The sequence below is a fragment of the Dreissena polymorpha genome, chromosome 2, assembly GCF_020536995.1.
Source record: "Dreissena polymorpha isolate Duluth1 chromosome 2, UMN_Dpol_1.0, whole genome shotgun sequence".
Lineage (NCBI taxonomy): Eukaryota > Metazoa > Mollusca > Bivalvia > Myida > Dreissenidae > Dreissena > Dreissena polymorpha.
In genome coordinates, this window is record NC_068356.1 from 50,253,486 (window position 1) to 50,325,574 (window position 72,089).

A 72,089-nucleotide genomic window follows, 5' to 3' on the forward strand; every position below is an offset into this window, starting at 1 on the left:
CGAAAACAGACGAGCTAACTGAGCCTACGCTCAAAAGTGATACGTGCTTTAGCGTTGCGGTATAGTTAAGAATTCTGCTTTGATTGTGTATATGTCTCTATTAAGTAACATAAGACAGAGCAAGTAAAACTGTTTTAAAATAAATTATAATAGCCAATTATCATTGTATATTATAATACAGTAAAAAACGAGAATCATAATCAGAAAAGTATTTACATCGTACAAAAGTATTCATGGGTGACATAAAACAATCCCACGCTCTGGTTGACGTCCTATGACGTCATAATTTTAAGATGCTATACAATTTAAAGGTACACGTTCAACGTACTAATAAATAAAATATTTGTACCCAAAAAACAATTCATAATTTTACAAACTTACCTTAACGAACACGTGATGCACTAGTACAATTGTGCTAGAAATATAATATTAAATGTTTAATGTATTTAATAAATTGTTTTATTAAACCTTGCAAACCATTAAATAAAGACACAAGAAACCTCTCCAATTGGCTCAACATGCTTTTACTTTAGTTAAATATTTTGGTTTGAAAAACAATGTACAAAAATAATGACATACTCAGTGCTTACAACAACTGACTGCCTGCGAGAAAACCCTTGATTACGCGCGCACAACATACATTGCAGTTCATGAATCATTACATAGTTTTTATCCATATTGCACAACAGCCAGGGTCTATATTATAGCAAAACCTGCGAACACAATCTAAAGAGATTGTCAAACATTCACAATGTGACCAAGGCAAATGGCCGGTACAATTTATGATAAAAAATATACAACATAAATTGGCCCTTAAACATTATTAAAGCTCGGATTATAAACTAAGGCGGAGAAGAAACATTTCAGTTAACTGAACATATAGGCAGAATATCTTTAAGAACTACAGCTATTACAATTTTTTTTAACTGAGAATATATTTTGGTACACTATCGATTTACAGTGGTCAGAGAAATAATTGTTCACGAGTGTGCAGCCACAACTGAAAGTATTAATTTTCTTTGATCACAAATGGGTAACAATCAATAATATACCGATTTCGAATCATTTCTGTTATGCTTTTCAGACGCCTTTTACTTAACTTTCGAAACGGAAAACAGGATAATTTTGTGTAACTGAAACGTCGTAATGTCGTTAAGACATTACGTCAGAATAACTATAATCAAATCGATATTTTTGAGTTGTGTTACGTGTTTGGATCAGAAAATACTCCGTGTTCAATTATAATTCTCTATAAAAATTAGTTCAAGTTCAAAATAGTATTTATATGAATGATAAAAAATATAACTCTAGTAATATTTAAATCGATTTGTACCTGCGCATACACATACAAATTCATTTAATCCAAATACAATAAGGCTCCGCTTGTGGTATACATGCTTAACATAGCAACTGCTATTAAAGCGAATTGTAATGTGAATAAATGAGTCAAGTGAACTCGAACATAGTAATCGGTGGGTATACCACTTCCCTCTAGAAATCTGAAGTGTAACAGGAGTATAAAGTACACGACAATTGATTTTTCAAAGAGAAAACACGAGGACTATCTGAAGTGAGCAATTGCTTGACGTTCTCCAAGATACTTGTACTATGAACATCTCCGGAACAACTACAAATAACTGATTATCAACACAAACATAAGGATATTGTAAAGCTTATCGACACTTACAAACAGCTTTATATGTTATTTGATACAATAGTTTCAGAGTTGAATGGTTTAACGAGAGCAGATATCCTATTCCCTGAGAGTTGGGAAAAGACATGATTATTATTCTGCGAAAATAGATACTATTTTACATTTAAAGACTTACCAATTTAAGTTATTGCTAATTTGATAGAATCGACTTTGTCAAAAACTTCAATTAATGAGACTACTGATAGGTAAACTGTCAAGCTATATTTAGGCATTATGAAAGGTAACAAGACTGACGAGAGGAATTGTGAGGCCAACAAAATTATAAAGTAAAATACATTTAATTTACAACATCAATACATGTAGATCAAGAAGAAATCATTTTATACACTCTTATATTTGGACTATATTAGCCGAATATATATTCTCATGTAAGCGGTAAATAGAAATTTGAGTATCAGGCTAAACTAATGAAAGTTGAAACTAACTGTTCTTCACCATAAGGACAATTTTTTAGTCATCCAATTGTACTCAATGTACATGGCATAATAATGCGATAGATGGCTTTGATAAGATATATTCTATAGTTTATAAAGTTTTCTTTAATCTACGATTTAATTAATTAGTGCTCGGGAATGCAATTCAAAAATCCGTGGCAATGTTAGAGGAAGATGTGGTTAATAACAAAATCACACTGCATAAGTGTTGGTCAATCTTATGCTGACTGAAAATGTTGGCATTGCATGGTCAATATCTTAAGCCGCATATGTACAAATCAACACAGATAACTAAGAAGTAAACGAAATCGCATGAAAATCAAACACGTGTTTTCATTCTACAGTGCATTAATATATAATTGATGTCTTTAATAAAGTAATATATGATCCCTTTACAATCTATATTTTAATGTTGCTTGACTAGTTATTGCATTTGCTATCTTTTATTGTATTTACTTTAAAAACGATACTTAAATGCTGCTTTACTAGTAAAACAATTTCATTAAGTCATTATAATTATTGGTGGGAAAGTGATCTCTGCATTTGTTTGTTTTTTACAATACCATAAAATTCATCACATTAATGTTATTAAAGTGGTTATGGTGTGATCGTTAACATATACTTTGTATTATAACCAAAACAATATGCGTATGTACAAACATTGATAACCGAAGCTAAATGATGTCCACGTAATATTCAAATCCAATGACAGTTCAAAGAGTTGCTCATCATATATGTTGAAAGCACTCAAACACATTTTAAAAGCTGCTAAACATCATGTTTAAGAAAAGTGTTTGCCTCAGTCAAATCTTAACGTCGCATAGTTTGGCGTGATTAAGTTATTTTGCGAAATATGCTTCTATGCTACACATTATTTTATTCCTTAATAAACGCTACTAATAACCTAACACTACGAACTAAAAGGGTTTATTATTAATTCTATATTAAACACTATGAATAAAGATGTGAATATGAATATTTAATAAATCTATATGATTTATATTATATATTATACATTTCTGCATATCTGTATTATTTCTTTAATACAGCTATAGAGGATATCTGGTTGCTTTCGATGTAATAACGTTAAAATAAGTTCTTAGTACAGGGGGTCAATTGGTATGCAACTTCAGTACTCCGGAAAGATTTAATGGACAAAGCATATTATTTATTAATGTATATGTCTAGTACCTGAATTAATGCCGTTTACGCGTTTGACTTTCTTTGTGTTCGGTTTTCTCCCATGCAAAGTATGTGGGGCTAGTTCTCTCATAAATTCAACGTACAATTTGGTGGTCGTAAAGGCGATACATGTTTTCGCTGTCCGTTTCTAAAGTTCTAAATATATAAGTCTCCAAAAGTTATAGTTTGTACGAAAGGCCAATAGCATGTTAAAGCTGAAATCAAATAGCACTGTTGTATACATTTATAGTCTGGTTTTCAAACTGCGGCGATTGCCAGAGTCTATAGTATCATGCAAAGCAAAAGCATGAATCACTTTTGAGCGTAAGTTAGTAAACTCCCCTGTTTCAAGTGTTTTTTTCCATATCATTTGAGCAGGGGGAGGATACCTTTAAACAGGAGAAACAACTGACCTCAAATCAAAACAAGCGTATTATCAGTGGACTTGTCTCCTTTAGGTTTATTTAAATTATATATTCATACATCCGTTTCTGTAGCTCGTGGATGCCAATTTACGTTTAATTAAACGTGCAACGTCAACTTCTCGTCGCTTTTTAGTTACATGACCTAGACACATCTGAAACATGACAAACACGTTTTCTACTAAAAGGCTTATGTCTGACAATTACATAAAACTGTATTATTAACATGATTCGTTAAGAATTTTTTAATAGCGCACATATAATGCATCGCTTTCACTATGACCTACCTACTATATTTTACTGCCTCGAATATCATTGAGCAGCGCAGAGACTTGACCACAGAGATTGTTGATTTATGTTTTTAAACTTTAAAATTCCTGTTAAAATGTGATTTACTTGTCGACAGTAAAAGTACCGAATTTAAAGCCTTGTTCACGAAGATCAAAATATTTTTTAAAAACGATAAACTCATGTAAATCGACGCAGGCTATTTCTTGCAGCATTTAACTATTTGATTTTGTTTATTAAGTTTTATCTTTTAAGCTACATATATTTCGAGTTATTCGTGACGAAAGTTAACGAATGACAATTGTATCCTTAATGAACCTAAAGTTCACAAATCCATCAATATCAGAAAAAACACGGTTGCACACGTTCAAGGGGTGATGTTATAAAGGTGTATTACCAAATCCTTTATTAACTGTAGTTTCATTCGCGTCAAAAATCAGACAGAAGACCGCCCTAGCGAAACAAACGAGAGAGCAAATCTTCAGTTCAGTAAGCATAACAGCCGAATACTACAGCTACTATAAATTATTTTACCAACAAATATTACATTAAGTGGTACCGCATTGACTTTAATTCAAGAGTATTCAAGCAATATATTTCATGAGATGCGCTGCCACGAATGAAAGTATTTATTTTGTTAATCGCGATTGGTTAACGCGTGATTAATCGAATGCCTGTGTAACACAACACGCATTCGAATAGATCTGTGCATTGTATTTTTGCGAACTCACACACACTAATTAACGGGTTAAAAACTTTTTTCTGGAAATTAGCATTGTAACATTATGAGAACTAATGTATATTCGCTTAAGAATAATTTATCTAATTCAATGCAAAGGTTATTTCTTTAGGAAACATCAAAACCCGAACCCCTTCTTTCTGCATGTTATGGCATAACCCACTCTTTTTAGCCTACTGTATCGCATAAACTCGGCAACTTATTTATACCACAGCGCTCGCCCAAAATTGATCCTGGAGCTCGTAGAACATCCGAGTAAGTAACTGACCAATGCAATTCTACAGGTTCCACTCTCCCTTCAATTAAATTATTGCGATGTTTGCCAGATTTGTGTTATAGTCTAGTGCTGTCGAGTCCCACAAACTCCCAGCTTACATCGTCACGGCTGGGACTTCTTAGCGCGATGAACACCGTGAATATATCAACAGAACATGCCTCGAATACATGATCCTGTGTAATTGACTGTACCAGTGTTTAAGAACTTTTTTCTTTATCAGCATAGTATCGATGAAAATACTTTTCGCTTTTCACGGGGGATAGAGAGTATGTGCATAAATTCCCCGCCGTTTTCCTGGTAATCTGGTTAATATAAATTATTCCAGCCTTGACATGTAAATGCCAAACATAAAAGAAATAAATTGTGTTGTTAAAGATATGTTTATTATGCACACTTCAGAATTTCACGATTAATTACCGAGTATCCGAATAAACATAAGTACAACATGTGTTAATGGTTGTTGTCAATTGAAAATTAGCATAAGCCTTTGTGTTTTATTTAACACATTTACTAGTTTTTCCGAGCTGTCAGTTATAACAATGAGCATATATCCTGTTATCCGAAGAACAATAATAAAGTCGCGTTACTATACTGAACTAGAAAACATAAGATCACTGTTAAGGACTTACACATTTTTCTTATTTCTAGTTTGATAAAATCGACGGGTTAATATCATGCAATCAAGGGCATATAGCCTTCAATTTCGCCATGTTGTTAGCGTATCAGCATCGCTGCACGGTTACAATTTTATCAGGGTACATACCGTGTTTTATTAAGATCGATAATTGATGTTGAGTATGGTATAATGTATAAATATTTGTGTATAAAATACCATACTTATGTCAAGTAAAACCTAGAGAGTTATGCATATGCACGTCATATATATGTCAGTACATACGTTTAACAAATGTTTTGCTATCAATATGACATAAAAAATCACTTACTATAATAATTCCCCAAACAGAATATGCAATTCTTATATCCGCTAAAACTGATAAACTAACTAATGCGACGGATGTACCTCATTGAGATATTGTATAGTTGGTTTCATGCACGAATATTTGAAATGATACAGAGAAATAGACGTTTATAAGACAATTTGCATATCCTATTAGTTAACGATATCATCTCATACCGTTCTAACTGCGAACCAAATATATTTGAATATGGACAACATATACAAGCTGAACATCCCATCATATCTCTGGACGAAATACAACATGAACTGAATCGTTTCATTTAATTCATATATACAAGCAGCATACGAAAATACTTATTTTCGGAACAGAGGACATTTTGTAACACTTAAAGAGGATGCTGTATAACAAATGGGTTGATAAAGATTTATGATACATAGAAAATAATGATACCTTAAGAGTTTTAAATGCTTTCTCTTCAGTTTCAACTTATGGCCAAGTTATTGACCGCACATGATCCAGTTTCGAACTTGGGGCATATTATTGGGACAAATTAACAGTTAAACAAAAATCAAGATTAGGGATTCATGTGTTTTTTTATATTGTTAATGACGACAAGATCATTAAATACGAAAACTCCCTTACTATGTATATAGTTTTTAAACTTCATACGAAAATTGTTTCATGTACGTTCAGTATATTGCCGTACTAACAAATCACAAGACCAAGGTTAGCAAACATCTACTACACTGTATACTAAGTATGCTTAGAACGTTGCGGACGATATTACAGTTTCGCGTGATAAAGGCATGACAGTGCAATATAAAGAAGTGAAACTCAAACTGCTGGAGACGTGTAGCATTATTATTATATACATTTAGATGGCCCTTTATTTAAGGCAAGTGACCAATTTCAAAAACAGTACGAAACAGCACAATATGAAACAACATACAAACATAGATGAATAAGGCTGGGGTCACCGCCTTTGAACGGTCAATTCAAAGCATTGAGGGTTTAAACCGGTTTAAGAGCGGTCAACTTCAAACTTGGCCCAGCAATATTCATGGTACATATAAACTTAAATAAAAATTAGCCTAAATAGTATTGTAAATCAAATTAAACAATAATAAAGGAGAATTAAAACGCATTCAGTTTAATTACAATTTAATTTCTCAATGGTGAGAAGAAGACCAGAGCAACAACTGTATGAGACACGATTAAATGAACAAGTGTCAACTACATCCCTTCTTTTTTGAAAAAGATTTAAGGGTATAGCATCATAAATTTAATATTTTTGATCATCATTGTGAAAATACAGGAAGAAGCAGCCAAAATAAGTGTAAAAGATCCATATTACATAGCTGGGTTGTTTATGTGACTGCTAAACAATAAATCAAACAAAACAAACAAAACTTAATAAGTAAAATAACTTCATAAAATATACGAATATTGCAACAATTAAATTACAAACTTGTTCAATCAGGTATTATAGACAGGCATACGTTAATAAAGAACTAAACATAAAACTAAGTTGCGGAACAGAAGTTCTCATTCATGCAACATTATGTCATTAAAAGAGGAATTTAGTGACTGCAAGTCGGTCGCGCTCTCCTAGATAAAACTGAGGACGAGGCGACAGGTTGCCTGAAAATAGGTCCATGTCTTGCTGGGGTGATAATGCGATAACTGCTTGATTTCTTCCTCATGCAAATTCTAACCCTGGACCTTCTGATCTAAAGATGTTACTCCACACCAAGGAACTAACCCGGGACCTTTTGATCAAGATGTGTAGGTCCAAACCAATTATCTTACTTTGGATATTTGGTCAAAATGTGTAGGTACAAACCAATGATCTAACCTTGGACTTGGTGATAAAAAAGTGTAAGGTCATACCAAGGGTCTAAACCTGGACATTTTGATCCACATGTGTACGTCAAAACCAATGATCTAACCATGGACATTATGATCAAAATATGTAGGTCACCCGAAGGATAGAATCCTTAAGATGTTGATCGAAGTCCACGGCAATGATGTACCCCTCGGTCTATTTGTCAAAAGATTTAAGTCCAAACTAATAATAGACCTATTGAACCTTAATACATATGTGTAGGTCCACATCAATAATCGACCCCTGAACCTTATGCTCCAAAGGTGTAATATTGAAATGCATTATTATATATATTCAGACATTTTACCAGATTGTTTCATTAATTTAATACAATATTGTAAAACACCATATGACAATCGATATAAACAAATCAGCAAATAGTCAGAACAAGTAAAATACTCAGTGGGCATCAAACTTCTGACTTGTGAACCGTACAAAGAAATGACATTTGACATCGCCTAAGCTAACTGTGCTATCATGTCTGATAAATAACCACATCCAATATATGGATAATATAGAAACCTCACAATAATGACGTTAAAATGTTAAAATAAAAAGGTCAAATACACAGTTGTCATTTTATAAAACGACTATTATTGTGTCTGAATGTATCAACTAATTATTTATTGTTTATAGAGAGGTGTGTCTGTTCTTTTATGCCATTATTAGTTTTGTCAAATTCAACATGTTTAAATAAGTTGCCTTTTAAGGGCCACAGTTAAGTAGATAGTATCTTTAAATAGATACAAAGCTTAACTTCAGCGATATATATATTAGCTTTTTTTCTTGAAGCGTCGAAGTTTACAGTTTATGTTTATAAAAGGTGTCTGATTTAAGATAATGTTAATAAATCTTTTTTTCACAGACCCGAACTATAAACATAAATATACGAATATTGTTCCAGCGTTTTCTCCCGGCAAGCCATTTTAATATGTATGAAACAGCCATATTCATTAAAGCATCATTATTCCTATATGTATTCTAAATGTATGTTATACGAAACTGTATTCCACAAAAAATATATTCATATGAAAATACACATATTTATCGGCATCCATTTAGTTTAACTGAAAATTGGGCGTTGCTTTGTTCTTTGAATCAATTGTTTTCAAATCGAACGTGTGGTCTATGATTAGTTCCTAATTCACTGTGATTTCTCTTCCGGACACTGAAACATGAATGACTAAAATCATTGTTCGTGCTTGCATCAAGAACATTCAAACACAAACGCAATATTATACAATTTACTGGCAAGATTACAAAGCCAACATCGTTTAAAAAGATTAATTGTTATAACTTGGTGTATGTTTTTATATGCATAACGCAGACATACATACACTGTTTTATGGTGTAATAACACAAATTACAGTGCTTGCACTAGAGCGCGTTATGCAACGTAATGAATAATATTTTTAAATTTCCGTTTTGATGCGATTGCACTGTTTGTACCAAAGCTCCGTCTACGCAAGAGGCAATATAATTGCTTGTGTATTTACAGTAATTTATATTGAAATGATTAATTATAGTATGAATGTATTATATACAAAGTATGATATATTGTTTCAAGATATAACGACTTTATATTATTACTAACATTAACAGGTTTCCAATCGTTCGTACTGTTCCCCAGTGGATAAATTTGGCGACAGCTTTTCGTATGTGGCAGCAACTGTTTCTGTAACGGATCAACACATCTTGTTGTACAACATCTGCATGCAGTACTGTCTTGTGATTTACTCTGCTATTCTGTCCGAATTTATTTCTCGAACAATAAAGATAGTTTTATACTCATTTTATATGAGCTTTTTTATTTAAAACTTTAAGCATGCACACTACTGACCAATGAGTATTTACCTTGAACACAACAGAACTTCTGTTACTGAATGGTTGATTGATTGATTATTACTCCTCTTACCATGCACATGAATATATTTCTGTAATGTATGCACTGTTGATATGATAATAAATACTACGACTTACTTTGGTTTAATTGCAACCGTTCGTATTCCTCAACTTTCTGTAAGGCTTTTGGAGTTTGTTCGCATTCGGAAGACGTTGGCGCTGAAAGCATACGAGAACAGAATGGATACCATAAATAATTCATTTACTAAACTAAGATAAATATAAGCATTTTGCAACTTTTGTTATAACATCTTATGGATTACGTTTAATATGTGGTTTAGTTTAACACGTTAAAAACTTTACCCGAACTCACTGATAAGTAGTTGCACAAGTGTGTTCAAAATTACTTTAAATTCAACGCAGCACCTACGGATTGTCATGGTCAGTGTGTCATAGTGGCTAGTTGCTTTTGTTTTTGGCGACAATTCGTCGTAGGCAGAAACAGCCGTTCCTTGACATGATTCCGATGTATTCGATGCAGATGTTCTTGCGAAATAAAAGATGATAAAAATGGCGTTGAATGGGCATAAATAACGCTCGGTAAATGCACATCGGCATAGGTTATATATTGAATAAATGAATACTGAAACCAAACAGAAATCAGAAGGAGAGAAACGCCCCTCGCCATGTGTATATCTAAAATTATCGCAAGTGACCAAATGCCTATACAAACATAACAATAGTTGTGACAATACACAAGAAACATGTAAGGTCGCCGGCTTGCACGATCAATGCAAATCATCGGGTTAAAACCTGTTTTAAGACCCTTCAAACCTTACACATAGCCCGGAATAAATCACTTAAAAGGACATTACACAACGAAAGATACAAAACATAAGAACATACATCTGCACGATTACAACTGATTCCCCATCTTCAGACGACAAAAATTAAAACACATTTGAGGAGCAATTGAAAATATCAATAAACTACGAAGCAATTATATTGATTATATTAATAGCAGTAAATATATATCTACTTACTGATGACGCCTTCTGTGTCTCAAGCATAATGCCATGACTACACTACAGACAACGCATGCCACAATGGATGCACATATGACGCCCACAAGCTCCCCTTGAGAAAGTTCAATAGTCGTCTTTTCCTCTGTAGCTGAAAAGTATGACACGTATCATAGGCAACATGTGTGGATGTCTTTGGTCATCATTGATGACTATTTAAAACTTTTTTTCTCAATCATTAATTGTTTTCAGACAATGTATCTCTAACGAACAAACTTTAAAACTATTTAATGTAGTTATTTTTTTTCTTTACGATTTGTTAATCATCTTTTACCTTTAGCATAGACGTGACATTACCGTTTGCATACTTCCTGCGTTCAGTCTAAACAGCCAACATAAAAGCGTAAACGAATAAAGATCTAGTAATAAGAAGTTTATAAAGAGTCACTTATTATTAAAGTAAGAAGAGTACAGTTGATCGGAATCGGAATTCTGCTGGTACAATTGCACATGAATGTTCCACTCATTTTGTTAGATTCGAACCTTTCCGAAAACAAATACTCTCTGATTATACGTAAGCAAAATAAGTTTCCGGTGCAAAATCATGGTAAGCCTTTCATTATTTGTTCATACATAAAAAAAAACATTATTGTAGCAATTGGAGTCTTTTGTCGGTGAAGATGTTATTCTATTTAAATGTAATACATTTAGAAACATTATCGACTTTAATTTTGGATTCAGGGTCAGCATTCCGTGATTCTTAAGCAGTAAAAAAAACAAATTCTGATTGATCAGACGTATTCTCAAATATAATAAAATGTACTGTACTTGTTCTTGTATACACGAAATGGAAAATTAATGAATCCTTTACTTTCATTGCATGCGGCCCCTCTAATCATCATCAACAACATCACCATAATCATCACCATCATCATCAGCACCAGCATCATCAACAACAACATCATCATCATCATCATCATCATCATCATCATCATCATCATCATCATCATCATCATCATCATCATCATCATCATCATCATCATCATCATCATCATCATCATCATCATCATCATCATCTCATCATCATCATCATCATCATCATTATCATCATCATCATCATCATCATTCAATGTATTTACCTTATTGTGATTATTAGTTCATTTAATGTCTGATGGCGTTGCATAAGAGACTTTGTACAGAAAAATATTGTTTAAAGAAAACTGAAAGAACGGAAAGTGCATTCCTTACATTGTGTCATACAAAGATCGCCAGCAAAGCCTTGTTTACAGCCTTGTGAACATATCCCATCTATATGATGACATGCGCCACTACATTCGCCACATGCTGCGAACAATTGTCTCCAAAGAAACCGAAATCACATTCAAAACGAGTGGATACCAAGTTTGTAAATGTATTAATTCTAAGAAGAGATTGTGATCGTTGTTAATCAAAAAATGAACAAGAATATTGGAAACTAGCATAACCAAATTTTAATACGTTGCTTTGAAACAGTTTTGTCTTTAAAATTATTTTATTAACAATCATTTCATCTTTTTCGGCGTAGCATTTAAACCCAGCTTTTTAACTTCGCTGACCTTTGTAAGCGACTTATCAATTTGAATATAAAATTTCCCACTGGTAGGCCTGAAACTTTTTAAATTAGAAAACGTGCAATCTACCAACAGGTTTCACATTTACATCAATATGTTATTCAATCGACTTTCTATTGTTGGGAAGTATAGGATATGAAAAGGGATACTACAGTGCGTCAAAAAAACGATGTTTACTGCGTGTTCAGCATGACAAAAAATGAATCTATAATGATAAGGCTTGAGGGATAGAGCAGTTTCACACTCAACTCTCGACATCAATACAGTCTATGTGTGCCCCTTTATATTTATAAGATTGTCGGCGCCAAAGAATTTGTACTAACAGGCTGTGTTCTCATAATTACTACGATAATGCATTCTGATCACTCGTTTATTTCAGATCATATAAGTATTGTTGTTCAATAACCTGATATAAGCCCTGACGATTTTGTTTTAGATTGTTTGCGAAATTTACCGTTAAAATGAAAATGTATAAAGCTTTATACTAGCCGTCGTTCCAGCACTGGAATCGCTACCCCACTTTAATGAGTTACATTAAATATATCTTGTATACAGATCAGCATAAATTAACAGAGAGTTTTTTAACATAAATTGATTATAAGTGAACGTTTTTGTTGATGCTTTTAATAATGCAAACAATTCAGCGTCGTGATAATATCTTAAATTATTATTATTATTTTATTAGTTTCTTAAAATATTGCTATGACGAATTGTTATATAGAACGTTCTGAACAGTATGCAAAAACCAAAACAAGGGTTGTATTTTACCTTCAATGCACATCGTCCAATTATATCCGGTTTCACATTCCCCAGAGCATACGCCGGACAGTTTGTAAATGGCACCTTGTTTTTACAAGGACTACATGTTTTCTCACATGCAAGACCATAATGGTCATTTTCGCATGATGTTTAATGAAACGTAAATAATAACCTTTATTCGTTTAATTAAGGAATGATGGATGTTTTCATTATTTAATTGTGGACATCATTCTAATAGAGGAAAACGATGTAGGGCAAGTTTCGTATTCACTAATAGCGTATATATAGTAGAGTCGTGCACTTTTTACGAAGGCATATTTTGTAAAACGTCATTTACAAAGTGCCAATTATTATTTAAATTAAAATTAACAAAACTGTCAAAAAGAATTGGAAAAGAAGCATACCATCAATGCAGAGAGAACCTTTGTATCCTGCGGCACATCCATCTGGACACATACCGGAAGTCTTATTGCATGCAGCGTTGTTAAGACAATGACCACATTGGGTAAGACAGTCCTGGCCGTACCATCCGTTGTCGCAGGCTATGTGAACACATTTTCATTGAAATCATCCCTCACTGAACATTTTAACGACATATTCAAATATCATTCGTGTAACCTTTTGATTGTTTATCAACTAGCGCATTGCAGAAAAAAAATGTGAGGATTACATATTGCAGCATCAATGAAAAACATATTTTTTCTATCTTATCATTGATTACAAAATGAAAATTAACAGTAAAATAGACATCACTTAGGTTATTTACAGGTAACATGTACATGCATGTGTTAGCTAGGTTTTGTTATTGTATGAACAAACACAATAATGATTTAAATATTGATGGTATGGTAGATTAATTTATCCAATTCCAGTAACAATTAATAATTAAGTTAAGATACATACCATTTGGCTATAATGATAAAGTTACTAAAGTAAATTATTATATGTCCTGTAAATAAAAAGAATGGCATTGGATGAGACAAACACACACGCAAAATTACCTAAAAATCGGGCAGTTTGTTTTGTATTAATCGACTGAAACCATTTTCAAACTCCACATAGATATCAGTAAAACAAATTAATGTATTTTACACGTTTCATGATGATTGGGGAAAAAATCCGAAGTAGTATTTGTGTATTTTAAATTGGCATTCAAACTTAGTTTGAACCCACATGAGCAACTATCGACCTACGCTGAGGAAACACAATTTTATCGATCTGACCGTTTTTCAATATTTGTCAATAATACGGCTTCTAGAGTGTTTAGAATGTTTGATACTGCATGTACGCAAAAAGCTTTCTCTGAATAGATAAAGCTATATGTATTTTTACTTACTGAGCCATAACAAAACCTTCGTAACTTAAATATAATACAATGCAGACATATAGACAAATGTGTTTCGTGATCAGTTTCCAATTATGAGAATACAACGTAAAATACAAGTACTTAGTGAACATATAAGTTAATTTCTTTGCACATAATTATGACAAATTTGTAATAGTTAACAATTTCTAACACAGAACCATGCATACGTTCATATTTTTACATTATAGTAATTTAGGGGGGACAACTTTGTTTGAATAGATCAGTTAGCAAATAGGTAGCGTTGGTTATATCTCTTGAACAAGAAGCTGGAAAAGTAAATAGTTTACTTATGAAAATTGTTAAATTAAGTGGGGAAATGGTATTCAGCTATTGACATAATATATAGCCTGAAAGGTCATTAGGATTCAAGAGTAACATTTATTGTTCTTTAATTGGCTTAAGCTGTATGCGACTGTCTTGGAAAATGTGATGGTAATCATCATCATCATCATCATCATCATCATCATCATCATCATCATCATCATCATCATCATCATCATCAACATCATCATCATCATCATCATCATCATCATCATGTTCATCATGTTAATCATCATCATCATCATCATCATCGAAATCATCATCGTCATCATCATCATCATCATTATTATCATGGTTACAATCAAGCCACAACTGCCTAAACTAAACGTTAAACAAACGGATCGTTAGGTAGCTATTTGTAACGAAATACCAAACAATTTTCGAATTCAGTCAAGATAAAGTTAGAAAAAATACTTCTTCAGTTTTAATAAGGTTTTAAAATAGCCGTATACAGAAAATTTCCGCGCAGACTGACTGAATTTTTTTTTTAATGACCGTACCTATGTTTTTATCTGGGCCTAGATACCATTAAAACATGGTATGAGCAAGTTGTATGATGAGCTGACTACACAAGTGACTTCTTACGAGTTAGGAGCTTTTACTATATTATATTAAGGACAATGCGCCATCCCCTGGAGGCCATAATTGCAACAAAGCGAATATTTGTTTTTCTCTGAGATATTTTAAGAACGAATGTTCTTAATAAGTATCATGAAAATTTGACCGTAAAAGTCTTTTCTAGACTGAAAACAAAGTTTTACTGTAGACATAACCAGAAAATTGCCCGGAACACTTGCGGCCGTGTTTTACCCACTGTTGAAACTGCGCTGAGATATAGCAGTAAAAGGTTTATGACCAAATTATATGAAGTTTCTAAAATAAATATACATTTTAAAGTGTGAACAAGGTTAACAAAGTTAAATTGAAGCCATATAAGGAAACTGCCCCGCCCTTTGATGGCACTGTTGTTAAAACGGCCGGAATCATTTTCGAATTCGGATATTATGTAATGTTCTGACTATGTTTTTTGAGGTGGGAACTATAAATAATACGTCTAAATGTAAAATAGCTCTTTTAAAGTTGACCTAGTTACATAGTTTATATTATGTACGTGATACCGTTTCGAACTCCGCTTACATATCATTGGGACAAATATTATGCCCACGTATAACGATCTACCAATAAGTGTGGTCACTAGATTGTTAAGGTAACGCATCCGTAATGGGCACCTTTCCATATTTAATATAATGTATTATATTCTTAATCAGCATCATTTCACTGAACTACAGGCAAAATTTTAGGTAAGCTTTCTATGCTTTTAAAAAATAAAAATAAAAATGCATCATGCATGATTCGTATTTTCAGCAGTAAATGACACAATTTAGCTATAACGTCGTTATATTTAACAATAAACATAGCTTATATGCTTAATTAAATCAAATAACGTTAGAAAAGAAATAAAACGCGTCGCAAATAGTACGTGTTGTCGGCGGGTTTCGAACCTGCGCTGGAAGACCCCCCCCCCCCCACCCCAAACGATTTCTAGTCTATCGCCTTAACCATTCCGCCACGACAACTTCACATTGGTACCCGCTTAAATTAGATATCCATAAGTAAACAGGTAAAAAGGCTCTTCGATCTTTGAAGAAATCGCGGGAAATCATTACGGGTGCGCTACCTTAATAAGGTTAATGTTCAAGACGGACGACGCATGACGAACAACGAAAAATAGGTGATCACAAAAGCTAGCTATGATCACTTCGAGCTCATGTGAGCTAAAATGTGTCTCAATAAAGTGCTGTTAGGTTCAAAAAGTAACAATTCTTTATATTTTAAGGATTTTTTAGTTCAATAAACCACATCGTTTTTTTTCTTTTATAATGACTTTTATACATATAAACTCATTTTAACAAAGGTTTGTTTCTATATGAACAATTCCCTGTTGTGATTTTGTCCAAAGATAAGACACAATTTTGAACCGTGCTCTGGCATATATGGAGTTATCTATTAATTTTTCGGATAGCAATAAAAACACATTTTGACATGCTCTGAATATTCATGTACTAACGACTCAAGTGTGTTAATTTCGTTGTTTGTCTTTTCTTTTTGGGCCAACAATTTCGTGCGGTTATATATTTCTCTGTGTGTCTTAAAATATGACTACTGCATTTGTATAGAGGGACGCTCAACCCACAAATTAATTTTACATTGATTGATAATTTACCGTCTTTGCACATCGTCCCGTTATATCCGGGTTCACATTCCCCAGGGCAGAGGCCGGAAACCGTGTTGCAGGGCACCTTGTTCTGACAATTACCACACTTGTTCTGACATCCAAGACCATGAAATCCGTCATCACATTCTGTTCAATGAATAGTCAAGAATAACTATACATATACATTAAGTAGTAGCATCGATGTTTTCATCATCACGTACTTATCAGCAGTAACATTTAGGAAAACGATTTCGTGGATGATTCATATTCACTAACAACAAATACATCTGTTTCGTACTGACAACGCATATATAGCTTAAATATAATTTTATCATCAGCGTTATGTTTAAATATTATTACAAAAGAAGATCTAGTCACACGACGTTTATAAAGAGTCAATTATTATAACATATCTAAAGCGAAAGGGCTGTGAATGGGAATCAGAAAAAAGAACGTACTTTCTTTGCAGAGAGAACCATTGTATCCTGCAGCACATCCTTCTGGACACATTTCGTTAGTCTTATTACAGGTAGCGTTGTTTAGACATTGACCACATTGTGTAAGACAGCCCTGACCGTACCATCCATTGTCGCAGGCTATGCGAACACATATTTATTAAAATCATCGCTGATGTAACATATTAACGACGTATTCAAATATCATTGGTGTAATCTTTCGATGGTGTATCAACTAGCGCATTTGCAAAACAAATTGTGAGAATAACATATTGCAGCACCAATGAAAAAAGTATTTTTTCTATCTTCTTACCATTGATTAAAAAATGAAAATTAACAGTAAAATAGGCATCACTGAGACTGTAAACAGGTTACATTTACATGCATGCGCAAGGTTGATTTTGTGATTGAACGAAATAACATAATTATGATTTAAATATTGAATGTATGGTAACCTCATTTATCAAATTTCAATAATAAATAAAAATTAACTTAAGAATAAAGTAAATTGTTGTCCTGTGAATAAAACTAGTGTCATTGGATGAGACAAGCACCCACGCAAATTACCCCACAATTGGGCAATATTGTTTGGTAAATCAACTTAAACCATTTTTCAAACTCGATATTTACATCAATAGAGCACAATAATGTATGTAACAAGTTCATGGACATTGGGGAAACAATCCAAAGAAGTTTTCAGGTATTTTAAATTTGCATACTGACTCAGTTGTTGACCCCACATTACCAAATATCAAACTTTGCTGAGGTAACACAATTGTATTGTTCTGGCCAACGTTTAAGATATGTCAATAATACAGCTTTTAGAGTGTTAACCATTTATAATGTTTAATACGGCATGTACGTAAATAGTTGTCTCTGATAAGATAAAACTATTAATATTTGTACTTACAGAGCTATATCAAAACCTGTATTACTTAAAGAAAACAAAATAAAGACATACAGGCAAATGTGTCATCGTAATCTGTTGCAAATTGTGATAATACAACTTGGAACACTATTACTTATTGAAACATACATGTTAATTTCTTGGCACACAATTATGACAAATTGTTGATAGTTAATACCATTTCAAAACACAGAAGCATGCACACTTTCATATCTAAACATAATATTAATTTAGGGGCGACAACTCTGTTTGAAGAAATATGTTATCCAGTAGGAAGCACAGGTTATTTATCTTGAGCAAGAAGCTGCAAAAGTAAATAGTTCACTTATAAATATTTTTAGACTCAGTGGGAAACATTAGATTCAGCTCTTCACATAATCCATATGTGCTTAACGGTCATGTTGGATTCAACAGTATCAGTTATTGTTCTTTAATTGGATATTGCTGTATGCGACATTATTTAAAAAAATTGTAATTTTAATATTCATCATCATCATCGCCATCGCCATCATCATCATCATCATCATCATCATCATCATCATCATCATCAGCAGCAGCAGCAGCAGCAATCATCATCATCATCATCATCATCATCATCATCATCATCATCATCATCATCATCATCATCATCATCATCATCATCATCATCACACTCCTCCTCCTCCTCATCCTCATCATCATCATCATTATCATTATCATCATCATCATCATCATCATCATCATCATTATCATCATCATCATCATCATCATCATCATCATCATCATCTTCATCATTTTTATCATCTTAATCATCTTAATGATCTTAATCACCTAAATCATCTTAATAATCATCATCATCATCGTTATTATTACCACCACCCCCAATAACAACACCATCATAGTCATCACCATCATAATCATCAGTATCATCACCACCATCATCATCATTAACATCATCATTATACAATCATTTTATTTATAAAAAAAACATTACGCTCCCATATATATATATGTGTAAGAGTTCTCATAATGTTCAGATAATATTCAGAGAAAAGCAACATCAACGTGTGTTGAAAGGTTACACTTGAGCCTAAACTAAACGCTAAACAAACATATCTCAAGGTATCTATTTTTAGCGAAATACCAAAACAAATTTCGATTTCAGCCAAGATAAACTAAGAAACAAATACGTTGAGAACGTTTAACAAAGATTAAGTTAATATGCAACTTCTTCAGTTTTAATAAGGTTTTAAAATAGCCGTATACAGAAAATTTCCGCGCAGCCTGACTGAATTTTTTTTAATGACCGTACCTATGTTTTATCTGGGCCTAGATACCATTAAAACATGGTATGAGCAAGTTGTATGATGAGCTGACTACACAAGTGACTTCTTACGAGTTAGGAGCTTTCACTATATTATATTAAGGACAATGCGCCATCCCCTGGAGGCCATAATTGCAACAAAGCGAACATTTGTTTTTCTCTGAGATATTTTAAGAACGAATGTTCTTAATAAGTATCATGAAAATTTGACCGTAAAAGTCTTTTCTAGACTGAAAACAAAGTTTTACTGTAGACATAACCAGAAAATTGCCCGGAACCCTTGCGGCCGTTTTTTACTCACTGTTGAAACTGCGCTGAGATATAGCAGTAAAAGGTTTATGACCAAATTATATGAAGTTTCTAAATAAATATACATTTTAAAGTGTGAACAAGGTTAACAAAGTTAAATTGAAGCCATATAAGGAAACTGCCCCGCCCTTTGATGGCACTGTTGTTAAAACGGCCGGAATCATTTTCGAATTCGGATATTATGTAATGTTCTGACTATGTTTTTTGAGGTGGGAACTATAAATAATACGTCTAAATGTAAAATAGCTTTTTTAAAGTTGACCTAGTTACATAGTTTATATTATGTACGTGATACCGTTTCGAACTCCGCTTACATATCATTGGGACAAATATTATGCCCACGTATAACGATCTACCAATAAGTGTGGTCACTAGATTGTTAAGGTAACGCATCCGTAATGGGCACCTTTCCATATTTAATATAATGTATTATATTCTTAATCAGCATCATTTCACTGAACTACAGGCAAAATTTTAGGTAAGCTTTCTATGCTTTTAACAAATAAAAATAAAAATGCATCATGCATGATTCGTATTTTCAGCAGTAAATGACACAATTTAGCTATAACGTCGTTATATTTAACAATAAACATAGCTTATATGCTTTATTAAATCAAATAACGTTAGAAAAGAAATAAAACGCGTCGCAAATAGTACGTGTTGTCGGCGGGTTTCGAACCTGCGCTGGAAGATCCCCCCCCCCCCACCCCAAACGATTTCTAGTCTATCGCCTTAACCATTCCGCCACGACAACTTCACATTGGTACCACCGCTTAAATTAGATATCCATAAGTAAACAGGTAAAAAAGGCTCTCGATCTTTGAAGAAATCGCGGGAAATCATTACGAGTGCGCTACCTTAATAAGGTTAATGTTCAAGACGGACGACGCATGACGAACAACGAAAAATAGGTGATCACAAAGCTAGCTATGATCACTTCGAGCTCATGTGAGCTAAAATGTGTCTCAATAAAGTGCTGTTAGGTTCAAAAGTAACAATTCTTTATATTTTAAGGATTTTTAGTTCAATAAACCACATCGTTTTTTTCTTTTATAATGACTTTTATACATATAAACTCATTTTAACAAGGTTTGTTTCTATATGAACAATTCCCTGTTGTGATTTTGTCCAAAGATAAGACACAATTTTGAACCGTGCTCTGGCATATATGGAGTTATCTATTAATTTTTCGGATAGCAATAAAAAACACATTTTGACATGCTCTGAATATTCATATGTACTAACGACTCAAGTGTGTTAATTTCGTTGTTTTGTCTTTTCTTTTTGGGCCAACAATTTTCGTGCGGTTATATATTTCTCTGTGTGTCTTAAAATATGACTACTGCATTTGTATAGAGGGACGCTCAACCCACAAATTAATTTACATTGTTTGATAATTTACCGTCTTTGCACATCGTCCCGTTATATCCGGGTTCACATTCCCCAGGGCAGAGGCCGGAAACCGTGTTGCAGGGCACCTTGTTCTGACAATTACACACTTGTTCTGAATCCAAGACCATGAATCCGTCGATCAATTCTGTTCAATGAAGTAGTCAAGAATAACTATACAATATAATTAGTAGTAGCATCGATGTTTCATCATCACGTACTTATCAGCAGTAACATTTAGGAAAACGATTCGTGGATGATTCATATTCACTAACAACAAATACATCTGTTTCGTACTGACAACGCATATATAGCTTAAATATAATTTTATCATCAGCGTTATGTTTAAATATTATTACAAAAGAAGATCTAGTCACACGACGTTTATAAAGAGTCAATTATTATAACATATCTAAAGCAAAAGGGCTGTAAATGGGAATCAGAAAAAAGAACGTACCTTCTTTGCAGAGAGAACCATTGTATCCTGCAGCACATCCATTTGGACACACACCGGAAGTCTTATTACAGGTAGCGTTGTTCAGACATTGACCACATTGTGTAAGACAGCCCTGGCCGTACAATCCGTTGTCGCAGGCTGTTAATATTAATTTTACGTGTCTTAGACGTTACGTTATTTCTTAAAGAACGCTTCACAACAAACTATTTTCTCAAACATTAAAGCTTTGACAATAAAGTAGAAATCCTTCCGTTGTCCTGAATGATTTAAAACTGTTGAGAAAAAGTACATTTAAGCGTATATGTAGTAAGCACAAATAATACTTGGTAAACGTACATTTACACAGTTGATATACAATTACTGAAAATAATTAAACCCAACAGAAATCAGAAGGAGATATACCTTTCTCGCCATGAACACATTAATCAGCACAACTGAAGCTGAGTCCTCACCCGGCAAAAAAAACACACTGTGGAGCTCATAGCGATTTTAAAACACGCATAACCTCATTAACACCCAAAAAACAAGTTATTGGACATTTACATCAACCTCTAAGCATTACAATTTATTATATAGCTAGGGTAATGTTGATATACTTACTGATGTCTTCTATGTCTCAAGTAAAAGGCAATCACCACACTACAAACTACGATTGGTACACTGGCTGCCAATGAGATGCTTACTATCTCCTCATGAGAAAGTCCATCAGCCGTCTTTTTCACTGCAGCTGGAAAGACACATTTAACAGGCATCGTGTGTGGGTTGCTTTGGTCTGACATTATAAGTCGTATAACGAGTTTTTCAGTCAATCATACATTATTTTTAAGCGATTTATTAATCACGAACTATATAATAAGGTGTATTTATTTCCTCTTCGTCATTATAAATCTGATGTGCTCAAGAGAACCAGTTAAATCTTTGAAAGTGATTAATTTCCCTGATATATCGATCGCGTTCACTAATAAAAATGTTGTACTTTACCCCGAATTTTTCAACGCTTTTGTGCTTCAGAAAAAAAGGACTAACTAACACAACTATAGCATTAATGATTATTTACAATACCAATACAAAAAGGACAACTGTTGATATACATTTGACATTTAAAATATAAATATATCCTTTTGGTATTTTAACTTTGGCAACCACTTGGTCAATCAGGCTTCAGAGCCTGAAGGACTGTGTTCCAAATTAACGATGAAATGCGTTTAAAGATAAATAAAAACATGAAAAAATGTGTAACTATTTCTATTGCGATTGGCTAGTATGGATTAATGACACGGTATTTCGAAGTATGATCTTTTCTTAAGAGTAGCGTGATTCCTATTGTCGAAATAATAACTTAATAGAAAGTTTTGAATTAAAAACTTTTTTTTTTTAATTCTCATGTTTTCCTATCTAACTCGGGTCTTTAGTTTAACAATCTTTCACGCAACCGCTAAGTAATTAAAGCTTTAGGGATTTTATTTTCAAACGTGTGTTTTCTATTATCAATGCAATACGGTTCTAATTGCTTGATGTCTATATGTGTTATGATTTATTAATATTTATTAATATCAATACATGGAACGATGTTTTATTCCTAATAATGATAGTTAGTACGCTTGTTGGTAAACGAACTATACAAACAGTTTTGAATTGAAGACACCTTTTTCAAAAATCGTCATATTTGCCTATATGTTTACAATTTATTGTAACATTTTCATTATTTGATCTTGATAACGACTCATCCTGAAGAATGGTACTTTCTTAACCATTAAGTCAATGTAAGATATATAACAATTTCCATGTAATGTTTACTTGTAAATGTAGTCATTAAAATGACCATCAACCTTGCGATCGACGGTGACATTCTATCAATGATTAAAATGAGGCATATGTGTACGATTCAACTTATAAACATATATATACGTGACAGAACATTGGGTAGATTTTAAAACAAAAAACACCTTAAACACAAATGATTGAAATTTCACCATACAGAGATCGCCAGTGCCATTATATTTTCTACTGCTGATAAACAATCATCTTCAAATAAACCGATATATCATGATAGAATAAATAATATTAATTTCATGTTTATATTTTTTCTAAAACAACACGCGTTCCTAGGTACAACTAATGTCATCTAACGTACCCATACTAGAAAACACGAAATGATAAATCAGTAGATCATTTACTTTTATTGCATGCGGACCCTATCCAGCCAACTTGACACTCCGATCCACAGGTACCATTTATACTGTCACAAGGGCCTTTCAGACAATGGCATGTTCTTTCACAATCAGGTCCGTACGTTTCATTCATCCATTTTATTATCCTGAAAATATGTACTTTACAAGAAACCAATGAGTTCATATAGTTGAAATACCAATTTTTCGTTCATATTAGTAATAACATATATATATTCCGCCCACTGATTGTTAAAAAAACCCACATAACTTCAAAAAATTCAAAACTACGCTTACAATCTTGCATCAAGATTAACCATAATAAATGATCGAAACGTTATTGATTCTTCACCTTCTTGTCTGTTAAGTTCTATTTCACATATAAACATATAATATGTCCATCCGTGTTGACCAATAAGGCGTATGGCTTGTATCGGCTGTGGAGGACTTATCACATATGTTCGTCTGCTGTCATAGACCCTAGTGGCATGTATTTTGACCATGTGATTATCGTCATGACCACCATACATTGCAATATTCTAAGCTGTGCGTATACTGAAATGTACACATCCTTTTTGCAATCATAGTTTACAAATAATTGTTTTATCAAAGTTAAAAGTCATTTATGTACAAACTTGTATCGTGTGATAAAATCGTTTTATCGATTTTATCGTATGCCCTACATCTCATATTGAAAACCTTAAATAATGATTATATGAATATGTATCCTAACGCAGACAATACAGCCAGGGAAAAACACAAAAGTATCTTAAGTAATATACTACCTCCGTCCGAACGACCTTTAAGTACATCTCTCTTCACAAAATAGGTTTGTGATAGGTTTATTTGCAACCAGGAGGGCCTTCCTATGGCGGTACAACATTGACAAAGTTCGGCAGGTCCTGCTCTGCCGTCTATGGCTCCTTCAAAAGTCCAATTCGAATATATTGATCCGTTTGCCAACAGTTCTGCTCCATCGCAAGAAACTTTGAAATCACCTTAAAAACATGTTTTTCTTTAATTGATTACGTTTGCAATATTTCGAAGACATTTTTGAAATCCCGTCCGATGTCAATTATAGCCATTTATTTTCAATTTTTGCAAGTTTCAATGGGCCTTATCCGTGTATTAACTTTGAATATGTAGGTATGTCTCAAACGTTTTATATCATTAAAAATTAATTTGCAGAACATATACAACGCAAAATAATTGTGATTCAACCATTCACAAATTGGATGAGTACACTAGACGCAGTTGTATCTAATGCTTGTCAATTAAATTTATGCGCAGTTATCTATAATGACAAATAAATGACTGAAACTTTAATTGTTATGTTACAAACTATTAGATGTATTAAATCAACAAAAGTGTTTGTTGAAAAAAGAAAAAAAACACACAGTAGTAGAACATAATATACAGGAACGAAAAGACCCACGTATAGATATAATAGGTTTACCAAAAGACGAGCCGGTTGCTATGGCATAATGCTAGGTGTGAATATGTGTGCTTGATTTTATGTACAATTTTACTGCATCGAAAGTAAGCGTGATTTACCATCATCACCTTTTTCGTAACTTTATATCCCGTTACCAGTATTGTATTGTATATTTATACTTTTTAATAGGGATTGTTTTATTGTTGTGATGTTATATGTTATATGTTTTTAAAAGGACAAAGTTAACAAGAAAATGTATATAATGTTTTAGTTTTTTTTGTCTTTTGAAAATGTTAACAGCTTCAAGCTATGTTTTACATGTTGCGTGCATGGGATCGATCTATTTGTTGCTTGTTTTCATCTTTATGTGGTTACGTTCATTAACTATACGAACAATTACCGCGTTTATGTTTTTCTAGCAAGATTTGAATGGTAATTGCATACTTTAAATACCTAGCACATTATGCTCAATACTAAGTTTATTTACAGAATAAACAATTTATATACAAGAACATAAACGTTTTAAAATTCATTTTCTTCCAATAATCTTATTTCGAAACTGAATAATTCAGGATATAAATTATGCAATTACAAACGCTTTCATCAAGCACCCATATGAATACCACTTAATTTTGTCAACCAGTGGGCGGAGTCTTGCATTTGCAGGTGCGCGTGATGTCACTTGTCAACTCGTCAATAGACTCAGCATTTTGTGTTTGTAAAGACAGGTTGTTCCTGGCTCTTATTTTGCCCGAAAGAATGAATAAGAGTTATGGTTATTGCCTTATTTAGCATATTTATTCCCGTTTGCAATTGATAAGAATTAATCGGCCAAACAATATCAGGAACAATATATTTAATATACGGAGGTGAAACATGTGTGTATATTTTATACAAAAGAGCTTTTTTCGCGACGCGCATTCAATGTTTCTCAACCGACCTCTCTATAAACCGCATTTATCAAGATACATTTTAACAATTAGATATTATTCGCGAATCTTCCGTTTGATTTTTAGCCACTTTTGCAATATTTGAAGACTTTTTTATCATAATTGTACATAAGATGGCGTATACTATGCAATCGTTTTTCATACTTAGTCTTGTTTATGTGCAATATGTTCATGCACAGAAAATCTATTATAATCCTTAATTGTTGTGCACAGTGATTTATAGAATTGGCACACTTTGCATTATCAAGATATGTTGTTGTTTTTGTTTCTAGATACATGTAATAAAAAGGATTCTCAGTGTGCATAAACAATAATTCATTATATTTGTCTGAAATCACCAGCATGAATATTGTTTATTTAAATATTGAGACAAATCTTATCAAATTCTTATATATAAATTAAAAAAAAAACTGTCACTTCGAGACCTTTTTCATGAGCGTTACAAAAACTGTCATTAATGTAATAATGTCGATTAACAGCGGAATCTTGTTTGAAAAAGCCAGAATGAGATTGGATGTAAACCTCATTCATGAAGCAATTCAACATATAAAAACCTTTCATATGGTGTTGATCAGATATTGATCGATAACTTGACTAACGATACACTACCATTGTCCATACGTATAATATTTTACAAGGATTAATTATGTAATTAACAGTTTTTAAATGGACGTTTTAAAAAGAGAATAGAACAAGAGATCGTGCCCTTATTTAATAGTATGTAGGCATCTTTACGTATTAGAGACACATGATAACATTTTCCGGAGCAAGACGTAGGTCTGATGATCAGCTGTGTGATATTTGTTGCGTATTTTGTTTTTGGTGAATGATTCATCCGCTCAGCATTTCTGGGACGTATATGAGTATGTAACCGTTACTTTAAATTACAATAGAAGATACACGTTTCGTGTTATTTGTAATTTATATGGTAAACATCGAACGTTTTATCTCTACAGAACTAAAATCGTTTTGAGGTAGTTCTTAAAATGACGTTTTCGCGAAAGGTAGGCCAAACCTCTCCAATATCAACGATCTTATTTAAAAGGGTTATATCTCCAACTATATTCAGCTCTATAACCTTGCTATCGATATTTTCTTCTGATAAATAATATTAAAATATGCGAAACAGACGAGCTAACTGAGCCTACGCTCAAAAGTGATACGTGCTTTAGCGTTGCGGTATAGTTAAGAATTCTGCTTTGATTGTGTATATGTCTCTATTAAGTAACATAAGACAGAGCAAGTAAAACTGTTTAAAATAAATTATAATAGCCAATTATCATTGTTATATTATAATACAGTAAAAAACGAGAATCATAATCAGAAAAGTATTTACATCGTACAAAAGTATTCATGGGTGACATAAAACAATCCCACGCTCTGGTTGACGTCCAATGACGTCATAATTTTAAGATGCTATACAATTTAAAGGTACACGTTCAACGTACTAATAAATAAAATATTTGTACCAAAAAACAATTCATAATTTTACAAACTTACCTTAACGAACACGTGATGCACTAGTACAATTGTGCTAGAAATATAATATTAAATGTTTAATGTATTTAATAAATTGTTTTATTAAACCTTGCAAACCATTAAATAAAGACACAAGAAACTCTCCAATTGGCTCAACATGCTTTTACTTTAGTTAAATATTTTGGTTTGAAAAACAATGTACAAAAATAATGACATACTCAGTGCTTACAACAACTGACTGCCTGCGAGAAAACCCTTGATTACGCGCGCACACATACATTGCAGTTCATGAATCATTACATAGTTTTTATCCATATTGCACAACAGCCAGGGTCTATATTATAGCAAAACCTGCGAACACAATCTAAAGAGATTGTCAAACATTCACAATGTGACCAAGGCAAATGGCCGGTACAATTTATGATAAAAAATATACAACATAAATTGGCCCTTAAACATTATTAAAGCTCGGATTATAAACTAAGGCGGAGAAGAAACATTTCAGTTAACTGAACATATAGGCAGAATATCTTTAAGAACTACAGCTATTACAATTTTTTTTAACTGAGAATATATTTTGGTACACTATCGATTTACAGTGGTCAGAGAAAATAATTGTTCACGAGGTGTGCAGCCACAACTGAAAGTATTAATTTTCTTTGATCACAAATGGGTAACAATCAATAATATACCGATTTCGAATCATTTCTGTTATGCTTTTCAGACGCCTTTTACTTAACTTTCGAAACGGAAAACAGGATAATTTTGTGTAACTGAAAACGTCGTAATGTCGTTAAGACATTACGTCAGAATAACTATAATCAAATCGATATTTTTGAGTTGTGTTACGTGTTTGGATCAGAAAATACTCCGTGTTCAATTATAATTCTCTATAAAAATTAGTTCAAGTTCAAAATAGTATTTATATGAATGATAAAAAATATAACTCTAGTAATATTTAAATCGATTTGTACCTGCGCATACACATACAAATTCATTTTATCCAAATACAAATAAGGCTCCGCTTTCTGTGGTATACATGCTTAACATAGCAACTGCTATTAAAGCGAATTGTAATGTGAATAAATGAGTCAAGTGAACTCGAACATAGTAAATCGTGGGTATACCACTTCCCTCTAGAAATCTGAAGTGTAACAGGAGTATAAAGTACACGACAATTGATTTTTCAAAGAGAAACACGAGGACTATCTGAAGTGAGCAATTGCTTGACGTTCTCCAAGATACTTGTACTATGAACATCTCCGGAACAACTACAAATAACTGATTATCAACACAAACATAAGGATATTGTAAAGCTTATCGACACTTACAAACAGCTTTTATATGTTATTTGATACAATAGTTTCAGAGTTGAATGGTTTAACGAGAGCAGATATCCTATTCCCTGAGAGTTGGGAAAAGACATGATATTATTCTGCGAAAATAGATACTATTTTACATTTAAAGACTTACCAATTTAAGTTATTGCTAATTTGATAGAATCGACTTTGTCAAAAACTTCAATTAATGAGACTACTGATAGGTAAACTGTCAAGCTATATTTAGGCATTATGAAAGGTAACAAGACTGACGAGAGGAATTGTGAGGCCAACAAAAATTATAAAGTAAAATACATTTAATTTACAACATCAATACATGTAGATCAAGAAGAAATCATTTTATACACTCTTATATTTGGACTATATTAGCCGAATATATATTCTCATGTAAGCGGTAAATAGAAATTTGAGTATCAGGCTAAACTAATGAAAGTTGAAACTAACTGTTCTTCACCATAAGGACAATTTTTTAGTCATCCAATTGTACTCAATGTACATGGCATAATAATGCGATAGATGGCTTTGATAAGATATATTCTATAGTTTATAAAGTTTTCTTTAATCTACGATTTAATTAATTAGTGCTCGGGAATGCAATTCAAAAATCCGTGGCAATGTTAGAGGAAGATGTGGTTAATAACAAAATCACACTGCATAAGTGTTGGTCAATCTTATGCTGACTGAAAATGTTGGCATTGCATGGTCAATATCTTAAGCCGCATATGTACAAATCAACACAGATAACTAAGAAGTAAACGAAATCGCATGAAAAATCAAACACGTGTTTTCATTCTACAGTGCATTAATATATAATTGATGTCTTTAATAAAGTAATATATGATCCCTTTACAATCTATATTTTAATGTTGCTTGACTAGTTATTGCATTTGCTATCTTTTATTGTATTTACTTTAAAAACGATACTTAAATGCTGCTTTACTAGTAAAACAATTTCATTAAGTCATTATAATTATTGGTGGGAAAGTGATCTCTGCATTTGTTTGTTTTTTACAATACCATAAAATTCATCACATTAATGTTATTAAAGTGGTTATGGTGTGATCGTTAACATATACTTTGTATTATAACCAAAACAATATGCGTATGTACAAACATTGATAACCGAAGCTAAATGATGTCCACGTAATATTCAAATCCAATGACAGTTCAAAGAGTTGCTCATCATATATGTTGAAAGCACTCAAACACATTTTAAAAGCTGCTAAACATCATGTTTAAGAAAAGTGTTTGCCTCAGTCAAATCTTAACGTCGCATAGTTTGGCGTGATTAAGTTATTTTGCGAAATATGCTTCTATGCACACATTATTTTATTCCTTAATAAACGCTACTAATAACCTAACACTACGAACTAAAAGGGTTTATTATTAATTCTATATTAAACACTATGAATAAAGATGTGAATATGAATATTTAATAAATCTATATGATTTATATTATATATATATTATACATTTCTGCATTATCTGTATTATTTCTTTAATACAGCTATAGACGATATCTGGTTGCTTTCGATGTAATAACGTTAAAATAAGTTCTTAGTACAGGGGGTCAATTGGTATGCAACTTCAGTACTCCGGAAAGATTTAATGACAAAGCATATTTATTTATTAATGTAGATGTCTAGTACCTGAATTAAATGCCGTTTACGCGTTTGACTTTCTTTGTGTTCGGTTTTCTCCCATGCAAAGTATGTGGGGCTAGTTCTCTCATAAATTCAACGTACAATTTGGTGGTCGTAAAGGCGATACATGTTTTCGCTGTCCGTTTCTAAAGTTCTAAATATATAAGTCTCCAAAAGTTATAGTTTGTACGAAAGGCCAATAGCATGTTAAAGCTGAAATCAAATAGACTGTTGTATACATTTATAGTCTGGTTTTCAAACTGCGGCGATTGCCAGAGTCTATAGTATCATGCAAAGCAAAAGCATGAATCACTTTTGAGCGTAAGTTTAGTAAACTCCCCTGTTTCAAGTGTTTTTTCCATATCATTTGAGCAGGGGGAGGATACCTTTAAACAGGAGAAACAACTGACCTCAAATCAAAACAAGCGTATTATCAGTGGACTTGTCTCCTTTAGGTTTATTTAAATTATATAATTCATACATCCGTTTCTGTAGCTCGTGGATGCCAATTTACGTTTAATTAAACGTGCAACGTCAACTTCTCGTCGCTTTTTAGTTACATGACCTAGACACATCTGAAACATGACAAACACGTTTTCTACTAAAAGGCTTATGTCTGACAATTACATAAAACTGTATTATTAACATGATTCGTTAAGAATTTTTAATAGCGCACATATAATGCATCGCTTTCACTATGACCTACCTACTATATTTTACTGCCTCGAATATCATTGAGCAGCGCAGAGACTTGACCACAGAGATTGTTGATTTATGTTTTTAAACTTTAAAATTCCTGTTAAAATGTGATTTACTTGTCGACAGTAAAAGTACCGAATTTAAAGCCTTGTTCACGAAGATCAAAATATTTTTTAAAAACGATAAAACTCATGTAAATCGACGCAGGCTATTTCTTGCAGCATTTAACTATTTGATTTTGTTTATTAAGTTTTATCTTTTAAGCTACATATATTTCGAGTTATTCGTGACGAAAGTTAACGAATGACAATTGTATCCTTAATGAACCTAAAGTTCACAAATCCATCAATATCAGAAAAAACACGGTTGCACACGTTCAAGGGGTGATGTTATAAAGGTGTATTACCAAATCCTTTATTAACTGTAGTTTCATTCGCGTCAAAAATCAGACAGAAGACCGCCCTAGCGAAACAAACGAGAGAGCAAATCTTCAGTTCAGTAAGCATAACAGCCGAATACTACAGCTACTATAAATTATTTTACCAACAAATATTACATTAAGTGGTACCGCATTGACTTTAATTCAAGAGTATTCAAGCAATATATTTCATGAGATGCGCTGCCACGAATGAAAGTATTTATTTTGTTTAATCGCGATTGGTTAACGCGTGATTATCGAATGCCTGTGTAACACAACACGCATTCGAATAGATCTGTGCATTGTATTTTTGCGAACTCACACACACTAATTAACGGGTTAAAAACTTTTTTCTGGAAATTAGCATTGTAACATTATGAGAACTAATGTATATTCGCTTAAGAATAATTTATCTAATTCAATGCAAAGGTTATTTTCTTTAGGAAACATCAAAACCCGAACCCCTTCTTTCTGCCATGTTATGGCATAACCCACTCTTTTTAGCCTACTGTATCGCATAAACTCGGCAACTTATTTATACCACAGCGCTCGCCCAAAATTGATCCTGGAGCTCGTAGAACATCCGAGTAAGTAACTGACCAATGCAATTCTACAGGTTCCACTCTCCCTTCAATTAAATTATTGCGATGTTTGCCAGATTTGTGTTATAGTCTAGTGCTGTCGAGTCCCACAAACTCCCAGCTTACATCGTCACGGCTGGGACTTCTTAGCGCGATGAACACCGTGAATATATCAACAGAACATGCCTCGAATACATGATCCTGTGTAATTGACTGTACCAGTGTTTAAGAACTTTTTTCTTTATCAGCATAGTATCGATGAAAATACTTTTCGCTTTTCACGGGGGATAGAGAGTATGTGCATAAATTCCCCGCCGTTTTCCTGGTAATCTGGTTAATATAAATTATTCCAGCCTTGACATGTAAATGCCAAACATAAAAGAAATAAATTGTGTTGTTAAAGATATGTTTATTATGCACACTTCAGAATTTCACGATTAATTACCGAGTATCCGAATAAACATAAGTACAACATGTGTTAATGGTTGTTGTCAATTGAAAATTAGCATAAGCCTTTGTGTTTTATTTAACACATTTACTAGTTTTTCCGAGCTGTCAGTTATAACAATGAGCATATATCCTGTTATCCGAAGAACAATAATAAAGTCGCGTTACTATACTGAACTAGAAAACATAAGATCACTGTTAAGGACTTACACATTTTTCTTATTTCTAGTTTGATAAAATCGACGGGTTAATATCATGCAATCAAGGGCATATAGCCTTCAATTTCGCCATGTTGTTAGCGTATCAGCATCGCTGCACGGTTACAATTTTATCAGGGTACATACCGTGTTTTATTAAGATCGATAATTGATGTTGAGTATGGTATAATGTATAAATATTTGTGTATAAAATACCATACTTATGTCAAGTAAAACCTAGAGAGTTATGCATATGCACGTCATATATATGTCAGTACATACGTTTAACAAATGTTTTGCTATCAATATGACATAAAAAATCACTTACTATAATAATTCCCCAAACAGAATATGCAATTCTTATATCCGCTAAAACTGATAAACTAACTAATGCGACGGATGTACCTCATTGAGATATTGTATAGTTGGTTTCATGCACGAATATTTGAAATGATACAGAGAAATAGACGTTTATAAGACAATTTGCATATCCTATTAGTTAACGATATCATCTCATACCGTTCTAACTGCGAACCAAATATATTTGAATATGGACAACATATACAAGCTGAACATCCCATCATATCTCTGGACGAAATACAACATGAACTGAATCGTTTCATTTAATTCATATATACAAGCAGCATACGAAAATACTTATTTTCGGAACAGAGGACATTTTGTAACACTTAAAGAGGATGCTGTATAACAAATGGGTTGATAAAGATTTATGATACATAGAAAATAATGATACCTTAAGAGTTTTAAATGCTTTCTCTTCAGTTTCAACTTATGGCCAAGTTATTGACCGCACATGATCCAGTTTCGAACTTGGGGCATATTATTGGGACAAATTAACAGTTAAACAAAAATCAAGATTAGGGATTCATGTGTTTTTTTATATTGTTAATGACGACAAGATCATTAAATACGAAAACTCCCTTACTATGTATATAGTTTTTAAACTTCATACGAAAATTGTTTCATGTACGTTCAGTATATTGCCGTACTAACAAATCACAAGACCAAGGTTAGCAAACATCTACTACACTGTATACTAAGTATGCTTAGAACGTTGCGGACGATATTACAGTTTCGCGTGATAAAGGCATGACAGTGCAATATAAAGAAGTGAAACTCAAACTGCTGGAGACGTGTAGCATTATTATTATATACATTTAGATGGCCCTTTATTTAAGGCAAGTGACCAATTTCAAAAACAGTACGAAACAGCACAATATGAAACAACATACAAACATAGATGAATAAGGCTGGGGTCACCGCCTTTGAACGGTCAATTCAAAGCATTGAGGGTTTAAACCGGTTTAAGAGCGGTCAACTTCAAACTTGGCCCAGCAATATTCATGGTACATATAAACTTAAATAAAAATTAGCCTAAATAGTATTGTAAATCAAATTAAACAATAATAAAGGAGAATTAAAACGCATTCAGTTTAATTACAATTTAATTTCTCAATGGTGAGAAGAAGACCAGAGCAACAACTGTATGAGACACGATTAAATGAACAAGTGTCAACTACATCCCTTCTTTTTTGAAAAAGATTTAAGGGTATAGCATCATAAATTTAATATTTTTGATCATCATTGTGAAAATACAGGAAGAAGCAGCCAAAATAAGTGTAAAAGATCCATATTACATAGCTGGGTTGTTTATGTGACTGCTAAACAATAAATCAAACAAAACAAACAAAACTTAATAAGTAAAATAACTTCATAAAATATACGAATATTGCAACAATTAAATTACAAACTTGTTCAATCAGGTATTATAGACAGGCATACGTTAATAAAGAACTAAACATAAAACTAAGTTGCGGAACAGAAGTTCTCATTCATGCAACATTATGTCATTAAAAGAGGAATTTAGTGACTGCAAGTCGGTCGCGCTCTCCTAGATAAAACTGAGGACGAGGCGACAGGTTGCCTGAAAATAGGTCCATGTCTTGCTGGGGTGATAATGCGATAACTGCTTGATTTCTTCCTCATGCAAATTCTAACCCTGGACCTTCTGATCTAAAGATGTTACTCCACACCAAGGAACTAACCCGGGACCTTTTGATCAAGATGTGTAGGTCCAAACCAATTATCTTACTTTGGATATTTGGTCAAAATGTGTAGGTACAAACCAATGATCTAACCTTGGACTTGGTGATAAAAAAGTGTAAGGTCATACCAAGGGTCTAAACCTGGACATTTTGATCCACATGTGTACGTCAAAACCAATGATCTAACCATGGATATTATGATCAAAATATGTAGGTCACCCGAAGGATAGAATCCTTAAGATGTTGATCGAAGTCCACGGCAATGATGTACCCCTCGGTCTATTTGTCAAAAGATTTAAGTCCAAACTAATAATAGACCTATTGAACCTTAATACATATGTGTAGGTCCACATCAATACTCGACCCCTGAACCTTATGCTCCAAAGGTGTAATATTGAAATGCATTATTATATATATTCAGACATTTTACCAGATTGTTTCATTAATTTAATACAATATTGTAAAACACCATATGACAATCGATATAAACAAATCAGCAAATAGTCAGAACAAGTAAAATACTCAGTGGGCATCAAACTTCTGACTTGTGAACCGTACAAAGAAATGACATTTGACATCGCCTAAGCTAACTGTGCTATCATGTCTGATAAATAACCACATCCAATATATGGATAATATAGAAACCTCACAATAATGACGTTAAAATGTTAAAATAAAAAAGGTCAAATACACAGTTGTCATTTTATAAAACGACTATTATTGTGTCTGAATGTATCAACTAATTATTTATTGTTTATAGAGAGGTGTGTCTGTTCTTTTATGCCATTATTAGTTTTGTCAAATTCAACATGTTTAAATAAGTTGCCTTTTAAGGGCCACAGTTAAGTAGATAGTATCTTTAAATAGATACAAAGCTTAACTTCAGCGATATATATATTAGCTTTTTTTCTTGAAGCGTCGAAGTTTACAGTTTATGTTTATAAAAGGTGTCTGATTTAAGATAATGTTAATAAATCTTTTTTTTCACAGACCCGAACTATAAACATAAATATACGAATATTGCTCCAGCGTTTTCTCCCGGCAAGCCATTTTAATATGTACGAAAAAGCCATATTCATTAAAGCATCATTATTCCTATATGTATTCTAAATGTATGTTATACGAAACTGTATTCCACAAAAAATATATTCATATGAAAATACACATATTTATCGGCATCCATTTAGTTTAACTGAAAATTGGGCGTTGCTTTGTTCTTTGAATCAATTGTTTTCAAATCGAACGTGTGGTCTATGATTAGTTCCTAATTCACTGTGATTTCTCTTCCGGACACTGAAACATGAATGACTAAAATCATTGTTCGTGCTTGCATCAAGAACATTCAAACACAAACGCAATATTATACAATTTACTGGCAAGATTACAAAGCCAACATCGTTTAAAAAGATTAATTGTTATAACTTGGTGTATGTTTTTATATGCATAACGCAGACATACATACACTGTTTTATGGTGTAATAACACAAATTACAGTGCTTGCACTAGAGCGCGTTATGCAACGTAATGAATAATATTTTTAAATTTCCGTTTTGATGCGATTGCACTGTTTGTACCAAAGCTCCGTCTACGCAAGAGGCAATATAATTGCTTGTGTATTTACAGTAATTTATATTGAAATGATTAATTATAGTATGAATGTATTATATACAAAGTATGATATATTGTTTCAAGATATAACGACTTTATATTATTACTAACATTAACAGGTTTCCAATCGTTCGTACTGTTCCCCAGTGGATAAATTTGGCGACAGCTTTTCGTATGTGGCAGCAACTGTTTCTGTAACGGATCAACACATCTTGTTGTACAACATCTGCATGCAGTACTGTCTTGTGATTTACTCTGCTATTCTGTCCGAATTTATTTCTCGAACAATAAAGATAGTTTTATACTCATTTTATATGAGCTTTTTTATTTAAAACTTTAAGCATGCACACTACTGACCAATGAGTATTTACCTTGAACACAACAGAACTTCTGTTACTGAATGGTTGATTGATTGATTATTACTCCTCTTACCATGCACATGAATATATTTCTGTAATGTATGCACTGTTGATATGATAATAAATACTACGACTTACTTTGGTTTAATTGCAACCGTTCGTATTCCTCAACTTTCTGTAAGGCTTTTGGAGTTTGTTCGCATTCGGAAGACGTTGGCGCTGAAAGCATACGAGAACAGAATGGATACCATAAATAATTCATTTACTAAACTAAGATAAATATAAGCATTTTGCAACTTTTGTTATAACATCTTATGGATTACGTTTAATATGTGGTTTAGTTTAACACGTTAAAAACTTTACCCAAACTCACTGATAAGTAGTTGCACAAGTGTGTTCAAAATTACTTTAAATTCAACGCAGCATCTACGGATTGTCATGGTCAGTGTGTCATAGTGGCTAGTTGCTTTTGTTTTTGGCGACAATTCGTCGTAGGCAGAAACAGCCGTTCCTTGACATGATTCCGATGTATTCGATGCAGATGTTCTTGCGAAATAAAAGATGATAAAAATGGCGTTGAATGGGCATAAATAACGCTCGGTAAATGCACATCGGCATAGGTTATATATTGAATAAATGAATACTGAAACCAAACAGAAATCAGAAGGAGAGAAACGCCCCTCGCCATGTGTATATCTAAAATTATCGCAAGTGACCAAATGCCTATACAAACATAACAATAGTTGTGACAATACACAAGAAACATGTAAGGTCGCCGGCTTGCACGATCAATGCAAATCATCGGGTTAAAACCTGTTTTAAGACCCTTCAAACCTTACACATAGCCCGGAATAAATCGCTTAAAAGGACATTACACAACGAAAGATACAAAACATAAGAACATACATCTGCACGATTACAACTGATTCCCCATCTTCAGACGACAAAAATTAAAACACATTTGAGGAGCAATTGAAAATATCAATAAACTACGAAGCAATTATATTAATTATATTAATAGCAGTAAATATATATCTACTTACTGATGACGCCTTCTGTGTCTCAAGCATAATGCCATGACTACACTACAGACAACGCATGCCACAATGGATGCACATATGACGCCCACAAGCTCCCCTTGAGAAAGTTCAATAGTCGTCTTTTCCTCTGTAGCTGAAAAGTATGACACGTATCATAGGCAACATGTGTGGATGTCTTTGGTCATCATTGATGACTATTTAAAACTTTTTTTCTCAATCATTAATTGTTTTCAGACAATGTATCTCTAACGAACAAACTTTAAAACTATTTAATGTAGTTATTTTTTTTCTTTACGATTTGTTAATCATCTTTTACCTTTAGCATAGACGTGACATTACCGTTTGCATACTTCCTGCGTTCAGTCTAAACAGCCAACATAAAAGCGTAAACGAATAAAGATCTAGTAATAAGAAGTTTATAAAGAGTCACTTATTATTAAAGTAAGAAGAGTACAGTTGATCGGAATCGGAATTCTGCTGGTACAATTGCACATGAATGTTCCACTCATTTTGTTAGATTCGAACCTTTCCGAAAACAAATACTCTCTGATTATACGTAAGCAAAATAAGTTTCCGGTGCAAAATCATGGTAAGCCTTTCATTATTTGTTCATACATAAAAAAAAACATTATTGTAGCAATTGGAGTCTTTTGTCGGTGAAGATGTTATTCTATTTAAATGTAATACATTTAGAAACATTATCGACTTTAATTTTGGATTCAGGGTCAGCATTCCGTGATTCTTAAGCAGTAAAAAAAACAAATTCTGATTGATCAGACGTATTCTCAAATATAATAAAATGTACTGTACTTGTTCTTGTATACACGAAATGGAAAATTAATGAATCCTTTACTTTCATTGCATGCGGCCCCTCTAATCATCATCAACAACATCACCATAATCATCACCATCATCATCAGCACCAGCATCATCAACAACAACATCATCATCATCATCATCATCATCATCATCATCATCATCATCATCATCATCATCATCATCATCATCATCATCATCATCATCATCATCATCATCATCATCATCATCATCATCATCTTCATCATCATCATCATCATCATCATTATCATCATCATCATCATCATCATTCAATGTATTTACCTTATTGTGATTATTAGTTCATTTAATGTCTGATGGCGTTGCATAAGAGACTTTGTACAGAAAAATATTGTTTAAAGAAAACTGAAAGAACGGAAAGTGCATTCCTTACATTGTGTCATACAAAGATCGCCAGCAAAGCCTTGTTTACAGCCTTGTGAACATATCCCATCTATATGATGACATGCGCCACTACATTCGCCACATGCTGCGAACAATTGTCTCCAAAGAAACCGAAATCACATTCAAAACGAGTGGATACCAAGTTTGTAAATGTATTAATTCTAAGAAGAGATTGTGATCGTTGTTAATCAAAAAATGAACAAGAATATTGGAAACTAGCATAACCAAATTTTAATACGTTGCTTTGAAACAGTTTTGTCTTTAAAATTATTTTATTAACAATCATTTCATCTTTTTCGGCGTAGCATTTAAACCCAGCTTTTTAACTTCGCTGACCTTTGTAAGCGACTTATCAATTTGAATATAAAATTTCCCACTGGTAGGCCTGAAACTTTTTAAATTAGAAAACGTGCAATCTACCAACAGGTTTCACATTTACATCAATATGTTATTCAATCGACTTTCTAATGTTGGGAAGTATAGGATATGAAAAGGGATACTACAGTGCGTCAAAAAAACGATGTTTACTGCGTGTTCAGCATGACAAAAAATGAATCTATAATGATAAGGCTTGAGGGATAGAGCAGTTTCACACTCAACTCTCGACATCAATACAGTCTATGTGTGCCCCTTTATATTTATAAGATTGTCGGCGCCAAAGAATTTGTACTAACAGGCTGTGTTCTCATAATTACTACGATAATGCATTCTGATCACTCGTTTATTTCAGATCATATAAGTATTGTTGTTCAATAACCTGATATAAGCCCTGACGATTTTGTTTTAGATTGTTTGCGAAATTTACCGTTAAAATGAAAATGTATAAAGCTTTATACTAGCCGTCGTTCCAGCACTGGAATCGCTACCCCACTTTAATGAGTTACATTACATATATCTTGTATACAGATCAGCATAAATTAACAGAGAGTTTTTTAACATAAATTGATTATAAGTGAACGTTTTTGTTGATGCTTTTAATAATGCAAACAATTCAGCGTCGTGATAATATCTTAAATTATTATTATTATTTTATTAGTTTCTTAAAATATTGCTATGACGAATTGTTATATAGAACGTTCTGAACAGTATGCAAAAACCAAAACAAGGGTTGTATTTTACCTTCAATGCACATCGTCCAATTATATCCGGTTTCACATTCCCCAGAGCATACGCCGGACAGTTTGTAAATGGCACCTTGTTTTTACAAGGACTACATGTTTTCTCACATGCAAGACCATAATGGTCATTTTCGCATGATGTTTAATGAAACGTAAATAATAACCTTTATTCGTTTAATTAAGGAATGATGGATGTTTTCATTATTTAATTGTGGACATCATTCTAATAGAGGAAAACGATGTAGGGCAAGTTTCGTATTCACTAATAGCGTATATATAGTAGAGTCGTGCACTTTTTACGAAGGCATATTTTGTAAAACGTAATTTACAAAGTGCCAATTATTATTTAAATTAAAATTAACAAAACTGTCAAAAAGAATTGGAAAAGAAGCATACCATCAGAGAGAACCTTTGTATCCTGCGGCACATCCATCTGGACACATACCGGAAGTCTTATTGCATGCAGCGTTGTTAAGACAATGACCACATTGGGTAAGACAGTCCTGGCCGTACCATCCGTTGTCGCAGGCTATGTGAACACATTTTCATTGAAATCATCCCTCACTGAACATTTTAACGACATATTCAAATATCATTCGTGTAACCTTTTGATTGTTTATCAACTAGCGCATTGCAGAAAAAAAATGTGAGGATTACATATTGCAGCATCAATGAAAAACATATTTTTTCTATCTTATCATTGATTACAAAATGAAAATTAACAGTAAAATAGACATCACTTAGGTTATTTACAGGTAACATGTACATGCATGTGTTAGCTAGGTTTTGTTATTGTATGAACAGACACAATAATGATTTAAATATTGATGGTATGGTAGATTAATTTAACCAATTCCAGTAACAATTAATAATTAAGTTAAGATACATACCATTTGGCTATAATGATAAAGTTACTAAAGTAAATTATTATATGTCCTGTAAATAAAAAGAATGGCATTGGATGAGACAAACACACACGCAAAATTACCTAAAAATCGGGCAGTTTGTTTTGTATTAATCGACTGAAACCATTTTCAAACTCCACATAGATATCAGTAAAACAAATTAATGTATTTTACACGTTTCATGATGATTGGGGAAAAAATCCGAAGTAGTATTTGTGTATTTTAAATTGGCATTCAAACTTAGTTTGAACCCACATGAGCAACTATCGACCTACGCTGAGGAAACACAATTTTATCGATCTGACCGTTTTTCAATATTTGTCAATAATACGGCTTCTAGAGTGTTTAGGATGTTTGATACTGCATGTACGCAAAAAGCTTTCTCTGAATAGATAAAGCTATATGTATTTTGACTTACTGAGCCATAACAAAACCTTCGTAACTTAAATATAATACAATGCAGACATATAGACAAATGTGTTTCGTGATCAGTTTCCAATTATGAGAATACAACGTAAAATACAAGTACTTAGTGAACATATAAGTTAATTTCTTTGCACATAATTATGACAAATTTGTAATAGTTAACAATTTCTAACACAGAACCATGCATACGTTCATATTTTTACATTATAGTAATTTAGGGGGGACAACTTTGTTTGAATAGATCAGTTAGCAAATAGGTAGCGTTGGTTATATCTCTTGAACAAGAAGCTGGAAAAGTAAATAGTTTACTTATGAAAATTGTTAAATTAAGTGGGGAAATGGTATTCAGCTATTGACATAATATATAGCCTGAAAGGTCATTAGGATTCAAGAGTAACATTTATTGTTCTTTAATTGGCTTAAGCTGTATGCGACTGTCTTGGAAAATGTGATGGTAATCATCATCATCATCATCATCATCATCATCATCATCATCATCAACATCATCATCATCATCATCATCATCATCATCATCATCATGTTCATCATGTTAATCATCATCATCATCATCATCATCGAAATCATCATCGTCATCATCATCATCATCATTATTATCATGGTTACAATCAAGCCACAACTGCCTAAACTAAACGTTAAACAAACGGATCGTTAGGTAGCTATTTGTAACGAAATACCAAACAATTTTCGAATTCAGTCAAGATAAAGTTAGAAAAAATACTTCTTCAGTTTTAATAAGGTTTTAAAATAGCCGTATACAGAAAATTTCCGCGCAGACTGACTGAATTTTTTTTTAATGACCGTACCTATGTTTTATCTGGGCCTAGATACCATTAAAACATGGTATGAGCAAGTTGTATGATGAGCTGACTACACAAGTGACTTCTTACGAGTTAGGAGCTTTTACTATATTATATTAAGGACAATGCGCCATCCCCTGGAGGCCATAATTGCAACAAAGCGAATATTTGTTTTTCTCTGAGATATTTTAAGAACGAATGTTCTTAATAAGTATCATGAAAATTTGACCGTAAAAGTCTTTTCTAGACTGAAAACAAAGTTTTACTGTATACATAACCATAAAATTGCCCGGAACACTTGCGGCCGTGTTTTACCCACTGTTGAAACTGCGCTGAGATATAGCAGTAAAAGGTTTATGACCAAATTATATGAAGTTTCTAAAATAAATATACATTTTAAAGTGTGAACAAGGTTAACAAAGTTAAATTGAAGCCATATAAGGAAACTGCCCCGCCCTTTGATGGCACTGTTGTTAAAACGGCCGGAATCATTTTCGAATTCGGATATTATGTAATGTTCTGACTATGTTTTTTGAGGTGGGAACTATAAATAATACGTCTAAATGTAAAATAGCTTTTTTAAAGTTGACCTAGTTACATAGTTTATATTATGTACGTGATACCGTTTCGAACTCCGCTTACATATCATTGGGACAAATATTATGCCCACGTATAACGATCTACCAATAAGTGTGGTCACTAGATTGTTAAGGTAACGCATCCGTAATGGGCACCTTTCCATATTTAATATAATGTATTATATTCTTAATCAGCATCATTTCACTGAACTACAGGCAAAATTTTAGGTAAGCTTTCTATGCTTTTAAAAAATAAAAATAAAAATGCATCATGCATGATTCGTATTTTCAGCAGTAAATGACACAATTTAGCTATAACGTCGTTATATTTAACAATAAACATAGCTTATATGCTTTATTAAATCAAATAACGTTAGAAAAGAAATAAAACGCGTCGCAAATAGTACGTGTTGTCGGCGGGTTTCGAACCTGCGCTGGAAGACCCCCCCCCCCCACCCCAAACGATTTCTAGTCTATCGCCTTAACCATTCCGCCACGACAACTTCACATTGGTACCCGCTTAAATTAGATATCCATAAGTAAACAGGTAAAAAGGCTCTTCGATCTTTGAAGAAATCGCGGGAAATCATTACGGGTGCGCTACCTTAATAAGGTTAATGTTCAAGACGGACGACGCATGACGAACAACGAAAAATAGGTGATCACAAAAGCTAGCTATGATCACTTCGAGCTCATGTGAGCTAAAATGTGTCTCAATAAAGTGCTGTTAGGTTCAAAAAGTAACAATTCTTTATATTTTAAGGATTTTTTAGTTCAATAAACCACATCGTTTTTTTTCTTTTATAATGACTTTTATACATATAAACTCATTTTAACAAAGGTTTGTTTCTATATGAACAATTCCCTGTTGTGATTTTGTCCAAAGATAAGACACAATTTTGAACCGTGCTCTGGCATATATGGAGTTATCTATTAATTTTTCGGATAGCAATAAAAAACACATTTTGACATGCTCTGAATATTCATGTACTAACGACTCAAGTGTGTTAATTTCGTTGTTTGTCTTTTCTTTTTGGGCCAACAATTTCGTGCGGTTATATATTTCTCTGTGTGTCTTAAAATATGACTACTGCATTTGTTTAGAGGGACGCTCAACCCACAAATTAATTTTACATTGATTGATAATTTACCGTCTTTGCACATCGTCCCGTTATATCCGGGTTCACATTCCCCAGGGCAGAGGCCGGAAACCGTGTTGCAGGGCACCTTGTTCTGACAATTACCACACTTGTTCTGACATCCAAGACCATGAAATCCGTCATCACATTCTGTTCAATGAATAGTCAAGAATAACTATACATATACATTAAGTAGTAGCATCGATGTTTTCATCCACACGTACTTATCAGCAGTAACATTTAGGAAAACGATTTCGTGGATGATTCATATTCACTAACAACAAATACATCTGTTTCGTACTGACAACGCATATATAGCTTAAATATAATTTTATCATCAGCGTTATGTTTAAATATTATTACAAAAGAAGATCTAGTCACACGACGTTTATAAAGAGTCAATTATTATAACATATCTAAAGCGAAAGGGCTGTGAATGGGAATCAGAAAAAAGAACGTACTTTCTTTGCAGAGAGAACCATTGTATCCTGCAGCACATCCTTCTGGACACATTCCGTTAGTCTTATTACAGGTAGCGTTGTTTAGACATTGACCACATTGTGTAAGACAGCCCTGACCGTACCATCCATTGTCGCAGGCTATGCGAACACATATTTATTAAAATCATCGCTGATGTAACATATTAACGACGTATTCAAATATCATTGGTGTAATCTTTCGATGGTGTATCAACTAGCGCATTTGCAAAACAAATTGTGAGAATAACATATTGCAGCACCAATGAAAAAAGTATTTTTTCTATCTTCTTACCATTGATTAAAAAATGAAAATTAACAGTAAAATAGGCATCACTGAGACTGTAAACAGGTTACATTTACATGCATGCGCAAGGTTGATTTTGTGATTGAACGAATAACATAATTATGATTTAAATATTGAATGTATGGTAACCTCATTTATCAAATTTCAATAATAAATAAAAATTAACTTAAGACTAAAGTAAATTGTTGTCCTGTGAATAAAACTAGTGTCATTGGATGAGACAAGCACCCACGCAAAATTACCCCACAATTGGGCAATATTGTTTGGTAAATCAACTTAAACCATTTTCAAACTCGATATTTACATCAATAGAGCACAATAATGTATGTAACAAGTTCATGGACATTGGGGAAACAATCCAAAGAAGTTTTCAGGTATTTTAAATTTGCATACTGACTCAGTTGTTGACCCCACATTACCAAATATCAAACTTTGCTGAGGTAACACAATTGTATTGTTCTGGCCAACGTTTAAGATATGTCAATAATACAGCTTTTAGAGTGTTAACCATTTATAATGTTTAATACGGCATGTACGTAAATAGTTGTCTCTGATAAGATAAAACTATTAATATTTTTACTTACAGAGCTATATCAAAACCTGTATTACTTAAAGAAAACAAAATAAAGACATACAGGCAAATGTGTCATCGTAATCTGTTGCAAATTGTGATAATACAACTTGGAACACTATTACTTATTGAAACATACATGTTAATTTCTTGGCACACAATTATGACAAATTGTTGATAGTTAATACCATTTCAAAACACAGAAGCATGCACACTTTCATATCTAAACATAATATTAATTTAGGGGCGACAACTCTGGTTGAAGAAATATGTTATCCAGTAGGAAGCACAGGTTATTTATCTTGAGCAAGAAGCTGCAAAAGTAAATAGTTCACTTATAAATATTTTTAGACTCAGTGGGAAACATTAGATTCAGCTCTTCACATAATCCATATGTGCTTAACGGTCAAGTTGGATTCAACAGTATCAGTTATTGTTCTTTAATTGGATATTGCTGTATGCGACATTATTTAAAAAAATTGTAATTTTAATACTCATCATCATCATCGCCATCGCCATCATCATCATCATCATCATCATCATCATCATCATCATCATCATCAGCAGCAGCAGCAGCATCATCATCATCATCATCATCATCATCATCATCATCATCATCATCATCATCATCATCATCATCATCATCATCATCATCATCATCATCATCATCATCATCATCATCATCACACTCCTCCTCCTCCTCATCCTCATCATCATCATCATTATCATTATCATCATCATCATCATCATCATCATCATCATTATCATCATCATCATCATCATCATCATCATCATCATCATCTTCATCATTTTTATCATCTTAATCATCTTAATGATCTTAATCACCTAAATCATCTTAATAATCATCATCATCATCGTTATTATTACCACCACCCCCAATAACAACACCATCATAGTCATCACCATCATAATCATCAGTATCATCACCACCATCATCATCATTAACATCATCATTATACAATCATTTTATTTATAAAAAAAACATTACGCTCCCATATATATATATGTGTAAGAGTTCTCATAATGTTCAGATAATATTCAGAGAAAAGCAACATCAACGTGTGTTGAAAGGTTACACTTGAGCCTAAACTAAACGCTAAACAAACATATCTCAAGGTATCTATTTTTAGCGAAATACCAAAACAAATTTCGATTTCAGCCAAGATAAACTAAGAAACAAATACGTTGAGAACGTTTAACAAAGATTAAGTTAATATGCAACTTCTTCAGTTTTAATAAGGTTTTAAAATAGCCGTATACAGAAAATTTCCGCGCAGCCTGACTGAATTTTTTTTAATGACCGTACCTATGTTTTATCTGGGCCTAGATACCATTAAAACATGGTATGAGCAAGTTGTATGATGAGCTGACTACACAAGTGACTTCTTACGAGTTAGGAGCTTTCACTATATTATATTAAGGACAATGCGCCATCCCCTGGAGGCCATAATTGCAACAAAGCGAACATTTGTTTTTCTCTGAGATATTTTAAGAACGAATGTTCTTAATAAGTATCATGAAAATTTGACCGTAAAAGTCTTTTCTAGACTGAAAACAAAGTTTTACTGTAGACATAACCAGAAAATTGCCCGGAACCCTTGCGGCCGTTTTTTACCCACTGTTGAAACTGCGCTGAGATATAGCAGTAAAAGGTTTATGACCAAATTATATGAAGTTTCTAAAATAAACATACATTTTAAAGTGTGAACAAGGTTAACAAAGTTAAATTGAAGCCATATAAGGAAACTGCCCCGCCCTTTGATGGCACTGTTGTTAAAACGGCCGGAATCATTTTCGAATTCGGATATTATGTAATGTTCTGACTATGTTTTTTGAGGTGGGAACTATAAATAATACGTCTAAATGTAAAATAGCTTTTTTAAAGTTGACCTAGTTACATAGTTTATATTATGTACGTGATACCGTTTCGAACTCCGCTTACATATCATTGGGACAAATATTATGCCCACGTATAACGATCTACCAATAAGTGTGGTCACTAGATTGTTAAGGTAACGCATCCGTAATGGGCACCTTTCCATATTTAATATAATGTATTATATTCTTAATCAGCATCATTTCACTGAACTACAGGCAAAATTTTAGGTAAGCTTTCTATGCTTTTAAAAAATAAAAATAAAAATGCATCATGCATGATTCGTATTTTCAGCAGTAAATGACACAATTTAGCTATAACGTCGTTATATTTAACAATAAACATAGCTTATATGCTTTATTAAATCAAATAACGTTAGAAAATAAATAAAACGCGTCGCAAATAGTACGTGTTGTCGGCGGGTTTCGAACCTGCGCTGGAAGATCCCCCCCCCCACCCCAAACGATTTCTAGTCTATCGCCTTAACCATTCCGCCACGACAACTTCACATTGGTACCCGCTTAAATTAGATATCCATAAGTAAACAGGTAAAAAGGCTCTTCGATCTTTGAAGAAATCGCGGGAAATCATTACGAGTGCGCTACCTTAATAAGGTTAATGTTCAAGACGGACGACGCATGACGAACAACGAAAAATAGGTGATCACAAAAGCTAGCTATGATCACTTCGAGCTCATGTGAGCTAAAATGTGTCTCAATAAAGTGCTGTTAGGTTCAAAAAGTAACAATTCTTTATATTTTAAGGATTTTTTAGTTCAATAAACCACATCGTTTTTTTTCTTTTATAATGACTTTTATACATATAAACTCATTTTAACAAAGGTTTGTTTCTATATGAACAATTCCCTGTTGTGATTTTGTCCAAAGATAAGACACAATTTTGAACCGTGCTCTGGCATATATGGAGTTATCTATTAATTTTTCGGATAGCAATAAAAAACACATTTTGACATGCTCTGAATATTCATGTACTAACGACTCAAGTGTGTTAATTTCGTCGTTTGTCTTTTCTTTTTGGGCCAACAATTTCGTGCGGTTATATATTTCTCTGTGTGTCTTAAAATATGACTACTGCATTTGTATAGAGGGACGCTCAACCCACAAATTAATTTTACATTGTTTGATAATTTACCGTCTTTGCACATCGTCCCGTTATATCCGGGTTCACATTCCCCAGGGCAGAGGCCGGAAACCGTGTTGCAGGGCACCTTGTTCTGACAATTACCACACTTGTTCTGACATCCAAGACCATGAAATCCGTCATCACATTCTGTTCAATGAATAGTCAAGAATAACTATACATATACATTAAGTAGTAGCATCGATGTTTTCATCATCACGTACTTATCAGCAGTAACATTTAGGAAAACGATTTCGTGGATGATTCATATTCACTAACAACAAATACATCTGTTTCGTACTGACAACGCATATATAGCTTAAATATAATTTTATCATCAGCGTTATGTTTAAATATTATTACAAAAGAAGATCTAGTCACACGACGTTTATAAAGAGTAAATTATTATAACATATCTAAAGCAAAAGGGCTGTAAATGGGAATCAGAAAAAAGAACGTACCTTCTTTGCAGAGAGAACCATTGTATCCTGCAGCACATCCATTTGGACACACACCGGAAGTCTTATTACAGGTAGCGTTGTTCAGACATTGACCACATTGTGTAAGACAGCCCTGGCCGTACAATCCGTTGTCGCAGGCTGTTAATATTAATTTTACGTGTCTTAGACGTTACGTTATTTTCTTAAAGAACGCTTCACAACAAACTATTTTCTCAAACATTAAAGCTTTGACAATAAAGTATAAATCCTTCCGTTGTCCTGAATGATTTAAAACTGTTGAGAAAAAGTACATTTAAGCGTATATGTAGTAAGCACACGAACTACCTTTCCAAGCAGTTCAGTTTTAAGTTGCTCTACAACTATCTACCACTTTGTTAATTATTTGTTTAGATTCGGCCCTACTCGTGTGTGCGTGATTCTACGTAAACATCAGTCATAGGAAGGTATTCAAACACATGTGGTGTCATAGTTTTTAAGCAAATAATGTTCACCTCATGCATTATTTGTTCGTTAATCCAACATCCACAATTTAAGCAATGTTTAAAAAAATATATTTAAATAGATCTATATAATCAATACATTTATTTCGGTTATGTTCTGTTGTGGTTCAGAGATTCGTAACTCCAGAGTTGGAACACTGAGCTTTGTATGTTTCTTTAACAAAGTAGTCCAAATCGGAAGCAGTTAATAAACATTCTGATAAAATAATCATTTATCCCGATTATTTTACTTCTGGTTGATCACATATATAATCGAATACACTTAAACTGTTAAGTTCATATTTATTAATTATTCTGACAATGCCATATTGTGTTTTCTTAAATCGTTACATCGCCGAATGTTCATAAGAGTGAAAGGTTGAAATCAGATGCGGCGTTGCATGGGACTATTGTAAATGGTTTCACGTTCAGCCTCGTTCTGGAGTTCTGCGAGTCACGTGACTTTGCGCTCTAATCAATTTAGGCCAATTGTGAAAAGGGTCTATTAGAAATGTATTTATTAACTTTGACTTAAATCATGTGAGATCGACCGTACCAGGTATTACTGTTGATATAATTGCAAAAACATGTTACGGTAATTTGTTAAATGCTACAATTTCCGTTCACAAATGAATAAAAGGGATACGTTTATGTAAACAGACATTGCGCGTCACAGTTTCCGATGCAAATAATGTTTATCCCGTGCAATCATTTAACCATACATACAAATAATATATGTAGCCCATGAAGTATTTTCTCGAAATGTGTCTACTATTAACATGTGATACAGAAATTTGTGCACAAAAAACGAATATAGTATGTTTACAAAGTAGTCCAAATTTGTAGCAATTTATAGAACATCTGCTGATTAAATTTTAATATATCCAGATTCAATAACTTATTTACCGTTTACTTAATTGCATTAACGAAATGAAAATAAATACAAAGTTTACTTTGATTGCACGCGGCTCCTATCCAGCCTCTCTGACACCCTGTTCTACAGTAACCGGTTACAGTTTCACAAGGTCCTTCCATACATTGACATCTTTGTACACAATTAGGTCCGTAGGTTCCAATCAGGCAATCTTTAAAACACGCATATGCTATATTACAGAGCACACATTTATTAAACCAAACTGATTGTTGATTATAACGATGGATTGCAAAAGCACAAAAATAAGGCTTACACCATGTCATGTTACTAATATAGATGAGTGAAAGGCCCTTGATGCTTTACCTTCTTGTCTGTAAACCTCCATTTCACATATTGTCATATAATTTGACAACGGGTGCCCAACCAACGCGTGACCAACCACGCGTATTGCTTGCATAGCCTGTGGCGGACTTATCTCGTAGGTTCGAAGGATATTAGACGAAGTTTTGACCCGTTGTTCGACCGTGTTATTGTCAGCATTAACACCAAACAATGTAATTTCCCTAAACTGTTCGTAACCTGAAATTTAAGAAGACGTATTTATTATCGTAGTATACAATTTAAAGTGTTATAAAATGTTAATAATGCATACGAAATTTAATCTCATGACACAGCTTTGTTACAAACTACATCTCAAATTTATTGAACTCTGTTTATTATGATTATATGAATAAGTGTCAAAAGATAAAACACACAACAAAGGGAAACAAACATTAATATACATGTATCTTAAGAAATCTACTACCTCCGTCGGTACGACCCTGAAGTACAATGCGCTTCACAAAATATGTTTGTGGTAGACTTAATTGGAACCAGGTCGGCCTTGTAATGGCGGTACAACCAGTGCTTTCATCGATGGCTCGGTTGAGAACCCAATTTTCATATACTGATTGGTTTGTCGACAGTGTAGCTCCTTGAAGTACAACTTTACTTTCACCTTAAAAAGCAGGCGTTATTTTAGTGATCAATTTTAGAATTATTCGAATGGCAACATTGCGAATCCAAATCAGCTATCACTTATAGCGAATTTGTTTTCAAGTTCAAAAAGTTAATGTATCTAAATACATTCGTGTTGTGTTTCGTTGCCGCTAATGTGATTTGTTTAGAACGTTTTAGAACGCATCGATCTTGGTTGAAACATATGTTATTTTGTGAATAAAAATTATTATTTAGAACAGAATAACATGATTACTATTAGCACGAAAGGTACAATCGTATTTATTTTGCTGCATAAATACATGTACTGTTTAAATTAACTAACATCAATGAAGTATGACTTAAATGTGGTACGATGCAATTTATTGGCGTAATAATTTCAAACGTGTGTTTTAGGTCTTCATATGGAAAAAGATGCATAGCATGACAGAAACAGTTATTGTCGAAGGACTGTCTCTTAATGGGGCATATTGTAGACACTGTGATAGAGAAGATAGAGAAAAAAGACCTAGATTTAGAGATAATAGTTGTAAAAGACGAGAAACTGTTTCAAATGAAACTGAGCTTAGTATCAGAACGTTTGCTTACTTTTAAGTGTAAAGAAACTGTATCGAAATACCCGTATTGTGTAATTAACAGCTCCGTTATTTTGATTGAACACTATTTCAAATACATAGATATTCATTAGCTTTACTGAATATAGTTCTGAGTCTGCAATGCAGCGTCTGTTTACGTCTCTCGCAAGAGACCTATAATATAGTATGTTCGAGTAAATCCGATCGTTTTACTGTAAATAAACCAGCTAATTGTTATGGCTTACAATCGGAATTTTCCGCACAAGCGTATAACATAGGTAGAAAACGTATTTGCTACAGTAATGTGTATACATGCATACAGGCAGAAGTTAAGTGAATAAATATAAATAGGTAGAAATTCCGAAAAACACAACAATCAAAAGCCTGAATCATTATTCATAATTACATTACAAATTCTATGTGTTGAACTGTATTGTTTATTAATAAGTTTAGTATAATTCTTATACAAATGGGAAACTACATACTTTAAAGTTGGATCACAATCGTCAACGCTTTCTATAAGCGCCTGTACAGTTTTTCATTTTCACAATATGACAACCGGATTTAAAACTTCCTTCTTGACATGCGAATTGTAACATGAGTTAATGTAGAAAATGACATTTGGTTGTTTCATGAGAAATGCGAAAACCGTAGATATCTATGTAAATGATCTAGTTAATCTAGTTTAACGCTCACCAACAAACTTATTGTATTGTGCGCACTTCCGGATTGTACGGATATAAGACTCCACCCTCCCCTCTCTGTAAAACTTATTTATGTTCATTTGTCAAGCGTATGATAATGCCCGACAGTACACGAGTCCATCCGTTAGCTGCTGAAAGTGATATATCAACAATTGTGACGGACTGATCATGTACATAATCGAGATTCCGTCGGGTGGGTTTAATTATCAAATGAATTAAACGACACAATTTAAATGCATGTACTTACTCAAATGTAGACATTACTAAAGAAAAAGTTGAGTGACTCCGAACTGTCTATAATGCCCAGAAATAGTTGAGAATATTGATGGTTACACAGTGGTTCTTCATAAAGTGTGTTCTTAACCACCTTTGCGAACGGACACTTTGACCGCAATATATTTTAACCAAATCATATCAATCGGTGTTATACAATTGCCTAAAGGAGAATATTGTTAAATAACTTAATCCCAATACATAAGCGTTGGTCCAAATAAGGCAAATGTTATGAGCAATTTAAATTGTAAGTTGTAAATATTTAATAGCCGCGTAATTATACACTCGTCGTCTAATCTTGAGCCAACTTTAAGTGTTACCGTAGTAGCTCTAAGTTTAATAACACTATAAATTTGTAAACAACCTCTTTTAGACAAAATAATCATTTGATATGCCTCTTATTTTTTTGGACATGTAGATTTCCCCTATTTTAATGACTCTTATTCTTTAGACAGTTGCATTTGATCCGAATTCATCTTATTGGTATTTTCGTTAATCCCTCGACATATCACATCTGTGTTTTTCCAACCAGTGTACGGTAATAAAACCTGAAAGATGAATACGAAAAGTCAGTAGACCGCTCCGTTTGCTTTATTTTAATATAAAGGCATACGAACTCGGTAAGGTAAGTATGAGTACTGTGAGGTACATCGTATAGCGGAGTTGCGGAATACCGCTATGTCATCGTGGTTACACATTAAAATACACAGGGCATTAATTCGATAGCGCAATAGCACGATGGCGACAATGTAATAGTACGATGGCGACAATGCAATAGTACAATGGCGACAATTCGATAAGCATATCGTACAGTCGCCATCGTATCATCGTACTGTCGTCATCGTATCATCGCATTGTCGCCATCGTACTATTGCACTGTCGCTATCGTATAGTCGCACTGTCGTCATCGTATTAACGCACTATCGCATTGTCGCATTGTCACCATCGTACTATCGCACTGTCGCAATCGTATTGTCGCACTGTCGCCATCGTACTATCGCATTGTCGCCATCGTACTATCGCGTTGTCGCATTGTTGCTATCGTACTATCGCATTGTCGCCATCGTATTATCGCGTTGTCGCCATCGTACTATCGAGTTGTCGCCATCGTACTATCGCATTATCGCATTGTCGCCCTCTGGATTATAATGTGTAACCACGATGGTATAAACGGTATTCCGTACGGAGTACTTTTGTCCATACGAAAATGAGAAAACAAACCGTTTTTGAAAGTATGATTTTTGTGTTTTTTTACAGAGGTAAGTATGTTCATATACATGGAAACATCGTATACTCAAATTGACGAACATATAACCTAATTGAATACTATTGTTGATGAAAAGTCCAGATTTTACAGGGAACAAGGCATCAATTGTGCAATATATAAAATATTTTGTTAAAAGTACAAGATAGAATCGCTGGAAAGAAAACAATTTTAAGGCGGAATTGTCGCGTGGCGCGCTTAACAGGCCATACCGGAAGCCAGTAACTTCAACTCTCATCGCAATGCAGTGGGTCTACTACTGAATAACCATTGATACTAGTGATAGTAAGTATATTGAAGATATATTCTAGACATCCCTAAATTTGGAAATAAATTGATCCAATTTAGAAGGATTGGAAAGTCCACTAGGCATACATGGGTTAACCTCGCATCGCAATCCAGTGGGTCTACTACTGAATAACCATTGATACTAGTAATAGTAAGTATATTGAAGATGTAGTAAGTTGCGGTTATGAGCGTGCTTTTATATTAACACCCGATCATTTTGCGTTGAAAAACAAATGCTCATCTAGACTTAAGTGAATGATCGTTAACAACTATTTGAAACTTGTTTTTTGGAATGCGTTGTTTCACGTTATAATGATGTTAATCAGTTTTCCATAACTTTAAACTGAGTGGCTAGACTTGAATAAATGTAGATAAGATTATATATCAAATACATCAAACCAGACAAAAAGTAGTTCCAGTATGATTCGTAGCTAGCAGTGTAGGGCAGAGAAAGCCTTTTCAAAGTTTGATTGGAAACACGGTAAGATTGATAACTAGACATTTAATCGATTGCATAATTGCTAGAGCGTCTTGGTTCACGCCCATTTAGTGCTAAAGCAATCAATTTTCGAAATTACGTTCTTGTTAAAACAACAGCGGCAACGGGTTCAACTCAATCAAGTGTGTGTGTTAAATATTTTGCTGATGCAAGTAGAATATGTTATAGAGATGTAATCGAACAATGTAGCTTTAATGTAGATAAGCAACATGATATTCCTTGGGAGTTTCTTGGAAACGAACAGGTAGGATTAAACTGCAATTAGATTAACTAAATTGACGAACAGAGCAACGGTATGTACTCGCGGTCATCGAGACACGTAAACGAGACACATTGGAATGCAAATGAGCTCAGGAAAAAGAGCAACCTGTTTCCGGAAGTAAACGGATTAAATGCGGGCGTTTCAATTAACCATACAGGTAATGCAAATTGCAAATAAACCATTTGTGTAGTTATTTAGCCACAGGAAGTTGTTTTTCAGGAGAAACCTTATAAGTGGCCCTTCTTTCAACATGACGCCAGTAAGATTTATATGATCAGGAATCTTCTTGCATACATCTAGAATAGGTATGCTATGGTCTCCGGAAGCGGAAATATGATCCCATAAGCTTGTTCACAAACGTGAGAACTATTGGCATGATATGATTCCCGGAAATGGACAAAGAATCCCATAAGTGACAAGAACATTGTGTATATGGTACATTCGCCGAAGAGGACGTTACAGATATTAGACGGTTTTCGGAAATGTGTTGTAGATGATATGGAATGTCCGTTAAAGGGAACCATAAAATCCTTTATATAAAGGCTTACAATTGTGAGGTAAAACATCTATATGCGACTGGCATCTTGTCTGATACTAAACTCGCAGCTGAAGTTTGCATGAAGCGGAAGCAGTTAATATAATTGTTAAAACTTATGAAAATGCTTTGCAAAATTTGTATAATTAATTTTTAACCATCAAAATATAAAACCTATTTTATTCAATGGTAGTACTGAAAATAATACCATACATAGCTTTAAATATATTTTATGACAAATAGATATAACGTTGTGTCCCTATTAGATTCCAAGAGCAAACAATGGAAATAGCATCTAGTTAAAAGTCGGGGTTTCGATGTAGACGATTGGCAGACAAAACCATTCATTTTTCTAATAAGATACCACGTGTGGTAAACATTCGGCTCACCTACTCGCATCACATGTAAACAATACACGTAAACTGTGTAATTTACCGTGGTAGCTTTTCTGCCACAGAGACAGTTGATGCTTTAGAATAATATTCTGGGAACGAAGTTAAGTCGTTGGTAAACCACCTAGGTTGTTGTAGAGCAGTATATCGAAGTAAGCAATATGCACTATTTGGTCCCATCATGAATTAGAGTGCCTTATAGGCAAATGTCGATTTTTCAGACTGAGAGTTAAGCGATTAAAAAAAAACTGAGGATGAGATTCTTTGATTCCAGGATTTGGAAATAGGTTGTTTTGTAAAAATAGGATATATAAATATAATTATATATTTAAGCGTTTTGACGCATATCATTGTATAAACATATATTGATGTATAAAGTACATTTCTTAAGTTATTGTAAAATGTGATCAACCTATCTCCAAAATAATAACCGAATGTAAAGCTTAATTTACGAAGATAAATACTGATGCTATAAAACACAATGTTTGGCAGTTTGCAGCGTTTGACGAACATACTATTTGTCAAGTTGAACAATTCTAGCAGCAATACATTTTGAGTTTCGCTTGACACAAGTTCCAAAAATGACAATTGTATCCTTGATAAACAAAAGGTCCACAACTACATCAAAACAGAAAAACAAACTGCAACAAAACACTACACATGTGTACAATTTCACCTGGTGGTTTAAATAGTATCAAGTTTTCTTCACTACATGAATCATAAATTCTTAAATCTAACTCTAGTCAAAAATTAGACGGAACAATGGCCGTGCAAAATTAAAAGAGATGGTCACAATTTTAAACGCAATGCACTTTTAAGGTACATATTTTAAGTTATAAACAATGACTTATGTATTATCTGAAATGAATGAAGAATTACAAGAATGTGCTTACTATTTACAGAATTTTTAATTATATACATAAAAAACTTTATGAACGCGTGATGAACACTGTTTTATGTTATGAGGAAAATCATAGAAACTATTTGATCGATTTATATATTGTTTTTAGCCAGGCAAACCGTCAAGTCACAACACCGTCTTCAACTAACTTAATAAACTTGACATTTAAGTAGATAAATGCTGTCCGTGTATTTACCATGGTTATCAATGCAAAAAAAAAGATTGGGCTTACATTAAATGACAGCCTGGAAGGAAACCCTTAATCGCGCGCGTGCACCAACAATCTTCGACTTGCACTTCACGAATCATTACACTGGTCGTTCCACAATAGTAAGGCTACATTTTATTAATCCTGAAAACAGGATCTTAAGAAACTGTTGAATGAAGTGTCGAAAAATTGTTTACAACAATGGCACCGTTAAACTACAGATGACACTTAAGTACCATGAATATCATAAAATGGATGCACATAAATGTATGCTACACAAATAAAATGTTCAACCAGCTCATGATCGTTTGCTCTTCCCGTGTGAGATCATCCAACAAGTGCGTAGCACCAACATTAACAATGTGACCAAGGCAAATGGCCGGCACAATAACGAACAAAAATATATACAACACAAAATAGCCATCAATTTTTTTAAAGCTTGGATTTTCAAATATGGCGGTGAAGAAAAGCTTCAGTTAAGTGAACATATAAGTACAAGTGAACATACATACATGCCGAAAAATATTTGTATAAAGATATTACTATACTCGTAACTACGAATATTATTTTTGTACAGTATCGATTAACAGCGTTCAGAGAAAATAATGTTTCACAAGATGCGCAGCAACGACTGAAAGTATTTATCGATGTCAACGCATTTCTTTGTGTGTGTGTGTTATGTTTTTAAGCCGTTAACTTAATTTCGATAAGGATAACACGAGACTTTTGTAAAACTGATAACGTAATTTCGTCAAAATAACGACCTTATTCAATCGTTTTATCGATCATTTCACAGCTCTTTAACAATGTTTGAAACGAACAATTATCCGTTTTAAAACATAATTGTCTATCATTTCAAAATTTAAAAAATCAAACTGTTTTTTCTTAATTTATGTGAATAATTATAACCGTATGAATATCTAATTCGATTAATACCTGTGCAATTACATGCCTGTAGAATCAATCCAAATACAACTAAAGCTCTTCTTTCTTTTGTATACATTCTTAAATAAGCAACTGTTACTTTAGCGAATGTTAATTGACTAAAGCGTTAAGTGAAATGAACTCGCACATCGAAGATTATGGGTATAAAACTTCCTTTTACACATCTATGTGGCATGAGTATAACGAACAGGACAATGGATTGTTTTCGGAGAAACAGGAAGACCATAGATATCTGAATTAAACAAATGTGTGACGTTTTCAAGTTACTTAAATAATGTACACCTCCGAATTCCAAGATTAATAGCAGATAATCAACATAAACATAAGGATATCGTATGTTTGCAGCAAAAGTTTGTTGAAAATTAAAATCGACATTTACTTGCTATTGGAAGTTGAATGTTATAACGAAAGGAAATGTTCGGCTCACAGAAAATTCACGTTAATGTTCTGAGCACAGAGACATAACAGTTCACCGTTAAAGACTTACCAATCTTAACAATTGCTAGTTTGATTAAATCGACTATTTAATATTTTTACCTATTTTAAATATTCATATTATATTGTTGTCCGAATACACCCCCGTGCAATTTTATTTTAAGACAAAGACAACATTTCTTTTTCTCCAACATACTTTTACTAATTTATACGTGTTTTAACTTTGAAATTAAGTTCAGAGAATCAGCATTCTGACTACGTCACACACAAAACTACATTAATGTACATAGTAATCAAAACTATTTATTCGTTACCATTTTACCCTTTTAAGGTGGAACAGTCCTTTATAAAAACGTATTCGTTATTAGTAAAACAATGTGGCAATCAGACACTACGACCGAACGATATTTTAAAATAATTAAACCAATCATCGTTAATCGTGTAATACAACTTTCAATACATGTACGTACATTTTTCAGCAATTAACGTATAATTGTGATTAACATATATACTATCAAAATCAAAAATCGCATATTTCCCTCGTGATGGGGAATATGAAGTTGCATTAGTCTGATACTAAATTTTCTATAAACCGCTAATATATATATATTCGTCTTATACTGGCAAATATAATAGTTTAAAACAATTTCTATAACTTACGATGAAAGTAATGATAACTTGTGTAAGCAATTCAATAATCTGTATCAATTTAGAGGAAGGGATTGTTAGTAACAAAACCCCACTAAATAAGACGTGGTCAAAGTTACGTTGACTGATAATGTTGGCATTGAATGGTCAATATTTAAAGCCTCGTAAGTAAACACAGATAACTAGGAAGTAAAGAATAATAACATGTACAATCAATACCGTTATTTTCTCATCAAGTGATATAGTATAATACTATATATACTAGCAACCAAATTAGCTCTCTTTTATTTATTTTATTTAAAAAACGTTACTTAAATGTTTCTTTACTAGTGAAAATATTTCAGAAAGAAAGTATAATAATTGGTGAGACAGTGATCTCTGGATTTGTCCTCTGTACAATTGAATGATGTTCATCACGATAACGTTATTAAAGTGGTTATGTTGTGATCGTAAAAAAAAATTCATTCCATAAACAAAGAATCGAAAACATATTCAAATGTAGAACAACTAAGTCACTTCAATAGTGAAACAACATATTAAACATCATTTTATTTTTTCATTTCCCATTTTATAATGCCTCTATAGGTTATCTCAGTTTTAACATCGAAAGACCCAGTTCTCCATTCGTTTTATTACGGAAGCCAACTCCAACATAACTCGATATCGAGAATGTAAAAATGGTTTACTGTTTTCCAATGTTGAGCCCATTATTAAAGTTGTCATTTTCGAATTAAACGAGCAAATTAGGTTTTTAGCATTTAATAGCGGAAGCTAAATCATGTCTTAATGCAAATCAAATACAATGACAGTTTGAAGACTCGCTCATCATAACTGTTGAAATAATGCACGCGCACTTTAAAAGCTTCTAAACATCATATTCAAGAAAAGTGTTTCCCAAATAACAATCTTAACGTCGCAAATCGAATTGAATAATTAGAAACTTACCAAAGTTCAACTGTTTAAGTTTCGCGTGATTGAGTATATTGTGCTAATGTTGCTAATTACACATTATGCTCATTTTCAACGCTAAAAATGACCATATACGACAAACTAGAAGGGTTGATTATTAAAGCTAAACTAAATTATATGTATAAAGTGTACTTTGTAAATATATAAGGGTAGTTTATCATAAACGTTATACAAATATGTAATTTACCGTCGCTACCATCATTCTTTCTTTGATACATTAATAAAGGATAAATGGTTGCTTTCGAGGAATTACCGTTAAAATTTTTTTTTTTCAATACATGGAGAAAATAATTCTGTTCAAGGGTGCAACTTCAGTACACTGGGAATAATAAGATTGCATGTCAAATCTCATTCCTGTATCAATTGATATGTCTGGTATAGAAGGCCAAAACGCTCGTGACTGTCTACGATCAGTTATCTCCTATTATAAGCGTGTGGGGTCACTTCTCTCCCATGCGTAGTCTGTGGGGCCAATTCTCTCCTATGCTCAGTCTGTGGGTAAAGTTAACTCCTATGCTTAGTCTGAGTAGCCAGTTCTATCTTATTCTCAGTCTGTGTGGTCAGTTCCATCCTATGCTCACCCTGTGTGGTTAGTAATCTCCTATTCGAAGTCTGTGGGGTCAGTTCTATCCAATGTTCAGTCTGTGGTGTCAGTTGCACCCTATGCTCAATCAGTGGGGTCATTCCGCGCTTATACTCAGTCTGTGAGGTCAGTTTTTTCCTATGTTCAGTCTGTGGGTCAGTTCTCTCCTATGCTCAGTCTGTGGGGTCAGTTCACTCATATGCTCAGTCTGCGGGGTAAGTTCTCTCCTATGCCCAGTTTGTGGGAACATATCACTCCTATGTTGTGTTTGTGGGGTCAGTTCTCTCCTATGCTCAGTCTGTGTGGTAAGTTGTCTCCTATGATCAGTCTCGGGGTTCAGTTCTCTCCTATGCTCAGCCTGTGGGATAATATCACTACATGTTTCGTATGTGGAATCAGTTCTACCCTAAGCTAAGTCTGTGAGATAAATTCTCTCCTATGTTAAGTCTGTGGGGGCAGTTCTCTCCTATGCTCAGTCTGTGGGATCATATCACTCCTATGTTTTGTTTGTGGGGTCAGTTCTCCTATATGCTCAGTCGGTGGGGTAAGTTCTCTCCTATGCTCAGTCTGTGGGGTCAGTTCTCTATTATGCTCAGACTGCGGGGTAAGTTTTCTCCTTAGCTCAGTCTGTGGGATCATATAGCTCCAATGTTTTGTTTGTGGGGTCAGTTCTCCCCTATGCTCAGTCTGTGGGGTAAGTTCTCCCATATTCTCAGTCGGTGTGGTCCGTTCTCTCCAATGCTCAGTCTGTGGGTGCATATCACTCCTCTGTTTTGTTTGTGGGGTCAGTTCTCCCCTATGCTCAGTCTGTTGGGTATGTTCTCTCCTATGCTCAGTATGTGGTTACAATTCTCTCCTATGTTCAGTCAGTAGGAAAAGTTATCTCCTATTCTTAGTCTTCGGGATCAGTTCTCTACTATTTTCAGTCTGTGGGGTCAGTTCCATCCAATGTTCAGTCAGTGGGGTCAGTTATAACATATTCTCTGTCTGTGTGGTCAGTTCTATCCAATGTTCAGTCTGTGGGGTCAGTTGTTCACTATGCTCAATCTTTGGGGTCAGTCCGCGCTAAGTTGTGGGGTCCGTTATATCAAATGCTCAGTCTGTAGGGTCAGTTCTCCCCTATGCTCAGTCTGTGGGATCATATCACTCATATGTTTTGTTTGTGGGGTCAGTTCTCTCCTATGCTCAGTCAGTGGGGTCAGTTCCCTCCTATGCTCAGTCGGTGGGGGCCATTTCTCTCCTCAGCTTAGCCTGTGGGGTCGGTTCTCTGTGTATGGGACCATATCACTCCTATGTTTTGTTTGTGGTGTCAATTCTCCCCTCTGCTCACTCTGTGGGGTAAGTTTTCTCCTATGCTCAGTCGGTGGGGGCCATTTATCTCCTCAGCTTAGCCTGTGGGGTCGGTTCTCTCCAATACTTAGTCTGCGGAGTCAGTTCTATCATATTCTCAGTCTGTGGGGTAAGTTATCTCCTATGCTCAGTATGTGGGGTAAGTTCTCTCCTATGCTCAGTCTGCGGGGTAAGTTCTCTCCTATGTTCAGTCTGTGGGATCATATCATTCCTATGTTTTGTTTTTTTTGGGTCAGTTCTCCCCTATGCTCATTCTGTGGGGTAAGTTGTCTCCTATGCTCAGTCTGTGGGATCATATCACTCCTATTTTTATTTTGTTGGATCAGTTCTCTCCTATGCTCATTCTGCGGGGTAAGTTCTCCCCTATGCTCAGTCTGTGTGGTCAGTTCTCTCCTATGCTCAGTCTGCGGGATAAGTTCTCTCCTATGCTCAGTCTGTGGGGTCAGTTCTCTCTTTTGCTCAGTCTGTGTGGTCAGATCTCTCCTATGCTCAGTCTGCGGGATAAGTTCTCTCCAATGATCAGTCATGGGATCAGTTCTCCCCTATGCTCAGTCTGTGGGGTCATTTCTCTCCTATGTTCAGTCTGCGGGGTAAGGTTTCTCCTATGATCAGTCTGTGGGGTAACTTCTCCCTTACGCTCAGTCTGTAAGGTAAGTTTTTTCATATGCTCAGTTTGTTGGGTCAGTTCTCTCCTATGCTATGTCTGCGGGGTAAGTTCTCTCCTGAGCTCAGTCTGTGGGGCCATATCAGTCCTATGTTTTGTTTGTGGGGTCAGTTCTTTCCTATGCTCAGTCTTTGGGATAGGTTCTCTCCTATGCTCAGTCTGTGGGGTCAGTTCTTTCCTATGCTCAATCTGCGGGGTAAGTTCTCTCCTATGCTTAGTCTGTAGAGTCAATTATCTCCTTAGCTTAGCCAGTGGGGTCATTTCTCTCTTATGTTCAGTCTGAGAGGTCAGTTCTATCCTATGCTCAGTCTGAGGGGTAAGTTCTCTCCTATGCTCAGTCTGTGGGGTCAGTTCTCTCCTTTGCTCAGTCTGTGGGGTTAGTTCGCTCATATGCACAGTCTATGGGTCAGCTCTTTCTTATGCTCTGTCTGTTGTGTCAGTTCCCTCCTATGCTCAATCTGTGGGGTCAGTTCGCTCCTAGCTTAGCCTGTGGGGTCAGTTCTCTCCTATGTTCAGTCTGTGGGGTCAGTTCTATTCAATGCTCTGTATGTGGGGTAATTTCTCTCTTATGCTCAGTCTGTGGGGTCAGTTCTCTCCTTTGCTCATTTTGCGGGGTAAGTTCTCTCCTATGCTCAGTCTGTGGGATCATATTACTCCTATGTTTTGTGTGTGGGGTCAGTTCTCTCCCATGCTCAGTCTGTTGGGTAAGTTCTCTCCTATATTCAGTCTATGGGTCAGCTCTCTCTTATGCTCAGTCTGTCGGGTCAGTTCTCTCCTTTGCTCAGTCTGTGGGGTAAGTTATCTCCTATGCTCAGTCTGTAGGGTAAGTTTTCTCCTACTCTCAGTCTATGGGATCATATCACTCCTATATTTTGTTTGTGGGGTTTTCCCCTATACTCAATATGTGCGGTAAGTTCTCTCCTATGCTCAGTCGGTGGGGTTAGTTCTCTCGTACGCTCAGTCAGAAGTGTCAGTTCTCTCCTATGCGCAGTCAGTGATTTCAGTTCTACCCTCTGTTTAGCCTGTGGGGTTCGTTCTCTCCTAAGCTCAGTCTGTGGGATCATATCACTACTATGGTTATTTTTTGGGATCAGTTCTCTCCTATGCTAAGTCTGTGGGGTCAGTTTTCTCCTATACTCAGTCTGTGAGGTCAGTTCTCTCCTATGCTCAGTCAGTGGGGTAAGTTCTATGCTCTGATTAGTCTGTTGCGTAAGTTCTCTCCTTGGCTCAGTCTGTTGGATCATATCACTCCTCTGGTTAGTTTTTGGAGTAAGTTCTCGCCTATGCTCAGTCTGTGGGGTCAGTTCTCTCCTATGCTCAGTCAGTTGGGTCAGTTCTACACTCTGTTTAGTATGTCGGGTAAGTTCTCTCCTAGGCTCAGTCTTTGGGATCATACAACTCCTATGCTAAGTCCGTGGGGTCCGTTCGCTCGTATGGTCAGTCTGTGGGGTCAGTTCTCTCCTATGCTCAGTCTTTGAGGTCAGTTCTACCCTCTGTTTAGTCGTTGGTATTAGTTCTATCCTCTGTTTAGTCATTGGGTTAAGTTCTCTCCTAAGCTCATTCTGTGGGATCATATCACTACTTTGTTTAGTTTTTGGTGTCAGTTCTCTCATATGCTAAGTCTGTAGGGTAAGTTGTCTCCTATGCTCAGTGTGTGGGTTAGTTCTACCCTATGTTCAGTCTGTTGAGTCTGTTCTCTCCTAAGCTCAATGGATGAGGTCAGTTCTACCCTTTGCTTAATATGAGTGGATAGTTCTTTCCTTTGCTCAGTCTATGGGTCCGTTCTCTCCTCAGCTTATTTTTTGAGTCAGTTCTTTCCAAAACTCAGTCATTTGGGTCAGTTCTTTCCTATACTCAGTCTCTGTGGTCAGTTCTCTCCTAAGCTCAGTCTATGGGTTACGTATTTCTTTATCTCAGTATGTGGGGTCATTTCTCTCTCTTTTGCTGAGTTTGTGGGGTCAGTTCTCTCCTGTGTTCAGTGTGTGGGGTCAGTTATCTTCTAAGCTCAGTATTAAGGGTCAGTTTTCTCCGATGCTCATTCAGATGGGGAAGTTCCCTCCTAAGCTCAGTCGGTGGGGTCAGTTCTATCATTTGCTTAATATGAGTGATCAGTTCTATCCTATGCTTAGTATTTGGGGTCCGTTGTATCTCAGTCTTTAGGGTCTGTTTTGCATTGTGATTATTTTGTTGGGTCAGTTATTTCCTTTACTCAGTCTGTGGGGTCAGTTCTCTTCTATGCTCAGTCTGTGGGGTCAGTTATCTCCTATGCTCAGTCTGTGGGGTCAGTTCTCTCTTATTCTCAGTCTGTGGAGTCATTTTTCTCTCGTTTTCAGTCTGCAGGGTCAGTTCTCTCCTATACTCAGTCTGTGGGGTCTGATCGTGTTATCAGTCTGTGAGGTAAGTTTAACCCTATGTTAAATATATGTCGTACGTTCTCAACTATGCTCAGTTTGTGGGGAAAGTTTTCTCTCATGCTCAGTCTTTTGGGTCAGTTCTCTCTTTTGCTCAGTATGTGGTGTCAGTTCTCTCCTATGCTCAGTCTGTGGGGTCAGTTCACTCCTATTATCAGTCTGTCGGATCAGTTCCTCCTATGCTCATTCTGTGGGCTCAGTTCTATCGTATGATCAGTCTGTGTGGTCAGTTCTCTCCTATGCTCAGTATGTCGGATCAGTTCTCTCAAATCTTCATTCTGTGGGGTCAGCTGTATCTCATTCTCAGTATGTGGGGTCAGTTATATCCCATACTTAGTCTCTGGGGTCAATTATATCCCATTCTCAGTATGTGGGGTCAGTTCTATCCTTTTCTCAGTCTGTGGGGTTAGTTCTTTCCCATTCGCAGTATCTTGGGTCAGTTCTATCCCATTCTCAGTGTCTGGGGCCAGGTCTATCCCAGTCTCAGTCTGTGGGGTCAGTTTTGTCTCATTCTAAGCCGCTGGGAACAGTGCTATCCCATTCTGAGTCTGTTGGGTCAGTTATATCCTATTCTCAGTCTCTGGGGTCAGTTCTATCTTATTCTCAGTAGGTAGGGTCTGTTATATTTCCTTTCTCAGTCTGTGGGGTCAGTTCTATCCCATTCTCATTTTGTTGGATCAGTTCTTCATTATTCTCAGTCCGTGGGGTCAGTTGTCTCCTCTGTTCAATGTTCAATTTGTCATCTAAAAAGCGATAAATGATATCGATTTGCGGTTCTAAAAAGTCTGACTTTAGCCGCAGTATACAAATATCACATTTTGTAAGCTAAACATGTTCACATCCTGCAAACAAAATCGAAAGACACTGCTCAGTGCGTGTCAAAAACTACAAATAATGCTTATAGAATACATAAAAGATATTAATATGGATGCATAACATGAATGCTACATAACGAAATGTTCCACTACCTCATGATCGCTTCATCTTCAGCTATGTAGTTCTTTCGTTGGCTGAATCCAACGCGTGCATAACACAACATGTACAATTGAACCACTGCAAATGCCGGATTAAATCAATTATAAAATATATACAACACAAAAGAGCCCATACATAGTATTAGAGCTTGAATTGGAAAAATATATACGTATACATGGTGAAGAAACGCTTCAGTTCAGTTAAGTGGATATACAATCCGAATATAATTATATAAGTACTACAACTACCTCTATACGTAATAGTTTTACTACGAATGTGTTGGTACAGAATCGCAGAGAAAATTATTTTTCAAGAGATGCGCAGCCACGACTGATAGCATTTTGTTTTATTTTATCAAGAGTTTATAACACTCGATACTATCCGATTCAAACGCATTTTCTTTTTGTATTATTCTTTAAAGACGTCACTTCATTTTCAAAACGGATACTTACTGCAGAATTGTGTGGGCCGATAATGTTAAAACGTCAAAACAACGACGATATGTGTCTGAATTATCGATAATTTAAAGATGTTTACCAGTGTTTAACACAGTAAATTTTCCGTTTGAAATCATATTTCTACTTTAACCACAGACGTTTAGAACGTACAATAATACAAGTTAGCTGTTTTTGTTCATTTATATAACAAATAATATGAAAACTCTATAAAAGATGCATTCGATTAATATATAGCGACTTCACATGCACGTAGAACAAATCCAAATCCAAATACAATTATCCTTTATTGTATATACATGCTGAAAATATCAACTGATACTTTAACCAAACGATAATCTTATGCCTGTATAACACACCACGCAATCGTTTAGACCTTTGCAGTGTATTTATACGCACTCGCACACATTAACTAACGGATTTAATTAAGACTTCCTTTTAGAAACTTGAATTGTTAGGTGATGCTAAATATTGTTTTCGTTATCATATAGAATAAACTATCTAATTCAAAACAAAGGCTATTGGACTTTGGAAACGCCGAAAACCAAAACCTTTGCTTTCTGAACAGCTATGTCGTTACCTATTCTACCTTTTTCTACTGTTACGCTTAGACTAGTTTATACCGCAGCACTCGCCCAGAATCGATCTCCCTGGAGCTGGTTGAACATCCGAGAAAGTAATTGCTCTACGCAATTCTACATGTTTAACCACGTGGTTGCATAAATTCGTGGTAAGCTCTCCCTTCGCAGCGGAGAACTTGTTTTCTTATTGACAGTTTTACCTCGTAAGCCGTATGTACACACAGCATATTAAATTATGTACATCTACATTTTTTGTGAAACGATATTAAATAGTTTCCTTTTTCGGCGCAGCTGTTTAACCCACCTTTATACATTGCTCGACAGCTAATAAAACGTTGGAGTCATTTACCCCCAGTAGATACTTTACTATTGGATTGGCTAATTTAAAGATTATAGGGATACTGCACGTCGCTTTAAAATGTTAGCTACATTAAATGCTATTTTCCAATTAAGTAGTTGTTAGTGAAAGATTTTCAATTTTGGAGTGTCTTGTGTTGTGGGGGTACACGGGAGAAATCCCGCCTGTCCGTTATGGTGACCACCAACCAAACTCACATGCCGCCGGGAACGAGTATTAAACCCGGGATCGCCTAGGTGAGAAGCGCGTGTACCAACCACTGCGCTAGCCGGACAGTCCAATAGTTAATACTCAATACCGTGAATTATTGGAGCAAGCTTTTATTCTTTAATTTTTTAATTTAATTATTGTCTTAAGTAATGTTTTCTACCCGATCTTATTTACAAGAGTAGTTTTTTTATGGTTATATATTTCCACCACTGATCAAAACACGCCGTTTGGAGATAGCGTAGTCGTTGCAAGCCATGGGCACGGAGCAGAGACCGGAAACAACTCGCACTATTGTGGACAATGTGTCTAGATTGAAGGGCATGGTTTACGAAAGTGCGAATTCGGACCTTCATATTCTCAAATATGAATAGTGATGACATCAATTATTTGACACCAGTATTATGTTGTTAAATCTTCGGTCACGTAATATATTGATTCCCGTTGTCTACTTTTGTTGTCTTTGGGGTCATTTGATTTTGGCGATATGCCATAAAAGGTTGTTTTATCTGAAATAATCATGTCCAGAAAAAATGTGAACCACCACATGATATACCAGGCTGTTTAAGATCTAACACTTTGAAGATTATTTTATTCATAGGAACATGCTCAATCGGTGAGTTTCGTTTTGTACGTTTTGTTTCCATGGTAAAGTTGTGAAATAAAAATAAACCACCACATGTGCATATTTGTTAGTGATTAATATATCCAAAAACCAACATCCGCAATCATCGTTGTCACGGCAAAGTACTCTGTCTGACTCTTTCTGACTCGTACCGTTTACAGAGTTGTTAGCAAATAGTTGATTCTGCATGATTTCCTACTGTAAAACAATTTGGTAAATACTCTTCTTATACATTTAATTAATACTTTAACAAATAATTTTATCCTACAGCTAAATGATTTTATAGAACATAATTGGACCCATACAGAAAATAAAAGGTTTATCCCACACCTATGTTTATCCCACACCTAGTCATGTGTGGAGGAAGGTCATATGACTCGGAATCAAATATATAAAGTATTAATTTTTAGTAAAATCGAATCAAATTCAACAAAACAAGCAATTTGATACCAAGATGTAATATAGTTTAAGCACAAAATGCAACACAAACAGCTAAAAATCAATTTTTACAAATATTAAGGGCGCGTGCTCATGACGTCATTATTAACACGTCAAACCCCAAAGTCGTATTCTTTCCCGGTAAAACTGCAGCTTTTAAGCGATTTTTTCATTATTTTCTTTAAAATCGGGGCCGTAGAGGTATGATGAATTATTTTTATAGGATAAATAGAATACTATGTAAGTGTGATTGTGTACGTAAATTTATCCCACTCGTCTCAGAAAGGCTTACAAGGATCGGCAAGCCTCACCATGTAAACCTTTCTTTACTCGTGGGATACATTTAAGTACACAATCATACTAACATAGTATTCTTTATATTCTTGTGCTGGGTATTTTCGAATGTGCAAGGCTTCTATTAATGAATGCTCATACAAAAGCAAAAATATACATACATTTTGTAATTAAAAACAAATACATTGCAAACACAAGTTTAAAATAATACCAACTTTTAACATATTACAGTATATTTACTTTTGAACCAAATGCAAACCGCGCACAGCGCATGTTCTGTACATCATGTAGGGTATTTTGGACGGTCACAATCAACTCCATTATTCACCACAAAAAGTTAAGCTTCCTCCTCGAATTGTATAGAACACTGTGTATTACAAGTTGAACTGGAATATCGATATTCTTTGCAAATTGTGTATGGTTGTTTTCATTAGTATTATAAGCATTTTCCTAATATTCGCTAATAATCTCAGATGAATTTTCAATTGAAAGAAAATGAATCTTTTAACGAGACTTGTTCACAGATTTGGTATGTTTTGACGTTTAAATGCTTTAAATCCATGACTGTAAACATCGGAAGTGAATAGCTCCAGTATAAAATTACAACAAATAAAAGAAAGAAAAAAGAAATCCTCACCAGGACACGAGCCACTGACCTTTGGAGCAAAAGTCTAACTCCTAAACCACTCGGCCATATATACTTCATATAAGCATTCCTCATAATGTCAGAAAATATAACGATAACAACAGAACTCTTCAAATTCTTCAATCCTTTCGCATGTATAATTGTCAGGTTTCTAAATCGTCAACAGATGCATACATATTATGGATATTTTAGAGCATGGTCAATGTTCAGTATTATTATTTCCTCGCAAATATCATAACTAAACGAAAATTAGCAAATCTTAAAAAAATGCCAATTGTGTCAGTTTACCAAAACGTGAGCAGGTCCATTTTAACCTTTAATCAAAGCGCTGAAGGCACTGAAGTTGTTCGCTATTGCATAATCTTAGAGTAAACTCAGTTTTCAAAATAATGTTATAGCTTTTAATATCGCAAGTTTGAAATGTACACAACCCATTCAAATTTTATAAAATGTGTGTCTTAAAGCACAGGTCGATAGGTGCGTGCACTTTTTATCCTCATATTTATGTTATAGAGATAACTTAGACAAAATAACAACATGTCTTTTTTTTCGCAATTGGTTGCTGCACTGGCAACAATCTTTAGAATCTTTAGAATTTTGGTTGCCTTGCTAAAGAATAACAAGCTTAGAATCATGTACATGTTGTGTTATGTGTATCTAATACTTAATATATTTTTAATTAAATTATGGAACAACAATTTTGCCGACATGACAGACTTTTAATGCATCATGTCTTGTTGTGAGCCGGAATTAAATCATTCCCTAGGCCTAATTGATCCACAGTTGCCAATTTGTATCTATGTTTAATTGGATTGAGTTGTTCAAGATTTGACAAAGCTAGTTTCCCTGCTTTTTAGCCCAAATGTAACCAACATTTGAAATTGAGTTTCCTGGGCTTAAATCTACTGTCCCCAGGCTAACAGGCAACCACTTAATCTGTTAGTTATTCATGATGAAAGATCTGACAGTGTGTTGAACTCATTAAATTTGCAAGTCTGAAGACAGTAAATGGAACCTTTCCACGTTTTGGTAAATTGACAAAATTAAACGATTTAATAATTTGGAAAGTTCTGTTGTTGTCGTTATATTTGATCATGCTACGATGATTGCATATACGTACAAAGTATAAAATACATCTCTCATTGTATGAGCAAGGATGGCCGAGTGGTCTAGACGATGGACTTTTATTCCGGGGGTCAGTGGTTCGAGCCAAGTTGAGGGTAACTTTTTTTGCCTCTTATATTCTTGTTTTTTATAATGGAGCTTTTAAGATCCAATGTTTACATTTATCAGTATTAAGCATTTACTGACAAACTGTGAAAAGGTCCCGTTTAGATGTTAACTAAAAAGGTCACGAGGTAAAAATTTAGAACTCATTGGTTGTTTATTTCATTTAAAAGTGATTGTGTTTATTTGCCTTGTCAGCGAGGTTTCTTTGAAGTTATTATCACTTTTATCCTTTTTCAAATTATTAATAAAAAATATAATTTAGGCTTCATTTTGGGAAAACAGGGCTTAATGCATATGCATTAATTGTCATTCCAGTACCAGAGACTCTCTTTTAACGAAAACCACCATAAAATCAGAAAGTGTCATCCTTGATTAGCTTGTGCGCATTGAACAGGCTAATCAGTGTGCACAGACTAACCTTATTTGGCATGCATTAAGCCCCGTTTTCCCTGAAAGCAGCCAATATGTACAGATTTCAATGATAAACTTGACAATGTCGTCGCACAAGCTGTTAAACACTAGACTGGCCAATGTCGTCGCACAAGCTGTTAAACACTATTGATTACATACACATACTGCTGTCTGCAGTGTACCAGTGGTGAAGTATAAACAGGCAGTTGCGGTGGTTATCGTTCCTAGCGTAGTTAAGAGCAGACTGACTTGCAAAACTCCCTCTACATTAGTTGCACGCTAGCGCGAACAAC

General features: G+C 34.2%; 1 protein-coding gene across 1 annotated transcript; it reads right to left on the reverse strand.

Annotated features, from left to right (window-relative positions):
- Nucleotides 1–6,374: 6,374 nt before the first annotated feature.
- Nucleotides 6,375–58,614, reverse strand: LOC127869729 (multiple epidermal growth factor-like domains protein 10). Its single transcript, XM_052412386.1, has 22 exons — nucleotides 58,508–58,614; nucleotides 51,480–51,671; nucleotides 51,038–51,253; nucleotides 50,754–50,885; nucleotides 49,322–49,459; nucleotides 48,873–49,010; nucleotides 44,931–45,068; nucleotides 44,482–44,619; nucleotides 41,013–41,132; nucleotides 38,250–38,379; nucleotides 37,637–37,752; nucleotides 37,345–37,425; nucleotides 36,965–37,039; nucleotides 22,460–22,543; nucleotides 21,817–21,954; nucleotides 17,006–17,143; nucleotides 13,499–13,636; nucleotides 10,747–10,876; nucleotides 10,134–10,249; nucleotides 9,842–9,922; nucleotides 9,456–9,536; nucleotides 6,375–9,029 (listed from the first exon to the last, which is right to left on the reverse strand). Exons 1-21 carry the CDS (start codon nucleotides 58,572–58,574, stop codon nucleotides 9,457–9,459), a joined length of 2,586 nt encoding a protein of 861 aa, XP_052268346.1. The 5' UTR covers nucleotides 58,575–58,614; the 3' UTR covers nucleotides 6,375–9,029; nucleotide 9,456.
- Between the last annotated feature and the right edge of the window lie 13,475 nt (nucleotides 58,615–72,089).

Bases quoted from the DNA above. Each gene is read 5' to 3' on its own strand.
- LOC127869729 (XM_052412386.1), bottom strand. From the start codon at position 58,574: ATGTATACAAAAGAAAGAAGAGCTTTAGTTGTATTTGGATTGATTCTA. The intron at 50,886-51,037 runs GTAAAGCATCAA...CGTGTTTTAAAG, and splicing joins GGAGGTTTACAGACAAGAAG to ATTGCCTGATTGGAACCTAC. The intron at 13,637-17,005 runs GTAAATTATCAA...GTGTTCACATAG, and splicing joins CGGGACGATGTGCAAAGACG to CCTGCGACAACGGATGGTAC.